This window comes from Cucumis sativus, chromosome 1, assembly GCF_000004075.3.
Source record: "Cucumis sativus cultivar 9930 chromosome 1, Cucumber_9930_V3, whole genome shotgun sequence".
NCBI classification, from domain to species: domain Eukaryota; kingdom Viridiplantae; phylum Streptophyta; class Magnoliopsida; order Cucurbitales; family Cucurbitaceae; genus Cucumis; species Cucumis sativus.
In genome coordinates this window covers 31,501,384-31,572,010 of record NC_026655.2, presented here as the reverse complement: position 1 = coordinate 31,572,010, position 70,627 = coordinate 31,501,384, and the positions used below count along the sequence as shown (strand labels likewise).

The 70,627-nt window shown below is 34.1% G+C and overlaps 8 protein-coding genes across 15 annotated transcripts in view; 7 read left to right on the top strand and 1 right to left on the bottom strand.

Moving 5' to 3' along the window:
- Positions 1-3,087, top strand: part of LOC101209122 (hypothetical protein) — a 6,168-nt gene extending 3,081 nt beyond the window's left edge. For 2 of the 4 annotated variants that reach the window (XM_004142469.3, XM_004142468.3), the window contains exons 2-3: positions 636-933; positions 2,110-3,087. In XM_004142469.3, coding sequence (XP_004142517.1) covers positions 636-933; positions 2,110-2,761 — 950 coding nt within the window. In that variant the 3' untranslated portion in view covers positions 2,762-3,087. Of the gene's footprint in view, positions 934-2,109 lie in introns of all 4 variants that reach the window. The other 2 variants (XM_011661988.2, XM_011661989.2) reach the window with 1 other exon arrangement.
- Positions 3,088-5,810: 2,723 nt separating this feature from the next.
- LOC101222405 (protein tesmin/TSO1-like CXC 5) lies at positions 5,811-12,179 on the top strand. Its single transcript, XM_004142519.3, has 9 exons — positions 5,811-5,995; positions 6,149-6,534; positions 7,336-7,452; positions 8,245-8,422; positions 8,874-9,233; positions 9,497-9,597; positions 9,681-9,775; positions 10,794-11,201; positions 11,341-12,179. The coding sequence occupies exons 2-9, from the start codon at positions 6,233-6,235 to the stop codon at positions 11,586-11,588; spliced, it is 1,809 nt and encodes a 602-aa protein (XP_004142567.1). The 5' UTR covers positions 5,811-5,995; positions 6,149-6,232; the 3' UTR covers positions 11,589-12,179.
- A 1,924-nt stretch (positions 12,180-14,103) lies between these two features.
- LOC101209533 (cell division cycle protein 27 homolog B) lies at positions 14,104-22,034 on the top strand. Of its 3 annotated transcripts, none has more exons than XM_004142470.3 (16): positions 14,104-14,359; positions 15,078-15,150; positions 15,331-15,440; positions 15,686-15,732; positions 15,943-16,040; positions 16,289-16,593; positions 17,077-17,229; positions 17,338-17,554; positions 19,003-19,226; positions 19,366-19,431; positions 19,838-19,957; positions 20,362-20,438; positions 20,558-20,677; positions 20,804-21,023; positions 21,122-21,403; positions 21,546-22,034. In XM_004142470.3, exons 1-16 carry the CDS (start codon positions 14,255-14,257, stop codon positions 21,594-21,596), a joined length of 2,268 nt encoding a protein of 755 aa, XP_004142518.1. In that variant the 5' UTR covers positions 14,104-14,254; the 3' UTR covers positions 21,597-22,034. The 3 variants fall into 3 exon arrangements, with proteins under 3 accessions (XP_004142518.1, XP_011660286.1, XP_011660287.1); XM_011661984.2 differs by having other exon boundaries at positions 17,068-17,229; XM_011661985.2 differs by having other exon boundaries at positions 14,344-14,359; positions 15,381-15,440; positions 17,068-17,229.
- A 1,129-nt stretch (positions 22,035-23,163) lies between these two features.
- Positions 23,164-25,441, top strand: LOC101209776 (40S ribosomal protein S24-1). Its single transcript, XM_004142471.3, has 5 exons — positions 23,164-23,370; positions 24,041-24,082; positions 24,346-24,516; positions 24,951-25,037; positions 25,142-25,441. The coding sequence occupies exons 1-5, from the start codon at positions 23,299-23,301 to the stop codon at positions 25,181-25,183; spliced, it is 414 nt and encodes a 137-aa protein (XP_004142519.1). The 5' UTR covers positions 23,164-23,298; the 3' UTR covers positions 25,184-25,441.
- Positions 25,442-33,300: 7,859 nt separating this feature from the next.
- LOC101210024 (pentatricopeptide repeat-containing protein At5g18390, mitochondrial) lies at positions 33,301-35,822 on the top strand. The gene is made up of 2 exons (XM_004142472.3): positions 33,301-35,148; positions 35,425-35,822. Exon 1 carries the CDS (start codon positions 33,524-33,526, stop codon positions 34,889-34,891), a length of 1,368 nt encoding a protein of 455 aa, XP_004142520.1. The 5' UTR covers positions 33,301-33,523; the 3' UTR covers positions 34,892-35,148; positions 35,425-35,822.
- A 1,771-nt stretch (positions 35,823-37,593) lies between these two features.
- Positions 37,594-51,400, top strand: LOC101210275. Its single transcript, XM_004142473.3, has 6 exons — positions 37,594-38,414; positions 44,689-44,791; positions 45,173-45,228; positions 45,865-46,029; positions 50,909-51,022; positions 51,097-51,400. Exons 1-6 carry the CDS (start codon positions 37,725-37,727, stop codon positions 51,187-51,189), a joined length of 1,221 nt encoding a protein of 406 aa, XP_004142521.1. The 5' UTR covers positions 37,594-37,724; the 3' UTR covers positions 51,190-51,400.
- A 2,599-nt stretch (positions 51,401-53,999) lies between these two features.
- LOC101222641 (probable serine/threonine-protein kinase WNK9) lies at positions 54,000-57,407 on the bottom strand. Of its 3 annotated transcripts, XM_004142520.3 has the most exons (7): positions 57,152-57,407; positions 57,030-57,067; positions 56,515-56,742; positions 56,182-56,402; positions 55,802-55,959; positions 55,290-55,710; positions 54,000-55,187 (listed from the first exon to the last, which is right to left on the bottom strand). In XM_004142520.3, the coding sequence occupies exons 1-7, from the start codon at positions 57,248-57,250 to the stop codon at positions 54,520-54,522; spliced, it is 1,833 nt and encodes a 610-aa protein (XP_004142568.1). In that variant the 5' UTR covers positions 57,251-57,407; the 3' UTR covers positions 54,000-54,519. The 3 variants fall into 3 exon arrangements, with proteins under 3 accessions (XP_004142568.1, XP_031736005.1, XP_031736006.1); XM_031880145.1 differs by having other exon boundaries at positions 57,030-57,407; XM_031880146.1 differs by having other exon boundaries at positions 55,907-55,959; positions 57,030-57,404.
- A 6,375-nt stretch (positions 57,408-63,782) lies between these two features.
- LOC101222885 lies at positions 63,783-64,172 on the top strand. Its single transcript, XM_004142521.1, has one exon. It carries the CDS (start codon positions 63,783-63,785, stop codon positions 64,170-64,172), a length of 390 nt encoding a protein of 129 aa, XP_004142569.1.
- Positions 64,173-70,627: the final 6,455 nt, after the last annotated feature.

Below are 70,627 nucleotides of genomic sequence, written 5' to 3'. Positions count from 1 at the left end.
GTGAACTTATCGCTGTGGTCATGCTGATCCCTCAGGTGTCATTCAACTGAAGAATTCTGTATATTGGCATGGGTTGATTATGCTGTGTGATTATTTTGACTCTAGCTTGTACGTGTTGTTCATTTAACATTGGTTTATTGGTGGACTTCCTTCCTCATTTTCTGGACTGCACGCTGGCTTTTTGGTTTCTTCAAGGCTTGTGGTTTTGGGTGTAATGTTGTCGTTGGGTTCATGGAAAATTGGAAATAGATCATTTATAGGCAATATATGTGGGTTTTGCGTGCACTAACACTGCACGTGTGGAAAACAGGACATTCATTGCAAGTAGCCATGGTTTTATCTTATTTGCTTCTCTTAAAATTTCTCATGATATGGGTGGTAACATATTGAACCTACACGGGCAGTTATCATCAGAGCTTTCTCTCCTGTCTGCATCTTTGCACTTTCTTTTGCTCTGTTCGCAGAGAGGAGATGAGATGCCAACAATGAATGACAATGGTTGTCAATTTTTTTGGTTGGTCCTTTTGCAGTTGTATCAGGGAAAAGTCTTTGGAGATATATGGTTGTTATACTTGGAATGATTTTCCTATTAATTTTCTTAATATCTTATGAACCCACTGCCTTCTTCATTTCAGGATATAGAATACATGCAGGTTCAGTTTCTCCACCACGCCGTCGGGATGTTCATCGATACGTTTCTAATTTTGATCATTCTGAGGGTCTCACACGAGGTCGTGAATTTGGTGGTGGGAGGGATCTTGATAGATATCGTGATACTTCACCTCACTATGGTCGAAGAGTAAGTGGTGGTAGGCCATTTGGGAGAGGTGTGGATGGCCCTAGACTTGCTCCTGGGCCATTTCGAGGGGAACGCAGTAAAAATAATCCAAATGTGCGTCCTAGGGATGGGGATTGGTATTGCTCAGATCCTTTGTAAGTACTACTAACCTAGCACCGCACTTTCGTATATATATAAAAAAGGATTTACTTCTGTGTTCAGTACATACAGATAAAAACTAGTTGGTAAGCATGCCATTACACCTTTTAGTAATTTGAAGGGAATTTTATCCTTTGCATAGAATAGGATCATTTATCTTAATATGCCTTTTGGGTTGGTTATTTGTTATTATTATTAGTATTATTTGAGTGCCTGATTCCCTCAGGTATGTGTTTCATGTTTTCTAATGTGTTGGGCATTGCCGCTCTTATTATTTTCTAATAATCAAAAGAATACAAAGAGGGAATAATATATAGGCTATAATAAGCCCGAACAATAAAGGCAAAAAACTAGGGTCTAATAAATTACACAAATACCCTTGGGGCTATACACTTCTCTAGTCCCTCATTTCCAACAAATTTTAATTTAAACAATTGTTTAAAGTATGTTTTATAATACGTGAAACTAATTGTAGTGACCCACTAAAGTTCACAATAAATTTTTATTAATTTACTTATGAATATGATTTGCTAAAAAAGTATATAATTATTATTTTATAATATTATATAATTTGTAATACATTGTGTATGTTACATTTTTTAAAAAATAATTTGAGTTTATAACCTGACATTTTGTACTTAATATAATTTTGCATTTTCAAATTTAAAATTCAAAATTAGGATACAATAAAAACATAGAAAGGGAGTTTCCAAAATTTGCATGATTTGGATCACAAAGTCCAAAAACAGTTTTAAAAAACAGAATCTGGGTTGTCTGCCAAACACAAGATTGTCAAGGAATTTGAAAACATCAAACAAAATTTGGATTTTTTACTAAATGGGTCCTTATTTTGTCATTATGTTTTTAAAAATTAATTTTGAGGCTGCCTGTCTCAAAAGTACTTTTTTCATGTATATTTGCATATGGATTTTTTTAGAAAAAGAAGCATATTGTTTTAATGTAATTGGCTGTGTGATTGGACTCAATGAAAAATGTCACCTCAGAGGTGTGCCAAATCTTGTAAGTGAATGATGTTCCAGTTTCTTCCTCATTTGGCATGTGGTACAATGAAGAATTTTTACTTTAATGCATAGCTCGGTGTACATTTTTCATTGCATTCCTTCAAGGTGTTTTTCTTTTTTCAAACTAATTGCATTTTTATTTTTTATTAGATGTGACAACCTAAACTTTGCAAGACGAGAATTCTGTAACAACTGCAACAGACCTCGCACTGGAGGTGGTGGAAGTCCTCGAAGAGGCTATGCTGGTCCACCATCCCTGCATTCTCCTCCTAGACGTTTCGCTGCCCACCCAATTGAACGTTCTCCTGGCAGGACTCTTAATGAATATAGGTCTCCTCCCCGTAGCTGGGCGAGGGATGGTTCTAGGGAGATGGCAGCTGGTGGCCTGGCACCTCCAAGGTATGAAAGCAGGTATTCCGATCACCTGCGGAGAGATAGGGTGGACTATCTCGAAGACAGCTTCAGAGGAAGATCCAAGTTCGATAGACCACTTCCTTCAGCAGATTGGGCCCTTAGAGACAATGGAAGGGATGACTTCATCACAGAGAGGAAGGGATTCGAAAGAAGGCCACCATCCCCACCACTGCCGTTGCTTCCTCAGCGTGGACGCTGGTCGCGTGATGTTAGAGATCGGAGCCGTTCTCCCATCAGAGGTCCAATCAGATCTCCACTAAGAGTCCCACTACGGTCTCCATTAAGTAGTGGCCTTCCACCAAAAGACTTCCGTAGAGATGTTTTCGGCGAAAGGGAGCGCGATGATAGGCGTGGCCTAGGACGAGATCGTGAGGGAGGTCCATTTTAGTGTTGAAACTTGGTTACCCATGTAATTTTTTGGTTAGAACATAATGGGCAACCTGTAATATGTGTTTAGAGCTGTGGAAAGAGGATGGTAAGAAGAGGGTACATGATTATTCTTGACTGGTCTGGTGTGTGGAAACTTGCTGATGGGGCGTTTTATCTGTTGCTCGTGTGGTTTTCGTGTTTTTACCATTTTATGGTGTAGTTAGCAGCCAAGCAGAAATAGTTGAGTAAATGCTTTAAAATACAGTATCTGTCAACTTCATTTGCCATCTTTGGTTTATATTGGCTTATGGGCAATGGTTTTGAACCATCATTATCTTTGCATAATTTTAGATTTTTTAGATGTGGCTTGGATTTTGTTTGGACGTTTGGAGATAACCATTCCTGTTTTGGTTCATGGCTGTCTCTATTGTTCTTTTTCAATGGTCAGATAATTTTTATATTATAGTTAACGTAAATTTTGCAGGTTGTTTTGGAGATTTTGAATTTAGTGAGAGTATATGTGTATTAACTTATAAAGTTGGTTGAGCTTGACTCTCACCAAGTTAATTTGTAAGTTCCTACCCAAAGTTTAACCGACGGCTATTCTTAATGTTTCTTAGGGTTTAGGATTTTAAAACGAGGAAAAAGTAATTGTAACTGTATTGGGTAGTTCTTTTGAGGATAATTAGGATTAGAGTTAATTATTACAATAGGGACAACTACATAAATAGCAAAAAGTGAAATTTATTTTGTAAAAGTATAAAATTTTACTTTAATTATAAAAACAACAAAAATGAAAAAATGGAATAATAAAATGTTACGAATAGACACCTTCTAAAATACAACAAAACTAGGCTTCAAACAAACATTCAAAATCCTATATTTCCTTCCAAATCATTCCTATCTTCTTCCTTATTTAAAGGTCAAATACTTTTAATAGCCAAAACTTAAACTTTATTAACAATATACATTTTGCATAAATATCCATTAGTCACAACCATTGCTTTCGCCAAAGATCTCGAATCGTCGTCCTTGTTGTTCAGGCCATCTCGAATTGCTTTCGCCAAAGATATCGAATCGCCGTCCTTGTTGTTCAGGCCATCTCGAATCGTTCTCTACGCTTGGTCTCATTACCTTGCGCTTAGAATCGTTCTCTACGCTTGGTCTCATTACCTTGCGCTTAGATTAATATATCAGCATATGAGAATCTCAGGTCAGGCCACCTAACATATGAGAATCTCAGGTCAGGCCACCTAACACACAATGCAGTCATATAGATTCGTCATTGTTGCTCAGGCCACCTAACACACGATGCAACTATTTTCTACATAAGGTTTATCTCATTCAAAGGAAATAACTAATGGTTTGAACACTATTTCTTAATCAATATCATATTCAACAAATGAAGTTTTAAACATTATAAAAGCTACTTGAAAACATATAAGCTTTTTTAGAAATTCCTTTTCAAACATTTCTTTTTTGAAATATCTTTCAAATAGTAAAGAGGAATCACAGTAAAGTTTAAAGGAAAGCATTTAAAAAAATCACTCACAAAAACTCTCAAAGAAAAACACTCACAAACTTTTAATAAAAAAGTCATTTTTCTTCTTCTCGCAAGCCTCTTCTCCCGTAGCTAAACTTCAACACTTTAATTTTCTCTTTAATATTCCAAAAACAAATGACTAAGATCCTCTATTTGTAGAGCTCTTAAATCAGATTGCAAGCTCATGCTTTTAATGGAGAATGTGTCCTTAATCATGTTTAGCCTAAATTCCACACGTGGCCCATTAATCACACTTGGAAACTCCTACAATTTTTTTACTTCTTCTCACCAAACTTCATTTCGTGAAAAACCTAACTCGTCCAACATTTTCCGCGAACATCCTTATTGGGTAATTACACTTTTACTCCATGAAATCTTCGTCGCAAACTAACCAACTTTTCCTCGCATAGAACACTTATGCTTAACTTCAAGGCTACCTCGAAGATTTTTAAGACAACTTCTGAGCTCAAAACCTTAAATTTCCTATTTTCCTCTCGAAATCCTTCTCCGCGAAATACTTTACTCTTATCACAAAGACCATTCTAAAACGTTAATCCTGAACACTTAGTGGTTTTGCCCATTGGAACTAAAATTTTAAATGTTGAATTTAAATTTTAACTTAAATTTTAGGCAACTACGTATCTACAAACCATAGAAAAATGTTGCATAACTATCATTCAGTCTATAAGTTTAAATGTTATTTAAGAAATATTACTATTTCCACATTAGTCAAAACATTTAAATGGATTGAAAAAATTGTTTTGAACTGAATCTAAGGTAACAACCAAATACTAAACAACAAATATTTACTAATTTATAAAGTTTGTTAAAGAAATATTTTGATATTTCTTAAAAATAATTAAATAAAAGTTTATTAAAAAAATGGGTTTGTTAAATATATATTTTAGAAATTTCAGAAAATGAATGTATAAAAATTTATGGAGGATAAATGTTGAATTAGGATATAATTTTATAAAATAAATATAGAAACATTGATTAGATATGAAGAATGGAAGATATTACAGAATTAGAGAAAGATTTAGTTCAATATTCAACAGCAAATAAAATATAGATTCAGTTAGGATGTAAATTCAATGTGTTTTGAAGATATAGATTTAAAAGAATGAAAAAATCATAAGAATACCACAAAATGGAAATGCAAAGGATGTAGGTGGAGAGAAGAAGAAAAGTTAGAAAGGTAATGGTTTAATGGTGAAATAGGCAAAGGATTCAGGGCGCGGTATTGAGCTCTCCCATTTTACCCTACAAATTGTGAACCCTGGAGTCAACTACTTCATCCGCTTCCGCCATGGAACTCTACACGTGGACTCTCATTACTGGAACTCCTTTTTCCACTACCTTACTTTTGCCCACATGGTAAAATACCTCAACTCTCCTCATCCGACGGTCACTACATCGACTATTCCTCGCTCTATGAATTTCCACCGTCCGGTTATCTCTTTTAACATCCACCGTCTGATTCTATTCAGTGGACCATCTCGCCGTTGAATATTTGGAAAAAATTGAAATTCAAAATCTCGAGAGGGAGAGAAACCAAGAACGTAAGCCTTCTTGGTTCATCTTCTTCTTCTGGCCATTCGTACTGTATTCAAATAATCATTAAATTCCATAGCCCTAGGCCTCATCTTCTTTTACTTTCCCCCCTTCTTGTCGGCTGTCTTCCAGCATCAAACTGCTTCTGAATTTCAGGTACTAAAGGTCACCTTTGGCGCTGAAGTTTTTTTTTTTTTTTTCCTTTGTTTCTTATTTTGTTGCATGATCTTTACCACTGCTTTTGGACTTTGATTCCTGCCTGGAATTCAGAGGATTGAGTTGATTTTCTTGGGTTTGGATTCTTGGTAGGGAATATGAGGATGTGAGGAAGCTTTTTCCAAAGGATTTGAAAATTGTTGGTTAGTGCTTTGATATTTGAAGAATTCATATTTAATGGGTGAAGTAGGGAATCAAGAGATGGATAATTTATCCTCGGTAATTCCTCAAACTGATAGTGTGGAACTCGGTAATGTTGTTTCATCTGATGTTCCTGCTAAGAAACTAGCTAGGCAGCTGGATTTTACGGGGACTGGTGGTGCAGTTTTGCCGGAGCATCCTCATTTTCAGTCTCGGAGTCGGTGTCAAGAATCAGAGTCACCTGCAGTCATGGTGGTGCAGAGTCAGTCGCAGCCACAGTCCCCACAACAATTAGTGGTTTTGCCCATTGGAACTAAAGCGCCTCTTCCACCTGCGAGGTCTGCTTGAGATCTCTTGCTTTCTTCGACGCGTTCTTTCAGCTTTGTTAAATTAAATATTTTTCTCTGTTTCTTTATGATGGGGAAGCGAGGGTGTGATTTCTTTAAATTGTTTCCATTTTGATCAGAGATCTATATTAATAAATAAATTGCCTTCTGAGCGTGATATTTCTCCAATATGCTGTCGTACCAAGATTACCGTTTTTTTTTTTAATTGTTACATTTGAATTCTGGACTTCTGATATGTCATTTACTCGAATGTTCCCGCCCCCTTTTCCCCCTGTGTTAGAAAGTTGATTCATTTTTGTTTGGAGGTTAGATTTTATGCTTTTTGTAAGTGGTTCTGTTTTCATTGCTTATTTTCATCTAATCAATTTAAACTATGCATATGACATCTTAGCTTCGTGGTTTTTGTCTCATTATTATAGGATAGGGGTAGGCAAAGACCCCCAATAAATCTTTTCTCTCAATAAAGGAAATATTTCCACTCGTTCTGTATTTTCCTTTAATTTTGCGTGTCCTTTTTTTTTTCTCTTCCCTTTTGTGATCAGGAAGGTTTGGCAATGTTTCCCCTTTCCTACATTCTAGCTCTGACCTTGTCTTTAATGTGGATGAAGTTGTCTATCTCTTGATAAGGCAACTTCAATTTTAGTGTGTTCTTCAAGAGCTTATCAGTAGTAAATTTGAATTTAGTGCCTGCTCGTGTTTTTTAATTGTGCGTGCATCTAAGATTGTTTGATCGCTTGGAATAACTTCATTAATTAATGTGTGACTTAGTTTTTATTTGTTCTTTTTTGACAGAAAGCCAGATTCTCCGAAGTCAAGATCAAGGTCTAATGTTGAAACAAAAGATGCTACTCCAAAGAAACAAAAACAGTGCAAGTTGTGCAACTGCAAACACTCACGCTGCTTAAAGCTGTAAGAATATGATCTATATGCTTCTGCAAAGTTGTTTACCCCATGGGTTGACCTTTCTTAAACTAATTTTTAGTTTTGTGACAATGTAGCATACTCATCACACATCGAATGCCTTAATAGAGTTATTCTGATCAGAACTTATATATGCCTTCTTGCGCTCTTGTGTAATTTTGTAACATGTATTAATAGTTTCTGGATTTTGATTTCTCTTTGGAATACTTTTAGTTGCTTTTACTGTTCATGCTAACCCTTGGTTGTCCTCTTGTCAAATGTTGGAAGTACTGCAGTCAAGTATCCTTTTTCCTTTTTGGATAATAGTTCAGTGACTACGTTAAAAATAAGATTTATTTCATAGTCACTGTAATTACTCCTTTTCCACCCTTGCAATTTGAATAGATAAAGACAAGATCAGTTAACATTTTGCAATTTGAATGGATTCAATCTTATATTTTATAGATCATGTGGCATTTAACCAGTATGACCAATAGCTTTTCTGAATATGTGCGAAGAATTGTTTAGTAATATTGATTACTTCGATTATGATATGGCCACTGGTTGCATTACTCTATAGTGTGGACTTTATTCTACATTCTCCTTCAAAATACCACAAGATGCAGATCAAAATTATCTCAATTGTCTTCTCAATAGGTTTTAAGAAAATATAAGTGAAATAACCTAGTACTGTGGACCTTTTGTATCTTTTACCGTTATGAACTTTAGTGTGAACATGGGAAATTGGTTTCCTTCAAATGTTCATCCTACCTGAAAGGCTGAAACAAAATTAATTCACAGGTACTGTGAGTGTTTTGCATCTGGAGTGTACTGTGATGGTTGCAATTGCACAAATTGCCATAACAATGTCGAGCATGAAGCGTCAAGGAGAGAGGCAGTCGAAACTACTTTAGAGCGTAATCCAAATGCATTCCGACCAAAAATTGCTAACAGCCCACATGGAACACGAGAGAGCAGGGTATGTGTCTTGGTTTGAGTCTGAGTGTAATGGACGATTTTCATCACTTTAGCAATTCATTCGAAGAACTTTTTCCCCCCTTCTGTGCATTTAATTAGAAGGGCGTCATGTTAATTTCTAGAGAAGATGTATCTCTGTTGCCTTGGTTCAATTGATAAATTAACATAATTTTGGTTCTGGAAATGATTAGATACCTATTTGAATTTTGAGCTATCATTAGTGGTTCCAAGCTCTTCATGGATTGTTAAGTCAGTGTTATGACTACCATTTTGCACTACATTTTAAGAATATTTTCAGAGAAGGCATGTTTCATTTTATACGAGCCTAGTGTTGGTTCCTGTCATTTTTTTCCTCATCGAATTTCAGTATCTTTATTCTTATCATTTTTCCCTTGGTATATGCAAACGAATTTTGTGTTAGCATCACTGCTGATCTATTTTTGCACCTGTAGGATGAGATTGGAGAGTTAGTAATGCTGGGAAAGCACAACAAAGGATGCCATTGCAAGAAATCAGGTTGCTTAAAGAAGTATTGTGAGTGCTTTCAGGCCAATATTCTCTGCTCTGAAAACTGTAAGTGCATGGACTGTAAAAATTTTGAAGGAAGTGAAGAAAGACAAGCTCTTTTCCATGGGGACCATGCCAACAACATAGCTTATATTCAACAGGCAGCCAATGCTGCAATAACTGGAGCTATTGGATCCTCTGGTTATGCTTGCCTTCCCGTTTCAAAGAAAAGAAAAGGCCCAGAGCTAGGCTTTGGCCCTGTAGGGAAGGATTCCCCTCTCAATAGTATACCGCAACTTCATCAGGTAGTATCTTCCAAATATAAAATTTTAATATCTGATGAAACTCTTTCCTTGGTATGCTAACATCTTAATGTGGTAAATTGTTAGTTCATTTAGACTTTAAGGCAGATAAATTAATTTTTTATGCCGTAATAAGAATATATAAATTACATTTTGTAATGGTGTTGGCTATAGTCTGTTATTTTTGTTAATAATCATTTATATGTTATATTTTATGAGTCAGGGGCTCGTGATCTAGACACTAACTTCCCTTTTATGTGTATCAGGCAAATAATATAATGTCTTCAGGCATGTCTACATCATCTCCCTTCCCGGCTGCTCATGTTGGTAGCCCTGTAGCATCGGGGCCTTCAAAATTCTCATTCAGGTATCAGTTGAATGGCTTATGACATTTGTAGTAATGCAGTCAACCAACTGTCTTATTGAACTGAACATGTACCATTTTTTAAGGTCCTTATTAGCTGACCTCATCCAGCCGAACGACTTGAAGGAGCTTTGCTCGGTTTTAGTGGTGTTGACTAGTGAAGTTGCCAAGATCCAAGCAGGTAATGTGTTCTAAAAAATTTTCCGCAAGATGATTTGATCTGCTGGCATTGTGTAGTGTTCAAAATGAATGTGTGCCTGCATACATCAATAAGAGTTTCCATTCATCTTATCATTCTAGCCCGAGTTCTTTTATGACCAATTAAGCTTTGGGGATTAAAGTCAATTCAATCATAGGTACATCCACATAGAGTTTGTGATTTCCGTATATATGGGTCAAGTGGGTCTCTAAGACTGAGGGTCATGATATCTGATGATAACTGTATTCATTTAGCTCTAGCTCTTGTATTACCACTTGATTCCTTATCAGTATGACAGCTCTTTGTAATTGGAGGCACATTTCTTTAGCAAATATCTGCCTTAAGAATATACCTGCAGAAAAGAAATTTACCTTGGAGTCTTGGACCTTGTTACTTAGCTTTTGAAGGTTAAAAAAAATGCACCGGAAGGGCTTCCCAGCAGCATGATCAAATGGTGTATTCTGTTTCTCTTGTCCTGAAAACACCCATGTTGATTAATAATTGCTCCTCTTGGGTGGTGTGTTCAGTTAGATGGCCGTTTCTTTGAGAATCAGATAATGCTTGTAACGATTTTGACCTTACCTTGCTCTTTGGTGGTTTAACTTCAACGATTTTGTAATGAACTAGCGTTAATTTAACTCCATAAATGACACAAAACTAAGAAGCACCAGTAGATACAAAAATTCATCTTAAATCTCATTTCTGGTATCCCCTTCCCAACATCTTGCAGCAAATGTGCCTAGTTTACTTAGATGTACAGTACATATCAAATTGTGCTTTATTTCCTTTTCAGTTGCTACCAAATCTGACATTTATTTTCTCTGAATCCACAATTTTCGTTAAACATTCTCTTTTTTCTGCTTCTCAATACACCTCTCTGGCATGAGTTTTAAGATCTACCTAATTGCAATATATTTTAGGCTAAGGCTTCTTTATTTTAAATTTAAACCTTATAATGGTGTGGACTACCCAACTGAGAATTCTTTGTATATCTGTTCAGAACAAAGAAGTGATGAGAAACAGATAAATGATCCACAACAGACTTCTCGTGCTTCATCTAGTGGAGACGGGGTACAACATCAGAAGGCCGAAGAGAAAGCGGCAGATGGTGAGTGTGGAAGTTCAAATCAAAGTGATAGGAGTGTACATGACAGTTCCAATTCAAATAGTTCGGATATGACAAGAGCAAGGCCGATGTCCCCTGGAACTTTAGCTTTAATGTGTGACGAACAAGATACAATGTTCATGGGAGCTGGTCTAGCTGATGGATCTGCTGCCCATGATTGCAACACGTCATCACATGTTCCCGATAGGTCTCTTTCAGAAGTGTACATCGAGCAGGAACGAATTGTGCTGACAAAGTTTCGCGATTGCCTTAATAAACTCATCACTCTGGGAGAGATAAAAGGTAAGCTCGTGTCTCTTGATACTTGACAAGCTATTAGTATAACTGTGTAGAAGCCAAGAAAATAAGAGGAACTATGGTTTATGTTTATATTATGTGTTTACCATGTATGAACTAACTAGCTCTTGAATCCACATTACAGAAACAAAACTCACTTCTAGAAGTGAAAGCGAAGTGGGGAATCAAAATCAGAGCAACAACTTCACCTCAAATAGTGGGTGCCAACAGAGATCTATTAGCAATGGGGTTGTAAAAAATGTTGCTCTCTCGGCACCCAGAATTCCACCTGCCTGCACTGCAGCTCATCATCCGAATAACGATCTCCCGCTCAAAATTCTTCCCGTACCTAAAAATAGGAAGAGCAAACCACAAATTGACAGAGAAGTGTAGAAAAAGCCCAAGAAAGCAACTGGCGTGTTGCTCCATCTCATTGTTCATTCAGGTTTGCTTCCTCAACTGGTCTTTTCATGTTAGTTAGTTGCCTCATTTTAACGTATATTATTCGTTTTTATATCATCATTAGATTTCTAGGATAATTTTGTTTTTCAAATTCCAATCGTAGATAGAGATTTTGCAATTGCTAAATCATTGTAAGAGATATATAACAAAGAGAAATAATTCATCCTTTTTTTTCTTTTGAGGAAATAGTTCATTCCATTTGATGGCCAATGAAATAAAAGATTAGCATCATTATGCATTTTTGTTCTTTATATTTTCAACTTTTATAATGGAATATTGTGTAATTGTCACTCTCACTCTGAGAACTATTTTGACAAGGATCAAAGTTTCAAGTTCGGATTGATGCTTGAGTTGTTTATTCACACACCCGGAAGAGATTGATCTTTAGTGGTGTATAATTTGCTCATTGTTGTAATTGTAATTGATATATCAATTATAAAGAAGTCTCAATTGCAAATGTAATTGAATTGTTTTTTTTATCACCTTTTACTTAAATATAGTGTAAGTGCAATTTGATTAGAAGTGAGGTTGTTTACTTTACATTATTTCGTACCGTTGTTTCTCCTTACTGTTACTCCAACAATAACTATGAGTGTGACAGATTAATAATTCTCTTATTGTAATATTAATGATAACGATAACAACATATAAAGACAAAAAATTAAAATATTGTTTAGAAGTATATGGAAAAAGTTAGTGGGTTCCATGTAATTCTCGAACACATGAATTGATCATCCTTGGCTATATGGGAAAATTTCACAGCAGAACTTTTGGATGACTGACCTATATTTAAAAACTTGTTCCTTATTGACTATTTTGGCAAGTGACGTACAACTTTTATCCTCAATATAAATTCCCTTTCCATACGTTTCTTACATCTCTTTTAATACTCTTACCTTACAACAAAACGAAAATTCAAAATCATTTAAAACTAGAGATACTTTAACATTTTGCTTTATAAGCACGGTTGGAAAGAAAGCTAGAAATCATGGTGGGTGATCACTTAGATCGTAGTGAGTAATCGTTGGTGTCATGGTAGGTGATTACATGCATCTTGGAGTGTGGTCACTTTGCAGTTTTGTTTTTGTTATACGTTTCGGATTTTTTTGAAGATGGTCTCTCTTTTTCATACACTTTTTTTTGTATCCCTATGCTAAAAAAACAATAAAATAGATAACATAGATTAAATTTAGGGACCATTGCAAAAATAGCAAAAGGAAAAATAAAATTATGAAATCAGGGTCAATGTCACTATATTTTCTAAATTGTAAAAGTAGTAAATTCAAAAGCTAATAACGTTATGATTACCGTCTGATATCACTAATTTTATCATATATGCAAAAAAAATAGGTGTCATGAACTGCTTTTTTTTTCTAAATGTTTTTTTTTCATTGGATGCAATTTTCCTTAAATTTAATTTTGGAGTGATGAAGTTAAAAATTATTTAAGTTTTTATTCAATTTATGTTTAAGTTTTAACCAATTATTTAAGTTGGTTCTTCTAGTTTCAGAGTTAGGTTTTAGAAAGGTTAGTTGTGGGGTTGTTTCTATTATTAAAGGTCATGTTTCATTTGTATATAAACTTATATAAAGTTTTGGTATTATAGCTTTTGGCTGTTGTATATTGTTTAAGGGTTAAGTTATGGGTCAGTTGGTGTCATTCTTGAACTAGTTGATATCGGTTGGCTTCACACCACGTCTTGGGCCAAGCAAGCAGGTGCTCGGGGTGGGGTGTGACACTTAGCCTTGTAAACGCCTAAATAACCACCATGGTCCTTCTCGCATAGCCTTGGTCATCCAACCAAGACGCCTAATGTTCCTTGACAAGCCCAAACACATTGCTAATCTCTAAGCCTATCTCGCATGACATGCTCCTTACCTAACTCCAAGCCATCAAGCTTTCTCGCCTAAACTCTCAAGACCAAAATAACCTCTAAGTGACAATCTTTCTCATCCATGTCACTCCTTTAGAGGTTCTTGAAGCCTAATGTACAAGCTTTTGACTGCCCAATCTTAAACGCCTACATTCTCTTTAGAGGATTTCTTCCTCCTTTTGGCTGCCTAATGCACAAATAACTAGCCTCAAAATGCCTTTAAATTATATTAAAATTTATAAATTTTCTTCCTAAACTTTTGATATGGGATAATATATACATAAAACAATAAAACAATTGGGTTAGATTGAAATTTAGGAGCAAGAAATTAAGTACATTAAAACTTGAATGAAACGTATGCCATTAATGTGGATGCGAGAGATTTAAAATCCTCAATTAAACTAAGAAATGTATATTGAGAGACTTGTATTGTATTTATTTAGAAAGACATAAATGGGAATATATGATTTATTTGCAACGGGAAGTGAACGTTGAAGAATGAACTGGACCAGAGCATTGGGGCTCCACTCCAGCCCACCTAATATATATACACTTATATTATTCATAACCCCGGGTCACGTGACCCGTATTTTTTTGAAAAATGAGGTAACACCGATTTGAACCTGAGGAGCCCCCAAAAGCCACAACCTCTCTTCTTCTTCTTCTTCTTCTTCTTCTTCTTCCTCCTCCTCCTTCGTTCCTCTCTCACTGAATCCAAGCGCCCATGGAAACCATACTTACAGACTGTGTTCATCACAGTCTTCGTCATTTCATGTACCGGAATGCCATTTTCATGTGCGAGAGACTCTGCTCCGAGTTCCCATCTGAGGTTCTACATCTCTTCTTCTTCTTTTCAAATTCACTAATTCCCTTTCATGTTTAGCTCTTCTGTTTCTTACAAACGCTAGCTATTTCTAATTGGGGAAACTATGGGGTGGATTTTCGAAATCCGCCTGGGGTAGGTCTTTCTGTGTACCCATTTTTCTTTTTTTTCTTTTTTTTTTAGTTTTTTTGTTCGTTGGTAGTTTAGAGTAAAGTAGGACGTTTACGCTGCTTGTGCAAATTGGATGTGTAGTGCGCCTCGTATATTTGATGCTCTGTAGTTTTGTTTTACTTAATTATAGCTTCCACTTCCTCTTTCCCCCCAAAAATGTATTTTGTGTTTTCGTAGCGTCAAAATATGTAAATCTGTTTTTTTTTTTTTCTTCTTTACAGCGTTATTTTTTGAAGATCAAACTTTAGGAAAATGGGCTTTTACAACCAACATTTTGAATTGTTGCTGATTGTATATCACCAGACCTCTGGTTGAATTTTGTTCGAAAAGAATCAGATATTAAAAGAAAAGTTGAAAACAGGTTTAAGGGTAGCCAATTCCATAGAGTTTTTAATGTATGTATGCAAGTGATCAAAGATAATCTTTGCTTTCTCTCCTGTCTTGACTTTGATTATTATCTTTTGGTATTTTTTCCCTTTATTTCTTCATTGTTATTTAAAAACTGAAACACTTCCTTTCAACATTTGTATGATTTCTCGTTTTATTTCCACAGACAAATTTGCAGTTACTGGCAGGCTGTTTTTTGCAGAACAATCAGGCTTATGCTGCATACCATATATTAAAAGGTAAGCAGGATTGATGTTCAGTTCTGTACGATCCTTGTTGCGAATTAAGGTTTTTATAGCTGAAATTATTACATTCCTTTAAAGTTTTAACGACTTCTCTTTTGCACTTTTATCATTAGCTTGCCCAAGTATTTCTCATCTATGAACTTTCCCTTTTTTCTTCTCCATACTGATATGAAGGAACGCAAATGGCTCAATCCCGCTACTTGTTTGCAATATCATGCTTTCAGATGGATCTTCTTCACGATGCGGAGGCTGCACTATGTCCACCCAACGAACCTGGTGCTGAGGTATTGAAGAATGAATATTCACTGTAAATTCTTTTGCTTACCTTCTTTCTCATCTTAGAGAGTAAAATTTATTGCTGTTATGGTCTTTTGTAACATGATTTGTGTGGGATCGGGATCTCACCTGTATTTTTTATTGTACTTTATTTTTTCTGTCCTGAAAATAATGTCTATATCTATCATGTGGTACCTAGTTTATCTTGTGCGTAATCTGGGAGATAATTTCTATTGTATATGTTTTTTTGCAGATTCCAAATGGTGCAGCAGGTCATTACCTTCTTGGGCTTATTTACAGGTTGCTATTATATTTTTATCTTTGTTCTAGTAACTTTCATGCATTGATTTTCCTTCACTTGAGACATATTTAGATACGGAGATGTTATGTATCGGCGGTCTTTTTTGTGTAGAGACTACTTTGTTAGCTGAGCAGATTTTCTTTTTCATAATGCTATTACTCTTCAGTTTCCCTTCATAACTATTAGGTGTGTGGATTGTCTCGTTACAGGTACACTGACAGAAGGAGAAGTGCTATTCAACATTTTCAGCAGGCATTATCTCTAGATCCTTTGATGTGGTGCGCTTACGAGGAACTTTGTGTATTAGGTATATACAAATCTCCAAGTTGTAGGAAATGATCTCTCAGATTGAACTGATTTGTTTCAAGTTTAAGTAGATTAGATTTGTATAGCTGTCTCTCATGATACTTTAGTTGTGTGTATAATTTTATCACAAGGTACGTCGTATGTTATTAAGCTATTTCTTTTCTTTTTACTACTGATGACAGTTTGTTTGTTGACTAATATTTATTTCCCTTGAGGATAAGTGAATTCTTTTTCGGTAAACTATCTTAGGTGCTGCTGAAGATGCATCTTCAGTTTTTGGTGAAGCGGCTGTTCTTTGCATACAGAAGCAGTGTCTGCATAATAGATTTGAAAACTTGCAGACATTAAATGATGATCTGAACTCAGCTTCTGCTAGGAATAATAATCCAGATGATGTCCGGTCAAGGCAATCAAAACAAGCACAAATCAACAATTTAAGAGATATTCCTACAAATTATCATGGGCAGGTTAACTTGGGAGGACCTGCAAGTCAAATTGCAAATGGCAGTTCAAATATATCATTTTATAACACCCCTTCACCTGTAGCTGCGCAGGTATGTAAGAGTGATTATAGATCATGTAAGCTATTATTGAGTTTGTGCCTTGAATGTTGATGGTGATTGTTTGCCAAGGTTTATTTGAACTATGCATTAGTGACTCTATGGCTTGCTGAGGTGCAGATTGTTTTCCCTGTTTCTGTTCCTTTCCTTCATCCTCTTACCAAACATTTAAGTGTAGTTTTTTTTTTTTTTTTTTTTTCATGTAATAACATACTTTGTAGCGTAGGTTTCTCCTTTAGTGTCTTTTTTGGTGTCAAAGGATAAATATTGGCCTATTGGTTAGGTGATATATTGTGGATATCTATTTCTGGTTCTATATTATGTCCCCAGTTTATCTTTTTTCCTTTGCATAATTATCATTTGGTGTCTTAGGATGAATATTGGCATGTTGGTGAGACTCACCTTTTACTCATTGTCTATGCTCATCTCTTTTGCATCACATTTTGTGACTAATTCCTCATTGGTTAGAACTTGCAGTTATCTGCCATTGCTCCTCCACCCTTATGCAGAAATACACAGCAGAATGGATCTAGTCTGAACTCACTTGGTACAGATGGTTCAAGGTCAACTGTCAACCCTATCATACAAGCTCCTAGAAGGAAATTTGTAGATGAAGGGAAATTACGCAAGGTAAAATCGGTATAAAAATTTACAGCAGAATCAGAATGTAACTCTCTCTCTCTGCTTTGTATATATTGGATTCGGAATCATATCCATAGTATTTTTTCCTGTCTTCAGATTTCAGGGAGGTTATTCTCTGATTCTGGCCCTCGAAGAAGTAGCAGACTTGCTGGAGAAACAGGTGCCAACACAAACGCAAGTGGTGCAGGAGCTGCTAACAATGGAACTACCAATTCTACCAAATATCTTGGTGGTTCCAAGTTGAATTCTATTACATTTCGTTCTATGGCCGTTCGCAAAGGACAGTCCTTTGCAAATGAGAATATTGATGAAGGTAACAAATCCTTTTGTCCACTTTCATCTGCTGTTTGTTCAAATATGCACAATCCTTTGTCAGATTGTTGTGTACCCACCTATTGGACAATAATTTGAGTACTGAAATCATTATGATATCCTGCAGTGAAATGATTTTATTTTCAGGGGTTATTTGATGAAAGTAAATTCCCACCAATTTAACATGTTTTAGCTATTAGGTTACAGTTTGCTCATTCGATCATACTTTATTTTGTTTTAGCAAATCTCTGGCTGTTATTTTGGCCTTTTGGGATAGAGAATGATGACTACTTGTGGAGTGCTTAACTTTGGATTGCCTAACCCAGTGTAATGTAGAAATATTCTTTAACTGTGTAGCCAATGTTAGGTTAGGTCAATTTTGTGATTTAAACTATTTTCTAGCAATCCATGTCAAATTGTCAATCACTCTCGTACTTGTATTATTGTGTTCTTTCCTAATTTCTTTTTATTCTATATGAAATATTAAATATAAATCAAATAGTAATGTTCATGTATATTGTGAATAAATAGTAAATATTTTGAATGCCTTTTGACTTTTGATTGATACGAGTAGATGGTTAGCTAAAGCAGGGTAGCTAGTACTAGGAAATGCTCATCTTGTCAAAATAATTTTGCTGAATGGCTCAGAATTTAGTGTTCCCTTGCAGAGTAAATGGAAATGATATTATCGTATGTATATATAGTTATGTGCTCCAAATCTTGGCTATCTAAGGATATTGGTTTTTATTCATTTATTCAATAATTTTGGCATTTACTAAAAGAATTGTTGAAAACACAATGTATGATTCAAATTTAACATTGTGCATCCACCCCATGAGAAGAGTGATATGGATGTTCTAACAATTGGTTTATTTTTCCCCCTTGGTAAGAAGGTATAATTTTTATTGAAAAAATGGATGTATACAAGGGTCAAACCAAGAAGGTTTCTAAAACTAACTACAAAAAGGACTCCAATTCAATGTGTCTTTTATTGAGAGACATGAAAAAATATACAAAAAAAGAAGTTGAACATAAGAAGTTCAAGCGAACTACAAAAAAGGATTCCAATCTACAAGAACAAGACCTCGCTCATAATTATAAAAAGGCCTAGTGACCAAATTTCATCAAGAGGCTTCAAGCCTGGCCACCTACCAAACCTCCTCGTCCAACAGTTAACCTCTCTAAACTTTTCTTGTTCATCTCTAGTTGAATACTCCACAAAACATTAAAGAAGCTAACTTGCCATAGAACTTGATTAGAGTTAATGACTATGACGTATGAAAATATTCATTAAGGATTCACTCATGTTTTAGTAGCAATGCTTGTTTGTCGGTTTTCTACCAATAACATAAACTTAACATTGATTATGAAGTTCAATTTCTTACAATTGTATATTCTTGTTTGGTAATGATGGGCATCTTATTTTGTTATCTATGACTATTATTATAGGTATTCAAAATGAAGCTTTTGATGATTCTCGTTCCAATGCCTCACTATCCGTCTCTAGTTCATCACCTTCTAGTGATAATAGAACTCTTGAGCAAGGAGCAAATAAATCAGTTGGAGGAAGTCTCACAAATGATGCTAAAATAATTAATGGCGCATCAGAAATATTAGGCCTCCTGAGAATATTAGGAGAAGGATATAGGCTTTCGTGCCTGTTCAGATGCCAGGTTTCAATACTAATTGTTGATGAAATAGCTTTTACAAATTATTCACTGAAAGGATAGTGGAAAAATATTTTGGACTATAACTGATGAAGTATGCCGTCAACTGTAATGATTATCACAAGACAGCTTCTTGATTGTACAGGATGCCCTGGATGTCTACCATAAACTTCCTTACAAGCATTACAGTACGGGCTGGGTGCTTTCACAGGTACCATATGCAACTTTCATGATCCCTTGACATGAATGGTCATTTTTGCTTTCTAGATAAAATGGTTGCAGTGCTATTTTCTCACTGTCTAGACAGCTCTTGGTGATTATTTCTGTCGAACAAATATTCAAACAGTTTGCTTCTTCTCTGCATGTAACTATCAGAAATATATTCTGGCACTTGATTCCTTTCACTTCTGGGCCTATTTGTATAATATTGGTCATCCTTTTCATTCTTATGAAACCTTATACTATCATATAATTTTCTATTTTCTTAGTGACTAATGGTGACCATTGGATTACATGACCTGTTATTTGTAATAATAATTAGTTTATTTGATTGCGTTGCGAGTTCTGGCCAATGATGCTATACCCTCACTGGCTACTTTGGCATGTCTGAATTGCAGGTTGGAAAAGTGTATTTTGAATTGGTAGATTACTTAGAAGCTGATCGAGCTTTCAGTCTTGCTCGCCATGCTTCACCTCACAGTTTGGAAGGAATGGATGTGTATTCTACAGTTCTTTATGTGAGTGTTCTTTTTATTGGTATCTTGAACAAATTGTCTCTGCAAACCAGTAGCTTAAGGTTTTAACTTTAAAGGCTTTGGTGGAGGATTAAAGAGAGGCATAAAAACCTTTCTGAGTGGCTGCTCTGATGAAGCCACTGGATGGACACAAACTGGGGAGTTTATGTTTGTTGATCTTGTTTTCTGTGCAGTATTATTTAGAGCACACTTATCTTCTCTTCATTTGTTTTTATTATGTACTAAAATTGAAATGTTAATCCTCTAATTTGCTCTTTTTAAGTCGTATAAATATGATGTGTGTGTGTGATTTGTGCTTACTGCTTTGAGCTCCAAAACTGCTTTCCTCTTTCCTTGCCTAATGTGGGCGGGTTTCCTTCACTAAATTTCTACTGATTTTGTTGCAGCATTTAAAGGAAGACATGAAACTAAGCTACCTTGCTCAGGAATTAATATCGACTGACCGCTTAGCTCCTCAATCTTGGTAGATATGCCACTTCCCCCCCTCCCCTCTAATTTTTATTGTCCATTTTTTTCAGCTACCGTTTTATTTTCCATAAAGGAGTTGCGTATTATTTTTATCTTGCATTTGTGGAAATGCAGGTGTGCCATGGGAAACTGCTACAGCTTGCAGAAAGATCATGAAACTGCGTTAAAAAATTTCCAGCGTGCTGTCCAGCTAAATCCAAGATTTGCCTACGCTCACACCCTTTGTGGACACGAGTACGCACTCTGCCCTTTGTGTCATTTTATGGAGTTAGCAGTGGAGATTTTCGTTAATGCAGTGAACTTTTGGTCTTGTCATTCCAGCCACTTATTTATTATTGTCAAATCATATTTTTAACTCAGATATGTGGCGTTGGAAGATTTTGAGAATGGAATCAAGAGCTACCAGAGTGCTCTACGAGTAGATTCTAGACACTATAACTCCTGGTACGGACTTGGGATGATATATCTTCGACAAGAGAAATTTGAGTTCTCTGAGCACCACTTCCGAATGGCTTTCCAAATAAATCCTCGTTCTTCTGTTGTAATGTCATATCTTGGTACTTCTTTGCACGCTTTGAAGGTTCGTCCATTTGTCTGTCACATTCAGGAGTAGTATGGCTGCTTCATGAAAGATGGTTTACTTCAATAACCTGATGAAATTGTTCACTGATGTTTTAGAGAAGTGAGGATGCCATGATGATGATGGAGAAGGCCATCCTAGCAGATAAGAAGAACCCACTTCCCATGTATCAGAAAGCTAACATACTTGTAAGCCTGGAACGTTTCGATGAAGCTTTACAAGTTCTAGAGGAGCTTAAAGAATACGCACCTCGAGAAAGCAGTGTGTATGCTTTGATGGGTAAGATCTACAAAAGACGGTACATGCACGAGAAAGCAATGCTTCATTTTGGTCTTGCCTTGGATTTAAAACCATCTGCCGCTGATGTAGCTACCATTAAGGTGATCCTCTTGCATATCCAAATTTTTTCCATTCTCAGATTTTCACACAAACACGAGGCATGGCAAATCGACAGTTTTTATCTCGTGTTCTGAAGTTTTAGAGGGTGTTGCCTTCTATTTCTAATCTCTCAATTGTTAACAGGCTGCCATCGAGAAGCTGCATGTACCTGATGAAATAGAAGACAACTTATGAGAATTCTCTTTCTTCCAAAGGGAAAAAGGAAATGATGGGAACACGATGTAACTTAAACGACACGAAATTTACTTGGCCACCTCAGGAAGGGAGTTCGGTAATACAAGCATTGGCGCCCCGGGGCACCAACGATCAAGTTGGCCAATCAATCTAGCACTAGTAAAACCTCAGTTTTGTAGGTGATTTCTCACACACTAACAGAGTAACTATGTGCGCAAAAGGTGCAAAAAGATGGTCCCATGTACAAAGGACTGTAATCGTGTCATAGGAAGTCAGTAATGTTTGTAACATTAGCCTGGCAATATATTTGATTCACCCATTTGTTGGTATAGTTCTGTTCAGAATTTTTTTCCTTTTGCAATCTGATCTATTGGATGATTGATGTTTGTCTGCAAGGAATGATCAGACCTACGGCATGGCATCAATCCACCTGGGAAAGTAACATATGTTTTCACTTTCCAAAATAGTTAGAATTCGTCGAACTAGTTTTTCTTGACCATCGATAGTATTTAGTTAAAAAGAAAAATTATTAAGCTTGATATATTTTAACTATATCATATTAGTCAAGTGTTTCATCAATAGAAACATGTACTACTATCAAGTTTATCAGCCGTATGAGTTAAGTGTATCTGCAATATATATCTATAGTATATGAGTTAAGTGTATATCAAGTTTATCAGCCGTATGAGTTAAGTGTATCTGCAATATATATCTATAGTATATGAGTTAAGTGTATCTGCAATATAAATGCGTGCATAATTTTCAAGTTTATTAAAGTATCAAGTACGTCAACAATATATCATCCATACAAAAAGATTGTACGATTACCAAGTTTATTAGCAATATATTAGTCAAATGTATCATGAATACTTATCAATTAAGTGTATCAAGTTTATTGTTAATATAACTTAGGAGTGTTCATCGGTAGGTAGGAATTGGTTTTTCGACCAAACCACCATTAAATTGACTATGATTAGTAAATGTTTAAATCGACTTCAATCATCAATATGTAAATGTTAGTCAATTTAACACTAAGAAATTTCTTTTTTGAAACTTTACCAAATTGATTCCTCATTTTTGGATCAACCGACTTTGATTTGGTTGTTCGACTCAGTTTTTTGGTCCGTCATGCTTACTCCTAATTTAACCATAACACGATTGACAAAATTGTCAACAACATGAGTTGAGTGGATCATTATTAAGTATATCAAATATGTTAGTCAACCATATATTAATAGAGAACATTTATGACATCCTAGATCTTTTGTATATAGGTTGAGCTTCGTCTTTTTCATTAATAAACAAGTGGATTATCTACTTGATTAGTGGATTTGTCTCGTTATTTTGGATGTGGATTATAATACAAGGAATTAATTACTACGACCATAAACTGAAAGTCTCTCTGGTAAAGAAATAATTAAAAAAGAAAAATTTGGGTCTAAATTCTTCGTTTTTTTTTTTTTAAAAAAAGAGAAAATAGACCCTGAAATTTTGAAAATTTTAGGTGGCCCTTAATGACGGGCTTCGAAGGAAAGCCCATAACAACAACCCATTATAGCAACAATGGCGGCAACTCCTAGGGTTTCATCACTATAACTCAAGGTTTCATCACTATCTGATTCTTTCCTCTTTGCCGAACCTTCGTCTTCTTGCTCTCTGCTACGATTCACTTCACTTCACTTCATCACATTCGTCAACGATAATGGCGGACAAGGCAGTCACCATACGAACCCGGAAGTTCATGACCAACCGGCTTCTCTCCAGGAAGCAATTTGTGAGTTTCCGTTAATCACAACGAAAGATTGCTTTGAACTTTGAAGTCTCTCTTGGATTAGTTTCGTCAAGAAAAAAATTCAAAATTCGAGCCTCAGATCTCTATTACGCTTTTTCTTTTGTTTTATAAATTGCTTTAAAGTTTAAGATTCGACAATCCATATTCAAATTAATCAAATCCCGCTGTTTAAGTTATTTTTTGATATGATTCCCATTGGACCTCAGTTTTCATATGTAGCCCAGTTTAGTCCTTTAGTTTTATGTGCGTTCTCTTTGTCGAAAGTATTTACTCCGTTCGTGTCTGCTAACCTTATGTTATAAGTAGCTGACAATTGACTATATAGCTGGTTTTTTTTTTTTTTTTTTACTTTTCCTTTTAATCTTCTTCATTATGTACAACTTTATGTGAATGGTGGCTGCCAATCTATGATTTCATAGTCTAAGTATCTGCCAACCTTGCTGACAAAAAAGAACAAGCATATTTTATGAACAGGCCACGCTTTTCTTTTGTGCTTAGATGAACTGTATGGGTGTTCGTGTCCTTCTTTACACTGCTGGCTGAGAACATTCGGGGACTTCTACTCTTAAAGCCACAACATCATGACTATAGAGTCCAATATTTCCAATTTTTAGGCTTTAATTCTTACGGTTCCTTTTCCGGTTTGATGCAGGTCATTGATGTTCTTCACCCAGGAAGACCTAATGTCTCTAAGGTAAATTTTACTTACAGAAGTTATTGTTCATCTGCTTCAGCATAATTGCATTTCAGCGTGTGGATGCTTTCATAATGAATAAATCCAGCAATTATGTCTCACAGCCAATTTATCACAGTTCATTTTTAGAATTTTTTGCTTTCTTTAGTGTTTTATGCTCATTGCTGGATACATCGTTGAGTTAAATGGTTTTGAGTTTCAAGTATAACCGCATGTTAAATTGTCTGCCATTTGAATTTCACTTTTGTCTTTCTTATTTGAAGGCAGAGCTGAAGGAAAAGTTAGCAAGAATATATGATGTGAAGGATGCAAATGCAATTTTTGTCTTTAAGTTCCGAACTCACTTTGGAGGTGGAAAATCAACTGGGTTCGGTTTGATTTATGATTCTGTTGAAAATGCCAAAAAATATGAGCCCAAGTACAGGCTCATCAGGGTAATTTCTTTTACTTATTAATATTTTATATTTTCATCTTGTGAGTTGTGATTTTGTAGATCTTGATGGAGGACTTCTGTAGAGAATGAAGTAACTAGACAAAAATTGATAATTCTTTTATGAATAGAGGAATATTGCATTATTTGATTTGGAGAAAAAAATGAAGATAGAACCTTGTGGGAATTAAGCAAAATGGGGTAGAGGTGGACCTTTCAGTTTCATTTGAAATTTATCAAAAGGGGTGATGTGGAAAAACATAATGTTGACTTAAATTTGCTGGTGCAAGACGTTTACTCTTTTTAACAGTCATATTTGATAAAAGGCCATGAATCATTATATCTTTGCAATTTTGATTCACTATTTATCAAAGTAGTTTCTGTCTGGATGCAAAAGAGTTGGGTTATTTCTGAAATCAAGTGTTATTTTGTATACAGAATGGGCTTGACACTAAAGTGGAAAAATCAAGGAAGCAAATGAAGGAAAGGAAGAACAGAGCGAAGAAGATTCGTGGAGTAAAGAAAGTGAGTAGAACCTTCTCCTTCTTCTTGTTGGAGTTTCTAGATATGCAAATAACAGAATGTTTAATACTGGCTGCAATTTCTTTTTTTCTTTTTTGTTTTACCAGACAAAGGCCTCAGATGCTGCCAAGGGTGGAAAGAAGAAATGAGTTCACTTCTATGTTTTCGTGCCTAAGTGTTTTTCTCTATCATGTCTTTATTTCATCCCTCTCTAAATTTTAATTCTTAAGTGGTGTTGGGCACTGCCAATGAAATCCATGTCTGGTTGATTATTGACACCAATGTTTTAGCCATTAATTTTGAATTTGGGGAGTTTTTTGCAGGGAACAATTTTGACATTAGTGACCATATATTTTATAGTTATCAAAAGTTTCATTATAAAAAGTGGTTGAAGTTGTGTTTTGCTTCCTCGACTCTTCTGAAAGGCGAGTGAGAGAAATTTGAAAATTGGTTTTTATATATGAGTGATGATGCCTTGATCTTTTGAGCAAAATATGAGGTGAATCAAACCGGTGGACCAGTTCGAGCTTCTCTATCTCTCGCTCACATAGATGAGTTATTTGCCCTCCGCTCCTCTCTCTTTCTCCTGACCCCACTCTCTCTCCTAAGAAGGAAGATGTGATTAGAAAAACCTTCTAAATACGAGGAGCGGAATATGTTCTGAGAATTTTCTTTAAATCGCCATATAGTTCCTTTGAAATACTGTGTTTTTTGAGAATGACCTGACCCCATCAGGAAGAAACTGGGTTGGGACCTGACCCATTTAGAGCCCTAATATTAGGTTGGACGACTAAATTAAAGCAGTTCACTACATTTGCATTTCACTTGGTTTTTAGTACCAAAGGGCTGTTTGAGACTTTGATTTTCGTTGGTTTGGGTTAACGTTTGCACTCTAATTTGAGATTTTTTTTCTCAATCGGTATATAGTTTCTTTCAAATATGGTTTATTTAGAGAGCAATGAAGCGACAGGGGTGGGTCTCGACTCTTTTAATGCCCTAATATCAGGTTGTACGATAAAAGGAAGCCATATAGTGTTTTAATTTTACTTCATAGCACAGTCAAACCTGTTTATAAGTGTTGGGTTCATTTGGGTTGGGATGAGTTATTTTATTATTATTATTATCTATAAAAATTTGAGAAATCTGCTCGAGTATTGTATATATTTCTATTAAGTTTTATAATATGAGGTTAGAATGTTTTTTGATTTTAGAAGTTTGATTCATATCAGACTCTCAACCACTTGATGTTTTAAAATCTTTTGTTAAGTATTATTATATTAACGTTGTACTTATAATATGTGAATTTATGGATATAATATCATAATGCTTTTTAAATTTAACGAAATGAAAAAAAAGAGTTATACAACTATATTTTTATAGTTGGCTGGATTGGGAACGTTCATTTCCAACCCAATCAACCTGAAAATTTGAGTTGGTTCTAAAATACCTTTCGATCCAATCCAACTTAACCCGTTTATACTGTTACTAAGGGATTGCTTAAGGCATTGATTTTAGTTGGTTTGTGCACCAATTTCACATGATAAATAACTGTTTAGGTCGAAGTTCGTACATTTATTAAGAACTTCATCTAAGATACAGATACAAATAATACGATAGTACTAATATGAACTAAGATTTTGATACGCAAAAATTTTAGGATATAGGTAAATTTAACATAAAGATAATAAATTTAATTTGTTAAATCTATAAAAAAAATCATAAAGTGTCAAATTAATGGTAATGGCAAACACTTGAGTGCAATACAGATAAACAACATCAAAATATTGAAGTATAATAATCAATATAATGTAATAGAAAGGAGATAAATATTGATTAGAGAAAAGGAAGAAGATTAGGGGAAGGTAGGAAGATAAATTATTTTTCTCGTTAAATTGTAGAGGATAATCAAGAGAGTTATATTTTACGAAACTTTGTGAAGACTCCAATGTAAGGATGATGATAAGATGATTCCAAGATCTCGTTAAATTGTGGAGGATAATCAAGAGGGTTATATTTACTTCTCGGTAAGAGAATGAACATTTTAGATAAGTTATTTCATTTTAAGTTGGAAAATATTAGATGGGGTGCTTGCATTTTTTTTTTCAAAAAACGGTTAACATAAAAACAATACATCAAATTGTGTGTCAGTTATGTCGGCATAAAAACAAATATGTCAAATCACATGTTAGATAGGTCAATATAAAAAAAGATATGCCAAATTGTGTGTCAAATACATATATGAGAAGTATGTGGAAGTATTGGTATATGATACATATATAATATAAATTATTTTCCTCACGTGAAGTATTTATGTTTCATAGATTTTCTCCATTGTTTTTTAGTGACTCCACCTGTTGGCAATTATCAACGATCAACTTTGATGACTTGCTCTAACGACTACATTGATAAACATGTTTACATAAAAAAAAAACTAATTGTTTGTGTGTATGTGTTCAATTTAGTGCTAGTGTGAATGTAGAATTAAGGCAGTAAGTAGACGATAAAAGGGGCTAACTTTTCCTTATGCGTCGCTTATTTCTAAAAATGTGTCAATTGCATACAAGTTTTCCTATCACTTGTCCAAATATAAGTGAAAAGGGAGGTTTCCTAACGAGTCAGGGACAAACACAGGGAGTTTTGGTTTATATATAATTGTTGTTAGAAAGCATGTTTTATTAAGTTATCACTCACTAAGTCTATCGAGTTATTCTTTCAAATGATTTCTCATTTTTCAGGTATGGATTGTGCATTCCCAAATACTAAATTTACTGTTATCATGTCAATTAGTATAATATATATTGTTAAGGTATATTGTGTGTTAGTCTTGGATCATTGAGTAGGATCCAAGAAAAATATGTTTATGTTATATTTCAAATTACAAGTTGCGACCAGTCTAGTGAAAAGAGTTATTATCATGTTTAAGTTTTCGCTGATGTTTCACAAAAGGTGCAACTGATAGTTCAAGTTGTTAGTAAAAGCATGTAACTTGTGTTGTTCATTTCAAACATGCATTTGTGTGGTGACTACTAGTCATGTTAGACAAATTAAGTTCGGTGATGAATATTGTCAAGATATAGCAATGCTTGCCAGCCCTTGCACCCTCTTTTGGAGCTAGATTAGAGGTTCAGGAAAGGAGCTTCAAGAGGAGCTGTGACGAGTGAATTTCATCTTGCACCCTATATCCCTAGCTATCCATCCGATCTTACTCTTAAAATGGAAAGCTTATTGGACCCATTATTAAGCTGCCCTCACCTTTGCAGATCTAAGAATAATTTCATGTGAATAGAAGTTCATAGTTAACTCATTATTAAGATTAAGTATCTAGGGCATCAATATTATAATAGTCAGTTTTATACGGTCAACGATGTTATAATGTAAAAGTGACTATTTCATGGCTTCAGTCTTATGTAAACTCTTTATATAGGATGCCTATACTTTGATCCTGTCTCCACATGAATATTTCAAGATCACATCGTTTGTACAAACTACAAAGTGAGTTGCAACCACTTTATTGAACAAAATATAATTTTAAACTATAAACTACGAGTTTTAGGACATAAATTCCAACAACCTTGAGTAAACTTCAACTTTATGTAGAGACATAAATATTTATCAAGTTCGAGTACTATATAGCTTAAACCGTTTATAGTATATAAATAAGGTTAAGTGCCTTATTTTGGAGATACTATGGATGCGACCCACTTTATACAAATAATTATGTGATTTTGAATTGTTCATGTAGAGACATGAAAGTTGAGGCATGCTATATAAAGAGTTTACGTAAGATTGAAACCATGAAATAATTACTTTTACGTTATAAAACTGTTTATTGTTTAAAATTGACTATTTCGTTTATTAATGACCTAGATAATTTAATCTTAATCTTGATCAAACTATGAATTCCTATTCACATAGAATTGTCCTTAAGTCTACATAGGTGGGAGTGACTCATCAACGCTGCCCCACTAAGCCTTTCACTTTAGGAGTGAGATTGAGTGGATAGTTGGGGATATAAGATGCAAGACAAAATTCACTCGTACCCATTATAAAGTTAGCAAATAGGTTATTTTCGTAAGGACTGAATCTAAGTCTTGAACAACGGGTCCCGCTCTCTCATTGTCCTGAGAGAGATTCGATTTATAGGTCGGATCTTATACTAATCAATGAGACTTAAAGAACAAAATGTAATCTCGAGGGTAAAACAAAATTTTGACCCACTAAGATTACAAACTAGCTCTGAAGGATTAAATAACCAATCATAGTTATATGAGATGAACGTAAATATATCTATAGTAAGAGAAGTGTAACTACCGGGACATTAGTGGGATGACCCATTACTTAATGAATGTTGATTAGCCTTTCTAAAAGAGTTTAATTAGTTAATCTCGGATCGTTAGAGTCCATTATCTATAGATCCATCAGGTTCCCCTACTAGCTTATATGGAATTAATTTAGAATAGTGTTAAAATTTATGTCCTAAAACTCGTAGATAGTAAATATAATTCATTGACCGTTATTAATTAATAAAATGTTGTGATTATTATTATTATTTCAATAAACGTTAATGATTATATTATTTGTTTTGTCTTAATAACCTAAATGCAATAAACTAACATCTTAAGTTGTTTGATGAGTCTTGAACAATATGTAGAGACATACAGAGATCAATGTTCAAGATCAACTTAAACAGTTTATAGTATAAGGATAAGATTGGGTACCTTATCATTGTAACACTATTGATACGACTTACTTTGTATTTGATACAAACATAATGATCCAACGCGTTCGTGTAGTTGACATGCGAGTGAATGTATCCTATGCAATGAGTTTGCATAAGACCGGACCACGAAATAGTAACCACTAGATGTAACTCCGTTAACTAGTTAGGTTTCTATCTTAGTGAAATAGAAACCTAACTAGTTAACAGAGTTATATTTAGTGGTTACTATTTCGCGGTCCAGTCTTATGCAAACTCATTGTATATGATATCCTCACTCGCATATCAATTACACGAACGCGTTGAATCATTGTGTTTGTATCAAATACAAAGTAAGTCATATCAATAGTGTTACGAGGATAAGGTACCCAACCTTATCCCTATACTATAGGCCCTTTAAGTTGATCTTGAACATTGGTCTCTGTGTATCTCTACATATTGTTCAAGACTCATTAAACAACTGATGATGTTAGTTTATTGGATTTGGGTTATTAAGACAAAAACTAATAATTTAATCAATAACAATTATTACAATAATAACACTTTATTAATAACGGTCAATGAATTATATTTACAATCTACGAGTTTTAGGACATAAATCCCAACAACACAAACACGTTGGATCATTGTGTCTGTATCAAATACAAAGTGAGTCGTATCCATAGTGCTACCAGAATAAGGTACCCAACCTTATCCCTATATTATAGACCCTTTAAGCTGATCTCGAACATTGATCTCTGTATGTCTCTAAATACTGTTCAAAACTCATTAAACATCTTAGGATGTTAGTTCATTAGATTTGTGTTATTAAGACAAAACTAATAATATAATCAATAACATTTATTGAAATTATAATAATAACATTTTATTAATAATGATCAATGAATTATATTTACAATCTACGAGTTTTATAACATAAATCCTAACAAGTTCATCTTTCTTAGTCAATGTACATTGGTGTCTTATTATGTGATATAGCAATTGATTTTGGAATTTGGTTATTTTTAAATCTAGAAAACTTCCAAAAGGTTAACTCTTAACGTTTGTAAGGACATCTATATAGGCATATATACAAAGTTTTTATATTCTTGACATGTCAAGGCATTTTTTGTTCAGGTGTTTCCTTATCTATGTTGGGTTGAAAGCTTTGTTCTCTTCATATAAAACTATTTGTGTTCCATTTAGTCCACTTAAATCATAGTCATCATCCCTCAGACTGTAGAGGTTGGTAGTCACTCGGTTCATAATCTTGAGAGTTTGAAGTGCTACTGCTTTCATCCTACGTAATATATACGAATACGATATAATTATAGTCCATATACCTCTGCAACACATAATATATCTCTTCATCGTCAACACAGAAAAAATAGAATCTAACATATACCTTCGCATCATCTTTAACACGATCGGATCATCCTTGTTTGATTTGATAGTCCTTGATCCAAGGACTCTTTCACTTCTACGAATCATTTTCTTCACTGCATATAAAGATCAGTTAACAATATATATGCTACCATTTAACATATATAAATCTGAAATGCATGTTCATTTACACATCATATATAAATGTAAATACAATGTTGACTCTTGTTTTAAACTTTTTTTCAGTTCACACACAATTTGTTACAAAATAAAATACTACATATTTCAAATATACTAAAATATTGGTTTCTTCGTGGGTATGAGATGAAATTGTCTTCAACAAATGAGATTTGGCTACTTTAAAACCAAAGAAACTCATGCATTCACAATCTACATAAACATTTTGTGCAATTGAGGTCACATCGTTTGTGAATATCTTCAATATACTCAATATACTCTAATGTATTTCAAATAAGAAATATAAATTCTTACTAACCTAAAATTTTTGCCAATTTTTTTCAAAAGTTCACTGTTTCAGTCGGTCGTCGATGTTCTTACCCCAATCTTCTACTATTCGGCTTCTTTTGCGAAGAAAATGGAATCAATATTGAACGTAGTCAAAGAAGGAAATTTTCTACCGTTGTTTCAAATTTTCTAAATTGTAATATATTAAGGATATTTGTGAAAAATATAGGATAAAAAGGTTCATCATAGTGTGCTTAGTTAAAACCTCTAAAACTTAATTACCAAAACCCGAATCACATTATAATTATCACAATGTTTGAACCTCTAAAACTTAATTACCAAAACCCGAATCACATTATAATTATCACAATGTTTGATGTAATGGCGTGACATAATTTAATTGGTCAATATTTCTTGCTCCTGATTTTTAAATTTGCTACTTTTACAATTTAGAAAATGTAGTGACATATACTATATTATTATAATTTTTTTTACTATTTTTGCAAGTGTCCCTAAATTTCAAATGTTTAATAGAAAATAAAATTTCCAATATTTAATTGAAATTTTGTTATATTCGTAAAAGTGTACTAGTATTTTTAATTTTCCTAAAATTAATATACTAAACCATTAAAATAAAAACTCAAAAAAAAAAAAAAATCGGAGGAACCTTACTTGTAAGGGAAATTGATATGAATAAAAAATATTAAAATTATTTACAAAATATAGCAAATAAAAAGTATTAGATTGGAGAGAATTTTGGTGTATTTTATAAATAGTTTCAATATTTTACTATTTTAAATGTAAAATAAAAGATTCGGACTTGAGGATAAAAAATATTAAAAGATAAATTTGCATCAAAAATGGTTTTTTAAAAACTGAAAAATAGGACCAAAAAAATTAACCTTAGTATTGCAAATATTTTATACGTTAGTCATCTTTCAAATATTTTTTAAAAAACCCCAGAACATGACTTTTGGGCCAACGAGTGACTTACAATAATATGAGATTATAATAGTACGAAGATTATAATAGTCTACCTTTTGGTGTAGATTATTATAGACTTGTTCTAGTTTGTGTTTCACCCTTAGATTTGAGGACACTAGATTTCAGATATCAATTAAGCAAAACGAGGATTATTATTATTATTATTTTCCTTATTTCACCATGAAATCACTGCCACACACCGTTCCACTTCCTACTACACTTTGTTCCATTCTATGTCAAAGTGCATTTGAGACCACTTAATTTTTTTTTATCGGGGTCAATCACGGTCGAGATTGACCCCAAGATTCTTTTCAAATTTAAAACACTCCTTGAAGAAAATTTCTCGATCTCTCTCGTTATATCGAAAAACTTTAGCCCGAGATAATACTACATAATGCTTATGTTCCTTACCTCGGATAATCTCGAGTCGAGAATAGTTAACCTAAATGTTTTTGTTTTCAATTCGAGGACTGTCGTGACAAATTTGGCCTGAGTATTATTAACATCAATTTTAAAATTTTAATAAAAAAACACACTTTCTTGATGATGCACCGAATCGAGAGAGACCGAGACATTCTCTTCAATTTTTAAAAAATTTGGAAAGAATTTTAAGGTGATCTTAATCGTCCCGAGATATACTTGATTGAGAGAATAAACAGGTGTGCCGTGGAAGTGACAAGGATTTGAACGTATTTTTTTTTCTTGGATCTCTATATGAGAGGATCCCTTTTGCTTAATGCATGCCCTAATCGTGAAGTGGACTAAAACTCCCTCTAAAGTGTGACGCGGAACACGCCCTTAATCCAATCGGGCTGACATCGTGGGAGTTCTACGCTTTAAGCCATCCACAACAGTACAACACCGTGACTATCGAGCCCAATACTACCAATTCGTAGGCTTCAGTTCTTCCTTTTCTGGTTTGATGACGATCATACAAAACTTCTTGTGATTTCGTTCCCAAATGCTCCATTTCAAAAATTTCGCAACAGGGCTAATACGGTTCCGGTACATTTTTCTCAACCGCCATTTCAGTAACTCAAATTCTTTGGTGAATGGCTCCACCGCGCCTTCGAAAGACGACTATTTCGCTGCAATCCACCATATCTCCCACATTGTCCGCCGAGACTTCTACATGGAGCGCACTCTCAACAAGCTCCGAATCTCCAACCTCAATTCCGAGCTCGTTTTCAGAGTCCTTCGCGCTTGCTCCAACTCTGGTACCGAGTCCTTCCGTTTCTTCAACTGGGCTTGCTCTCACAACCCCTCTTACCAACCCACTACCCTTGAATTTGAAGAGCTCGTCAAAACCCTAGCTCGGACCAGAAAGTATACCACGATGTGGAAAGTTCTTCTTCAGATGAAGACTCAGAATCTCAAAATTTCACCGGAAACGATATCGTTCATAATTCAAGAGTATGGTAAGCAGGGCCTTGTAGATAATGCGGTTACCATATTCAATCAATGTTCCAAATCTATCGATTGTCCACAAACAGTTGAGGTCTATAACGCGTTACTTTTTGCGCTTTGTGAGGTTAAAATGTTTCATGGAGCTTATGCGTTGATTAGGAGGATGATTAGAAAAGGCGTAACTCCTGATAAAAAGACTTATGGAACTCTTGTAACTGGATGGTGCTCAGCGGGGAAGATGAAGGAAGCTCAGGAGTTCTTGGAGGAAATGAGCCAGAAGGGGTTCAATCCTCCTTTGCGAGGTCGTGATCTTTTGGTTGAAGGATTGCTTAATGCAGGGTATTTAGAATCTGCTAAGGATATGGTTAGAAAAATGACTAAAGAAGGATCTGTGCCTGATATAGGAACTTTTAATTCTCTGATTGATGTTATATGCAACTCTGGAGAAGTTGATTTTTGCATTAATATTTTTCATGAGGTGTGCAAGTTGGGGCTTTGTCCTGATATAAATACTTACAAGATTTTGATTCCAGCAACTTCGAAAGTAGGTAGGATTGATGAAGCATTCAGGCTTTTGCATTGCTGTATTGAGGATGGACATGTACCGTTTCCAAGTCTTTATGGACCAATACTTAAAGGAATGTGTAAAAGGGGTCAGTTCGATGATGCATTTTGCTTTTTTGGTGATATGAAACATAAGGGGCATCCACCAAATCGACCAGTGTACACAATGTTGATAACAATGTGTGGACGTGGAGGGAGATTTGTTGATGCTGCTAATTACTTGATGGAAATGGCTGAACTTGGTTTACCTCCAATTTCAAGGTGCTTTGATATGGTTACTGATGGATTGAAGAACTGTGGAAAACATGATTTAGCAAAGAAGATTGAACAGCTTGAAGTTTCTATTCGAGGCATTTGATCCTATAGTAAAGTAATAAGCAAGTACTTATTCTGCTTGAAGGATGTGGTTGAAATGGATATGAAAAACGAAAAACTACAGAAGTCGGAAAAAGGACAAACAAAGAAGCACTTCTCTTAGGAAATTCCTTCTAATCACTCTTACACATGTGGAGAGAGTTCAGAGAAAGGAAGTCTCAAGTTGAGGTTATCATCCAGCGAACGATCAACATTTTCAGATGCACTGTATGGATTGTGACTGAGGCTACTGCTATCTAGGTTTCATATACAGCTTCTAATGCTTAATTGCTAATATTATCTAACTGTTTAGTGCATGATTTGCTTGGTCATTTAATCCTGTCTCATGAAAACGTATATTTCCAATGTGCTATGGCCATTAAAATATTTGCTTTGGGTGCTGCCAACTATTGAGCTATGAACAGTATCCATTGAGTTGATAAGACCACACGGTCGATTCTTACAGTTTTCCGCTTTGTTTTTCTAAAAGTTAGAGTTACTATTTGGCTTGAGAAAGCTGAGAGGTGATTTCTACAGGGAAGTGCTGAATTCTTTGAGTTCAAAGGTGAATCGTTTTCTTGCTTCAAGGTGGCGTTCTCTGTCAAAGGATTGCAGTAGCCTTTTCTTCAAATCTATATCAATTGGATTCTTGTAATGTCTTCTGATTCCGGAAGGAAAGACGACTACTTCCAAGTCGATTTGAATTGGGGAGAGATTGTGCTCTTATAAAAGGGGGTTAACTGTAGACTCTCCTTAGCTTTCCATATTCTCATGTATTTCAATCCTGCGATCATTCAATCTTCAATTATATGCTTGTTTTTTCTTTGGTGAGTGATGTAGATATGGTATATGTTGGATATTATATTAAACCGGATGTCCTGGATTTAAGCTCTTGTTGTCTCTCAATTTAATAATGATTTTCACTTGTTTGGTCTTTTTGATATTTCAAACCCACAGGTGAGCGAAGTGAGGGGGAGTGTTGGATATTATATTAAATTTATCATCACCTATAAGCTTAAGCATTTTGATGGATTGGCGATTTAAGAGTATATTGAAAAGGTGAAGAAGCCTTGTTCTTATTTAATTTTGGTTTGAAAGCAGGAGTAATGCAGTTGTAAATAAATCCTTGTGGTTGTGTTTGGTATTCTCATCATTCGTTATCCTTGTTCACTGATAACTTAGGTAAGTTAACAAAGTATTTGAGGCACCTGAAATAAGTGCTTACTTGCTTACTGTTTGCAAGCCTCTAACCGCGTTGATTTGAGTGAAAAGAAGCATTAATTGCATAAAACTGTTAGGGCATATAAAATATGGTTTATATATGATTTTGTCAAAAATAGGTTTGATGTTTAACTCAGGTGAAGCTGAGGAAATGCGCTAGAAATAGCTCTGGTGGTCTTGTTGTGGCATGTAAAAATCTAAGGTACAAAAGTCTGGCTCAGATTGGCAAGCATGAAAAATTTGCAGAACCAAGAGAAATCCTCTGTTTTTTGCTGCCTGGTTCTAGGAGAAGAATTCTTAAGATGGTTGAAGTTGATGAACGACACTCCTCTGCATAAAGGAAGGGTATCTAGGGAGAATGATTAAGAATTATCTTTTTGGTGGCAGAACTCCTAGAGTTCATATTCCTAAGGATAGGTTTTTCTTAAGTGCCACCATTATTGGCTGAAGGTAAGAATTGTATTCCAAGAAGCATCCTAAACAGTAGTTTTTGAATGTTGAATTACCCAATGAGAGCAGAAATAACTAAATATACAAGCTTATTTTAGAGATTTTAGCCATTTGCATGTAAATAGGGGTAGACGGATCATAAGAATGAACCAAATCACCAGGTGCCTATGATAAAATCTCTCTCAAGTTAATATATCTTTAGATAGCAATAAAGCAAGCGAGCTCTGAGAGTGTGAGGTTTGAGGAATTTCAATGTTTTAATTTTCACAATTCATGGATAGGAAGATTCACCACTATTCTATACCAAGTAAAGAAAATAAGAAAATGGTAGAGATTGAATTTTGCTCAATGTTAAATAGAGTACATATTTGGTTTCTATAAACATTTAAGTATACACTTGAGATTTTAATAGATATAGAGAAAATCATAGAAGTGTTAGAGATATCTGAGACCCTATTCTACCGTAAAAGTAACAAACAAGTTTAAATAAAATTATAAGATAGTTGCAAATTTAGCAATTAGATTTAAAATAATTAAGTATATAACAACATTTTAAAAAATTTGCAAACATAACAAAATTTGTTAAATTCTATAACGATAGAAATCTATCACCATTTTCCTCAAATGATAGAACTAAAGATTGCTCCTGCACTGTCCCATATATTTTTCATGGAGGAAATATATTAGTGGTAAAACAAGAATACAAAAACAATCAAAATGAAAGTTTGATTTGCTTGCTATTTATGTGAAAATTTTAAAAACCCAAGTTATGTGTTTCATTTCTTTAATAAATTTTGCCACCCATTAAAATTTCTCTAAATAAATAAAAAAAAAAACTCTATTTTTGCAAATAATTTTGAATGAAGTTGTTTTTAAAAAAATGTTTGGCAACTACTATATTTTGGGCATACGCATTTTAACTAGTTTTTTAAAAAACCGGTTGGAGAGAAGGGTTAATGACGAGGATCGCAAATATCTGCCACGTCACCCTTTCACACAACCACAACATTATATATCTCTTGCACAAAACAATCCTCATCCTTCCCACCAAAATTAATTGAAAGAAAGAAAGAAAGAAAAATAAAAAGAAAAAGAAAAATCAAATCTCTAATCTCTGATCCATTTCATACTCTCTTTGAGATTCCAGTCTCAATCTTCCAAAATCCATGGTTTCAGCGTCTTTGCTCGAACCCCATCCATTAAAATGGAACAAAACATTCCGAGTTCATTTACCCTCCTCTCCTTCTCCATCAACAAGTGGTCGCTATCATCTCTGCCGACCCTTTATCGTACCCAGAAATTTGAAAATACATGATTCTAGCTCTGTCAAATACCCTGTTAGATGCTTCTTTTCCGAGAAAGGGAGGAGTTCAACGACTTCCATTTCGAATTCTTCTTCGGTGGAATTGGTTAATGGAGATAAACCCAAAAGCCCAATGGAGGTAATTGGGAATTCGATTATTAATGCCCTCAAGGCGTTGCAGAAACCTGCAATTGCTGCGGTGTTGTTGGGATTGCTGTTGATGTACGATCCCAATTCTGCGTTGGCCGCTTCTGGTGGACGAGTTGGAGGAAATGCGTTTTCGTCTCGCTCCTCCTCGTCTTCGAGGAGTTACTCGACTCCCAGGATGAGTTCGGGGTTTTCGTATTCTGCACCGTACACTTCTCCGTCGATGTTTGGCGGTGGCGGGATTTATGTTGGGCCGGCAGTTGGGGTTGGACTCGGTGCTGGCTCGAGTTTCGTCTTCATATTGGCGGGTTTCGCGGCGTTTCTTTTGGTCTCTGGATTTCTCTCTGATCGTTCCGACACTAGTGTTCTTACTGCCTCTGATAAAACTAGCGTACTTAAACTACAAGTATGATAAACCACTATCTCTCTCTTTTCTGATATATATGATCTTTTGTTATTGTTTATTTCATTCATCTTTAGAATTAACGCGCGTAATGTGTGGATAAATTTTTTTATCAAATAGAGTGAAACTATGTAGAAAATACATCAGCCTCCTCATCTACAAATATAAGTGGGAAATACCAAAAAATACAGTACCTACTAACAGAATTAACTAATGAATACAACTGAAGAAGATAATTATAATTTATTCTATCAATACTCCCCCTGAAGTTGGTACATGGGTGTCAATAATATGTTTCAATGATTGTTTGTTTCAATGTGTTTTGTTTGTTCGTGAAAAGTAGGATTTGGTGCAATGGATATGGTTGCTTAATTATTATAAAAGACAACAACGGGTAACAAGTTTCTTAGCCCTCACATCATTCTTCCTTGTTGTATTCATGTACTATGTGATGCTGAACGGTGTAACAATTATACCTATGTTCTTGATATTCTTCACACTCTTGAAGTTTTTGGTGGTTAGGAATCATTGTTTTTAAGCCCTCTTCCTCGACACTTGTATATCTCTCCCGCCTCTCTCATCTGTCACTCCTCACCTACTCGGAGGGTACATAGTAGCCATGTTCCTTTCTCTTAGCTGCTTCTGCTCTAGTCCATTTGATGGTGCTTTATAGGAAGATAGAAAATAAGACCGTCTTTTGTTAATTTGACTTGAGGAAAAAAAGATGTAGTGTTAGAGTTAGTGGATTTGTCCATAGGGTATTTATGGAAAAATTTTTCCTAATTCCTAAATCTTTTTCTTTTTTATTCCATTGTGTATTCTATTTATTCTCCCTCATTGTATCTATTATTCATAAAAAAATAACAAAGAACAACAATATCATGGTTTTTCTCCCGGTACTTGGGTTTCCACGTAAGCCTTGGTTTCGTCTTCGTGTTTATTGCTTTCAATATGATATCAGAGAAAAGCAACAAAGAAACCCTAGAAAATAGTTTGGGAGAAACCACTGCTACCGTGGACGCTACCATGAAAAAATTACTCCACCAGATTCAGAAGCCGCTGATCTACACAATGGGCCCACCCTTGTCGTCGTCTGTGTAACGCTTTGGTTAGAATCAACCTCACACATCACATCTGTCAGGTGCGTAGGCCCACGCGCAGCTGCTTGTTCATCTCACCACCCAGCCCAGTCTCCTCTACGCATCGTTGTCTGTTCAACAGTCCTACCCTTCCAGTCAGCCGCAACCCCATGCACCATCATGCCGTCGGACAGCAACCCTTTACTGCAAATCTGTTCGTTCACACGCTGCTGTTTGTCGACCCTTTACAACAACCTTTTTCCTATGGTAACGAGACAGACCAACTCCATAGCGAATCAGGGGTTGAAGCGAGCAAGTCTTCGGCGCATTCCAAACCAACTGAATTATCGATGTATTCCAAGAACCCGGTAATTTCACTCCCTAATTTGCCTTCAAATTATATAACTGATTCTGCCATTGCCTTTAAGTGCTTGATCCTCGACCCATGATAATGAGAAGAATAGTGGGAAACCAATCCATATATGCAAGCACTACAAGATACACTGGCACACCAAGGATCAGTATTGGAAACTCCACAGTCGTTCCCCAGGATGTAAGAAACGTTCCTCCAACGAAAAGCTGAACTTAGGACATGCCTATATTAGTGAGACTGCTAGCACTTCTCAGTTAACTAGCCGTACTGCAAGCCAGACTCTTGGTGCCATTGCTCACTCAGGTATACTTCAATTCCTTGGTCTTATCAGTGTTGACGGAAATAATCCCAGGATTTTAGACTCGAGGGCTACAGATCACTTGACAAGTTCTTTAAAGCACTTTGTCTCTTATATCCGTTGTGTCGATAATGAGAAAATCCGAATAGCTAATGGCTCTTTAACCCTGATTGGTGGCAAAGGACAAATAGTTCTCTTTGACGGTCTCTCTCCAGAATATTTTGCATGTGCCTAAGCTTTCTTACAATTTATTATCTATCAGTGAGATCACCTGTGAGCAGCACTGTAAAGATACTTTCTTATCCGAATCCATTTGTTTTCAAGACTTGAGCTCAGGGAGGACGATTAGCACCGCCCGATATAGCAGGGGACTTTACATCCTTGATGAAGATACCTTCGGTAGTAGTATCTCTAGGGCTAGTTTACTATCTTCCTATTTTAGCACTCCTGAATATGACTTTATGTTGTGGCATTTCGGTTGGGTCACACAAACTTTACTTAGATGAAATATTTGTTTCCCCATCTATTTTCTAAAATTGATGTCTCCTCTCTATCTTGTGATGTGTGTATCCGAGCAAAACAACATTAGATTTCATTTTCCTCACAATCATATAAACCCACGCAACTATTTATCCTTATCCATAGTGACGTTTGGGGTCCTTCCAAGGTCACCACCTCATCTAGGAAATGGTAGTTTGTAACTTCCATTAATGATCATACTCGTCTTACCTGGGTCTACCTTATCACAGATAAATCTGAAGTGCCCTCTATTTTCCAAAACTTCTATCACACCATTGAAACACAATTCCATTAAAAAATTGCAATTCTTCGGAGTCAAGAATTCCAAAACCATAACCTTAGTGAATTTCTAGCCTCCAAGAGGATTGTTCACCAAAACTTGTGCGCCTACACTCCTCAACAAAATAGGGTGGCCGAGCGAAAAAAACTGTCAAGTAAGTAGCCCGTTCCCTTGTGCTATCTAGTCACTTCCTTTATACCTATGGGGAAATGCTATTCTTACAACAACTTATTTAATCAATAGAACGCCTTGTATCCTCCACCTTCAGACTCCCTTAGATTGTCTAAAAGAGTCCTACCCTTTTACTCTTCTAATTTCTGAGGATCCCCTTCGTGTGTTCGGGTGTACCGCTTATGTCCATAATTTTAAGCCTAATCAGACCACATTTACTCATCGAGCTCAAGCATTTGTGTTGGTTGGGTATTCCTTTCATTAGCGCGGTTATAAATGTTTTCATCCGCCGTTCAGGTAATACTTTGTCTCTATGGATGTTACTTTCTGTGAGGACCAACCCTACTTTTCCGTTAGCCATCTTCAGGAGGAGAGTGTGAGTGAAGAGTCTAACTGTAACTTAGAGTTTATCGAACCTACTCCTAGTAATGTGTTTGACTTCGATCCTCATCTCATAGTCCTACGTACGCCTCTCATTGTACCTATTATTCATCAGACAATAATAAAGAACAACAATATCGTGGTTTTTCTCTTGGTACTCGGGTTTTCGTGTAAGCCTTGGTTTCGTGTTTATTGCTTTCAATATGTAAAATCAAGGAAAATAATTTAAGAAGCTTTGAACTAGTCTTTGAAGAAGTGGCAATTTGGTTAATTGAGGGCTTTGAGGATTTGTTGCTTTGCAACTACAAAAATTCTTTTGAAAGACCGATTGCAGTGCAATGATGGGTTTATTTAGATCCAAAAGATCACAACAAAATAGGGATCTTTATTGAGATTATTAAGGTTTATAGCTGAAGTGGAAAGATGAATCTTGTTAAAAAGGGATCCACCAAAAGAAAGGAAGGTTTTACTAGCCCCTTTAGAGTGGAGGAGCCGCAGTCTCACTGAAGTGAATCCAAATGAGGTTAGGTCGTTTAAGAGGGACAAGTTTCTAACTGTCACTACAAGAGACTTGCATGAGGATTGGGGAAGAAACTTGGAAACCTGAAAAGAAAACAATTGGAATAATCCTTCACTATTAATCCTTTCTGCCCTGACATATCTCTTTTGCTCCGTCACTCAATGAATCGTGCAAGACTATTTGCCATGAATATGGGGTGCATCACCTTGAGAGCTTTTACCATGAAGTTAGAGAGATGAGACCTAATGAAACATGGGCGAACTACTGGTGTTCCTTCCTAAGGGAGATGAATAAAATTCTTTTTCATTATGGAGATTGGCCACATTTAAGGTGATAGGTGACTGTTTGGTGGTTTCAAGGATTATGCAGATCAAAATTCTTCCCTCATTGAATGGTTGGAAATTGCGATTAAGGTGCAACAATACTATTGTTGTTTCATTCCTGCCAAAGTAGAATTGTTGACAGATTACTTTTCTTTTTTCCTGCGCAAGTGAGAATCCCCCAAGAAGGGTGGCTGCTCGCCGAGAAGAATGTTGAAGTTCACGATTGTTTTTTGCCCAAGGCAGCCACAATATATTTTAGTAATGATGTCTGGTTGGGAGTAATGATGTCTAGTTGGTTCCTATCCCAAAATATTTGTCGACGTTGAAGGATGGGTTCTTTTACCCGTCACTCACTTTCTTTTATCTGTATAATATTTTCCTCGAGGAAGAGTGTTTGGACCTAGCTTTAAAATGTGTCACATGCCTTTGACCTCTAACTTGAGGCCACACTTTATTGATTTTAGCCTTCCCTTGAGTTCCTGTGGCCACGGGTTTCTTAGAAAATAGAATGTATTGGTGGTCCTTTGCACTAGAGTTCTATCCCAAACTTGCTCTCCAAAATTAAAAGATAGACGGAAGGAGGAAAGGGTAAATTGGTCATATTTCTTGAAGCCTTAGGAAAAAAGGTTGTAGCTAGAGCTACGGTTGATCTCTCCGACACAATTTGTGATAGAACAGAAAAGTTAGATCACTCTTTGAGGATTCAATTTCTAGTCAAGAGAGTTTGCACTTGGACCAACAGGAAGAGGAAAATACGGATAGGTTCTTAAAGAGTATCAGATGTGTTTCTAAGTAAGGGAAGATCCTTTATTAGTTTAGAGGTGGAGGTAATCTTGGTTTTTGAAGAAGTAAAAAATGGGAGTGATGGTAATACAGTGTTAGTTAATGATTCAAAGGAAATCAAAGAGGCAGATGGGTGTTGAAAAAAGCTAAGAAGGGAATAAAAGCCTCTCTGTCCTTTTAGCCAAAGTTTAGTCGGTGCTTTGATACAATGCACTTTTGTATTAGGCCAATTCCTTGAAAGGCTACCCGATGGGCGAAGGTAGTGCTACAACTAAGAATTATATTAGGGAGCTAAATGTTATCTTGAGAACCTGGGAAAATGATCCAGATGAAGCAAAGGAGCAGGATAGTGAGGAACACCAGGGCTAGATGTGGCTTCATGAAGGTGTCTCTTGGAATGTAAGAGGGCTTGGTGCTCCCTCCAATAGAATACTTATTAAGGAGTTTATTTGTAAGATTAGTTCGAGTGTGATCTTTCAGGATACTAAGCTTCTTCAAGTTGACAGGGGAATGGTAAAATCTCTTTGGTCCTCTAAAAGAATTGGTTGGTTCATTCTTGATTCATTGGCTCTTTGAGGTATTTTGTTTTATGGAAGGAGGATATTATGTCTGTCAATGAATGCCTTACTAGGAGTGTTCTCAGTTTCTATTTTTTTCACCTTCGATGGTTGTATCAATGACTAGTTAACAGGTGTTTATTGTTTGTTGAAATTGAGCGATATAATATAATGCTTCGTGGTGGTGTCATAGTTGTAGCAAAACTTCTTGTAGTATGCATTATCCTTGCTTCTTTTGGATTGGCAGACGATTTGTAAGTAATTCCTTGAGTGGGGGTTCTCTCATCCCCTCCCTTAGGCTGTTGGTTTCTACCCTTTTGTGTTAATATGCTTTGTTGTTTTTTATCCATAAAAAAATTGTCCGCTTGATAGAACTCCAAATGCTCGATTTTCATGGAAACAATCTGCTTTTCAATGTGTGGAGTGGCCCTACTTTCTTTTGGATTCACGTTGGGTTGGTGGATTACTGATAAAAGTAGAATTGTTGGTAGAAATGCAGTTATATCTCTCTCTTGTCATTTGGATGAGAAACTATATGCTTTTCAACAAAAAGTGATCTTTGTACTCTTTAAGGATTGTACCCAACATAGCCTCTGTTTGGAGTGCAATAGACAAAATTTTAACTACACTACCCATTTGGTTAACTAAAACTGGAAAATTATTTATAACTTCCTTCTTGGCGGAGGATGCTATCTCCTTGGAATAGATTTTGTAATATTCGTTTCACTTTTGTGGTTTTTTTTAAAAATATTTTAATGAAAGGTTCCTTTGGTTTTTTACAAGTCAAAGTGGGAAAAAATAAAGGTTATGAAGTTTATTTTCGTGATTGGTGAAACAAACGTAATTAAGCATTGGCACATGGAATGATGGGCGGTAGAAAATTTAGTTTTGGTAGCCATGAAGAATTGATTTTTGTGTTGGATAAATAAATGGAGATAATTTACTTTGTAGAACATTTTTTGCGCATGATGTAACTCTCTCTCTGCCCCCCAGGTTGGGCTGTTGGGCATGGGTCGAGGACTCCAAAGAGATCTAAATAGAATTGCTGAAAGTGCTGATACATCAACTCCTGAGGGTTTGTGCTATGTTTTAACTGGTACACAATTGTTTTCTTCTTCCTTTGGGAATTAATTACTTTCTTTCTGTTTCCTTTCGGCTTTCATAAAAAAGCAGTAAACTCCATTGTTAGTCTTTGCACATGAGAAGGTACTTAGAGATATAGAAGTCCCTAATAGCAATGATCCTGTCTTTTGATTTCCGAATTTGTTTCCATCATTTCTTACATAAAAAAAGAAAGAAATAAAAACTTTCCAGCATGTGCTATGGAATGAACGTCTTAAGTTGATATTGTTATTTGTTTCGCAACTGTCTTTAAGACTTTTCCAAAATGGGTTTATGGAGATTTCCGCAAGTAGGAATCACCATTCTTTTTTGTTATATTCTCAATGTGATTTTTGTTTTCACCTTTGGGTTGCAGAAACGATTCTAGCGCTGCTTCGGCATCCTGATTATTGCATTTCAGGCTACTCATCTGTAAGTCCCACTATCTTCTTGGAAATACCTGATCTAGATGCAGACTTCACAAATGCATATTACTGGTTTGTCAAGGGTTGCTGGATACATTGGTGATTGTCCATCAATATCCATGAATAAACCAGGTTGAATAAGGCAGGGGAATGTAAAATGAGATACTGAATAGACTGAATAGACTACAAACACCTTCACTACCAAGAATAGCTAGGCGAGTTGAATCTTTATAGTTACTCTGCACTTTTCCTTATAGCAAGAAGATGTTGACGAATAATTTGCACTCTCCTTCTCTCTCCATCTCTGTCCGTACCAGTGCAGATGCAAGGGTTTTATTTTGGGGCGCACAATGTATTAAGAAACTATAACGATTAATGTAAAAAAGTATTAATGGCTTCAAAAATAACTAATTTAGTACTTATTACAATTGTTCTTTATGTGTTTCCAAATTTAGAAATCAATTCATGATAACTTTATTATCTAACATATGTATGTATGTATGTATGTATGTATCTGTATAATATGCTTATGTGCATGCTAATTGTCAGTTGTCACACCATTCTTTGAATTATTTCGTACAATGATTATTAGCTGTAGTGTAGTTAGCAATGGAAGCTTACAGTTTGTTTTTGAAAAACCTAGATTGATGTGAAACGTAGTATAGAAGAAGGAGAGAAACGTTTCAATAAATTATCAATTGAAGAGCGAGGGAAATTTGATGAGGAAACTCTCGTCAATGTGAATAGCATCAAAAGACAGAGCACAAGCAGCCAGAGGACAAGTGGATTTAGCAATGAGTACATTGTGGTTAGTTTCTCTGTGCTTTGAGTTTTATGCAATTTATACAATTCTGCATTACTTCTGTCTTGATTTTTCTTGATGTACTGATTTGGAGCATGTTCTTGGTGATATATTCCCTTGATTTTGGTCAGGGTTGTGAGTGTTTTAATGTTGGAGAAGCACTCATTTTAAAGAAAAATATGATCTGTTTTTTCTGTGACAAGGTTTTTTAATTTTCATGGAGGTGTTTCGTTTTTTGGTTGTGTATATTTAGTATTATTTAATTCCTCAAAAAGACTACAAATAGTTGTTTGATTTGTTAGGAAATAAATCCATTACTTAAAAAAAGGAAGTAAAAGTAATGTAATATTATTCCTCTACATTATTGAACGAAATACATGGTCTTTTTATATAGACAAAGACTAACAACAAATAAGGAAAAAATATACACATAAAAAAACAATACTACAAGAGCAAGGAAATTCGACACTCCCCCGCAGACTGGTTTGTAGATATCATCCATAGCTAGCTTGCTAAGATATCTATGGCTAGCTGCTAAGACACTTATCAAATTGTCTTTTCGGAAAACCTAGTTAGCATATCCGCTGTTTGTTCTGTCGTGGGAAGATGAGATATGCATATTACACCTACATCAACCCTCTCCTTTATGAAATGCTTGTCAACTTCAATGTGCTTTGTCATATCATGTAGTACTGGATTATGAGTTATAGCAACGATAGCCTTGTTATCACAATAAACTTGCATAGGTGTCTTCGGAGACACTTTCAGTTTTTCAAGGATCCTGTTAATCCATATGCTTTCACCAATTCCATGGGCTAAGGCTCTAAATTTTGCTTCAGCACTACTCCTAGCAACTACATTTTGTTCTTTACTACACCACGTAACTAAATTTCCTCTAACAAATGAACAATAGCCAGAAGTAGATCTTCTATTAGTAGTACTTTCAGCCCAATCAGCATCAGTTGACACTTCAACTTGAAAGTGATCATGTTTCTAAAACAATATACCTTTACCTGGAGTTCATTTCAAGTATCTCAAGATTCTATACACTGCTTCGAAGTGCGTAGGTCCAGGTGAGTGCATAAATTGACTCATCATACTTATAGGAAAAGCTATATCTGGACGTGCGTGAGATAAATTGATCAATCTACCTACAAGCCTTTGGTATATGCCTTTGTCCTTGACTTCCTCAGAGTTTGCATCTTGTAATTTCGGATTTGGTTCATTAGGGGTTTCTCCTGTCCTACGCCCAAGCAAGCTGCCTCTTGAAGCAAGTCGATAATATATTTCCTTTGGTTAACAAAAATCCCTTTCTTAGACCTTGCAAACTCCATCCCTAAAAAATATTTTAAGGCTCCCAAGTCTTTGATTTGAAACTCACTTGCAAGCTTGTTCTTAAGATGTACCAACCTTTTTTCATCATTTCCTGTAAGAATATTGTCATCAACATAAACAATTAAAATAGCAGTTCTATTATTCTAAGTGTTTATAGAAGATTGCGTGACCTACTTGACTTTGCTGGTACCTATAACTAGTGATTGTCTTTCCAAAGCGTTCAAACCATGCTCTTGGAGGCTGTTTGAAACCATATATGGTTTTTTTAATCGGTAAAACTTTGTTATTTCCCAATTCCATTTCAAATCCTAGTACTTCTTCTTCTAAATCACCATTGAGAAAAGCATTCTTAACGTCTAATTGATGAAGAGGCCAATCCAAATTAGTCGCAACAGACAAAAGGATTTTAATTGAGTTGATTTTTGCAACCAGAGCAAAAGTCTCCTAATAATCGGTTCCATAGGTCTGAGTAAAGTCTTTAGCTATTAGTCTGACCTTGCATCTTTCAATTTTACTGTCAATATACACTTTACTATAAACACCCATTTGCACCCCACAGTCTTCTTATCTTTTGGTAAGTTTGTTATTTCCCAAGTTCTACTTTGTCTTAGAGCATTCATTTCTTCCATAACGGCTAGTTTCCAATTTGGATCATCTATGGCTTCTTGTATATACCTAGGAACAAATAAGTTATCAATCCTAGATGTGAAGGCTTTATGATTCCTAGGAACAAATAAGTTATCTATCCTAGATGTGAAGATTTTATGACTATTTGACAATTTTGCTTATGAGATGTAATTTGCAATGGGATATTTGGTACATGTTCTAGTCCATTTTCTAATTAGCAATAGGAACTTTGAGATTAAAGATAATAGGTGAGTATTTTGAACATTCGAAATATTACGAATAGTAGGAGAAGAAGGATTACCTAAACTTCCATCATTGAGAATTGAGGAAGGACTTTCCGCATCATTTATTGGGTTTCCAAATTGGTTTTGTGTTGAATCAACTCTCTAGTCTTGGTTTGTTTGATTGTTTGCTCTTCTAGTATAAAACTTTAACTCAGGAATTTGACATATAAGGCCAGTTTGTAGTATTTCTCCCTCGTTTCTATACTTGACTTTGAAGGACTTGGGATGGACATGTGAAGATGACTAATAGAAGAAAGTAGTTAAGATATTTCCCAGAAATTATCTTCTACATCTCTCCCCTGAAGAGAATTGGGATAAAGTATGGTTGTTTTTCTAAATGGACTTTTGCAAAAATAGCAAAAAAAATTATGATAATTAAGTCTATGTCACAACATTTTCTAAACTTGCAAAAGTAGAAAATTTAAAAGTGATGACCCTCTCATAACCCTATGATTACTGTTTGATAGCCCTCCGATAGCTCTATGATTACCATCTGATATTACTAATTTTGCCATATTCGCAATATGCAAAAAAAAAAAGAGTGCCATGAACTGTTTTTTTCTAAATTTGATGCAATTTTCCTTTCTAAAAAAGGCACATCCATATCGACATAAATTTTTATTGCCAACATTTGTACCCTTTTTTGTTTGAGGCATAACAAAAAAAATGTACTTTGTAGCTCTATGATCAAGTTTTGATCGAAAAAGACTATGTGAACATATGCAATGCAACCAAAAACCTTCAAGGGTAAATCAGAGTATATGCAACAAGTTGGAAAACTAATTTGAGACATTCAAGAGGGGTTCTAAAGTTTAAGATAAGACTTTGCTAGGCATCCTATTTATCAAATAGGTAGTCGTGAGTACAACTTTCCCCATAAATACTTAGGAACATGATAGAAAACATTATGGCATGTGCAACCTCAAGTGAATGTTTATTTTTCGGTTCAACAATTCCATTTTGTTGGGGGATATCACTACAAGTAGATGGATGTAAAATGCCTTTTTCTTTTAAAAACACTCAAATAGGCATTGGAATACTCCGTTCCATTATCAGAGTGTAAAATTCTGATTTTGGTTTGAAATTAAGTTTCAATCCTACCATAAAAAATTAAAAAAACATCTTTCACCTCAAATTTATTTGTGATTAAATAGACCCAAGATAGGTGTGTGTGATCATCAATAAAGGTAACAAACCACTGGCGTCGACGACGATATTGATCTTGACTGCAATCTTGCCGTTTGTAAGGTTCTCCTCCACTCGGATCAAGATTGGTGTCTAGGGTTTCGTTGTTATCCCACTTTGATACCATATTGGAACTTGAAAGTAACGACAAAGAGCTAACACAAATTTAAGTGGAAACCTAGTACATGGAGAAAATCCACAGTAGAGAGTTTTCTTATTATTTTCTTATGAAACAGAAATATACAAGAGGGGGAGGCTTATAGGCAACAAGAGCCTAAAATAAAAACGGAAAGAATAAATAGTGTAACATAATTTACAAACTACCCTCGGGCTGCTCACTAATTCTAACAATAACAATTACACCCAAAAACTCTAATATTTAAATCAGAGGACAAACAATTGGCTGGAAAAAAGTTTTTCAAAACAGCTAGTGGAGTTTTAAAATCCAAAACTTTAGAAGACATTCAATTCATTAGGTATATACCCGTAAGAATTGCCTCTCCCCACAAGTATTTAGGAACTGACAAAATATTCAATTTTCTGTCTTATTTCACTTGGAAAGAATAGAGCTCTTATATAGAAGAAATACTCGTTACAAATCAGGAAAAATTAAATTTAGCATATAATACTATAAATACAATAAAATATTAACATATAAGGAAATAATCAACACTCCCCACGCAGGCTGGTTTGAAGGTCCCATTCATGGCCAGGTTGTCAATCAACTTGTTGAATTGCTACTTTGGAAGACCTTTGGTTAACACATTAGCAATTTGTTCGGTTGTCGAAAAGTAGCAAATGCATATTACTCCCTCATCTATCTTCTCCTTTACAAAATGTTTATCAACTTCAGTATGTTTCATCTGATCACGAAGGATTGGATTGAAGGATTGAGTTGTGCGCAATGAAAATTGCTGCCTTGTTATCACAATAAATACAAATGGGCTTCAATTCTTTCAACAATCTTCTTATCAATATGCTCTCACAAATACCATGGGCTAAATTTTTAGTTTTACGACAGTAATGTTGGCTTGACACTTTTGCACCCTAGTATGATCTTTAGTTTTTCATTTCTAATTTAGTTTTAAATTTGCAAAATGTACTTTTCTCCATTAAAATCTAAACCATCTTGACTAAAAAAAACTGGAGTTATTTATAGTATGATGATTGGTTACTGAATTTCATAGTCCCAAATCTTGACCACTTGAAGTGTAACTTGTTCAGCCGGTTGTAAGTTTCCTAATGTTGACCAAGTATGCTGATCTCTTTAGTAATAAATTTCAGATGTGATTGATTTTCAAAATTAAAAAATTTCCACCTTCTTGACTGCACCAAATTTTTCATGAAAGATTCATTCATTTTGCTGGAATGATAATCTGATTAGATGAGAGAACAAAGACTTTGATTTTCAATTTTCTATTTTCTTCCTTTGATCACAATATCTTGAATGTTAGATAACAATATTGGTGGCTGCTGAGGGAGTTCATAAGCTGCCCACTATAAATGGCAGCGGGGACTTGAAGGAAGCTTTGCAAAAACTTGCATCTATTCCTTCCAGCAAAATATTGGTAAGTTGGTATTGTATTTCACTTCTGGTTTGTTTTATTCTTCATGTCTCAAAATCAATTCTGTTTGCATGCAGGCTGTTGAAGTTTTGTGGACACCACAAAATGAAAATGACACATTGTCCGAGCGCGAACTCCTTGAAGATTACCCACTTTTAAGGCCTTTATAAGTATGTGCGGAAACAATATTTTTATCATGTTTTACTGATTACATATATAATGATTAGAATATAGAGTGCCTGTCTTGACATAGAAAATGTGTATATAATATACGGAAATTGGACAAGAAATTCAAATTTAGTTTTCATTTAGTAGATGAACCTTGCCTTTATACCATGTACTACTTAACAATTATAGAATAGTTATAGCTGGTTGTTGACATGGAGGAAAACTCAGAAAGGTAAGTATGCTTTCTCCTCTCCTACATCTTCTCAGCTCATCTGTAACACAGGTGGTTTGATTCAACAACTCCGGTCATCCTCAACTTTCATCCACTTCACTCAAGAGCTGCAGCATTAACAATCAGTATTTTTGCACATGAAAAGATTTCTGCTTCTCTCTAGAAGCTTTGAGGAAAGGTCAGAGAACTACTCATGAGTTCTACAATGGAAATTAGGTTTAGGAATTAAATAGAAATCACATTGATAAAACTTGTATTTATTATATAGGAAAATTGTATCAAATGACAAAAACATTTAGAAAAAAAATAGTTCATGACTTCTATTTTTGCATATTGAGAATATGACAAAATTTAGTAATATCAGACGACTATCATACGGTAATCACAGAGCTATCGGGGGCTATCAGACAGTAATCAAAAGATTATTGACTTTTAAAATTACTACTTTGGCAATTTAGAAAATACAGTGACATGAGTTTTATTATCGTAATTTTTTTTACTATTTTTGCAAGAGCTCCTTATATAATATAAGTGTATAATACAAAATTTGATAATAAAATAAAAATGAGATATCAATTAAATAGCAATTTGAGAGAAATCAAATAGTAATTACATGACGATCAAATAATAACAATCATAATGTAAGTTACAATACTCAATTGCTTGCTGAACTATGAAGTAAGAAAACTCAAATTATCATACCAGTTAATCTACGCTACACAATCTCTTCAAATCCCAACAAAATCACTTGAGTGAAATAGAAAAAGGAAAACAATTATTCTTTTGAAATAATATTTTCCTTTTTTTTGTCAACCTGAGCTGAGCTGTTTTCGAGAACACAAAGTTATAAGTTCAAATTCCAAGTGATACTTAATAAGAGCTTTTAAGAAAAGAATTCTTTTTTAAAAAGGATTAATGAAAAGTTTAACGAAGAATAATTAATTAGAAGGTAGATTTGGTTGCTACATAATTGGCACCACTCAACAAATTCTCCCTCAAAGGAGTGTTTACTGTATGACATCTACAATCTTTATACATGTGTTCAGGCAAGAATGAACACCAGCTTAAACCGAAACTCAACCTTAAACATGTTTGACTTTGAGTTACAGTATTACTGTATGACTTTCTTAAATCAAACACAAACTTGTCACGAAATTGGTATGGAAAACAAAAAAAAAATCTATAATCTACAAAGATTTCCTAGACGAAGATGAAATTCGAGCAAAACATATCAAACACTACCGTTGAAAACAGAAAAAAATGGCTTCAAAATATCTCATGCGGAAGAAATTGCAATCAGTTAAATGGCTAATTTCCGAAAACAATATTGTTATCAATCAACAAATTGAACATGAACTGTAGAGTACAGTAATCAGCTTCAAGGAACCTCCAGTTGACCAAACTTGAAACCAACAAAACGTTGATTCCAAAAATAGAATTCATAAGTGCACAAACATGAAATAGAGAAATTGTGAATCAAACCAAATTTTGAACGTGATTTTAGGGCTGGTTGTCGTAGAAAGTAAAGGCTCGCGAAGAAGGAAACATGGGGGAAGATCCAATTTTCTAATGTGATTCTAATTATGTGGGCAGTTTTGAAATAAAAAAAATCAGATATCACATACCCAATCTAAACAATAACATGAATTTAGCTGTAGTTTTGATGACATTGATGCTTAAAATAGAATATAAATTTGTTATCAGGTACAGTTACCCTTAATTTTATGTCTGTCCGTTGACATTTAAGAACTGTAAAATATGTTTGGAGAATCAATATATGTATATTTTGAAAATAATCTCGAGAATCAATATGTTCACTGATTTGTAATAACTCATGCCACAATCTGAATCATTACAAAATAGGGCTTATTTAGTAATAAAATGAATAAAAGGATAAGTGGGACATTGCAATTTAATTTCACCAAAAAACTTTGGCATCAGAACTTAAAGTAGCTATCAATATTCAATATGCAGGAAGAGTGGACTTTGGATAAAGCTTCCTTTTTTTAGTTCTTTTCCCTCAAAGTTGTAATGTTTGACAAAGATTCCAACTCATCACCACTCAATAATGTGTGCTGTCTATTTACACTTTTTTTTTTTTTTGAAAAAATGTCTGTCTACTTGAACTTCTTTCTCATTCGAAAAAGAAATTTCAAAACAAAAACAGGGTTTTAGAACTTACTTCTTTTTAACTCCAAATTTTGGCTAATAGAAAACTAAAAACTAACAACTAAAACTATAAGTACTTAAACTATTTCCAACTTGGTTACCAATGTGGAGTTCTGGACCCCAAAAGTTGAAAGAACAATCATTATAACTAGTTGTGTGAAGTCAATCCTATTTGGAAAAAGAGGGAACACATTTTTAATGTATAATGTATTGTTTCACAAAAGAAAATGCTATTTGAAAGAATTTTGAGAAACCAAAGTTAACCTTAACTCCACAATGATTGAGATGATTTTCCATTCTATAGGTATAAGATTTGATTTCTCATTTACACAATTGTTTTATTAAAAAAAAAAACAATTTTGAAAAAAAATATAAATAGTTTTCATGCCAATATAATTATAGCTTTACAACTTGAAAAAACTTTCACTTCTGAGAAGCTACCAATCCTTCACATAGTAGTTGCAGACATACATAGAAAGATGAAGCGAACTCAAAATATTTATAAAGGTACATAACATAAGTAACCTTTTTTCTTCACTATCTATACAAGAGAATAACCAATACAATTCAAATAATTTTGTGAACTATAAAACAATGATCAAGAAAAGAAAACAAAAAGAAGAAAAAAGAAAAAAAGAGGTGACATTGTAAGTGTAAAATGTTCAGTAAGTGCTGTGAGTAACTTACATATTTTTGTACAACAAAAAAGCAGCAACTGGTAGAGTAGAGAGTTGTCTGTCGCTTTGAAGGCAATGTGCCTGTAAGCTTTGATTCTTGAAACATGCTCTGCAATAAAAGAATCTAGCTAACGCCTCGCAACTTCGGACCCTTTGGGTATCCGAACGGGGCAGCTCTTGCGAAATGACCTCAAACCAACTATGATTGCAATCTTCACAATCTTGTCCAATAAAAACCGCATATCTAAATTTTTTCAATTCCACAGCCATCTAATTTCCCAATGAATTTGAGAGGAAAATTTATCTTCGCAATAGGATGAAACCGTGGACAGTGATCGGGAACCCAATAAGCTTCTTTGTGAAGTGTCAATGACAGTGGCTTTGTTAACTGGTAGTTTTTCTTTGTTATACCCAACAGTGAGTGATTGGTCAATTTTCTTGTAATTATCATCAGAATGTCTTTGCCTAAAACTATGAGAACTAAGAGCTTGGTTTTCGTTGAGGACAGAATCTGGCTGATAGTGCTGGCTTGACACATTTGGTTGTGTAGGTCGATCTGCTTTGAGCGAGAACTGCTCTTGCTCGAAATGTTCGTGTGCCAAAGCATGCCCATCTGTGCTTAAGTTTAAAATCTGATAGAGTTTGATTCCATTTCCTTTATTCTCTATCAAAATATTATCAGATGGTTGATTGCAAGCGTTGTAGCTTTGAGAGCCACCGTCGTAAGAGATGCGAGGTGTTTCGTCTATGCCAGGCCCTGGCTTCCACTCGGGAACCAAGGAAGAAATTTCCCCATCAATTTTTTCAGCTATCTTGATCACATCTTGGTCAGTAATGTCAAGCTCCGCTATCATTTCGGTGGCTACTGTTAATGCTGTATCATTCTTGGTGTCAAATGGGAAATATATGTTCCGAATAAGCCCTGCACAGATATGGCATTGTTCGGGTGAACATTTCTCTAACTATTAATGGAAAGCAAGCATCCATAACAAAAAACGAAAGGAGGAAAATAAATGTGATCTACCTTCTTTATCCGTAATCCTAAGTCTTAAAACAATGCTGCCATCTTCACGTATTTTCCCCTTAATATTGTTATCAAGACTTACCAATTGGTCATTATCATTGTCCTCAAAAAGTTCAATCCCATCAGGTTCCTTCTGGACCGAACGGTACCTCCATTCATCTGAACCCTCCAAACTGTAACTAATTGAGCTAAATCTTTTTTCTCGTTCAAGGAAAGGGCGTACTATAGTGGAAGCAAAATCGTCCAGTTCTCTCCGAGAATCTGAAATTTTCAACTTGCTTTCACAACCATCAATTTCGAGAAAAGGGTCACTCAAAAGCTCCCTTGCTGAAAGTCTACAAGAGACTGGTGCCAAGCATTTCTCAACGAATTGTCGCATGCTTGGATCCTTCACTTTATACAAGGCAGCTGGTTTTTTACCCTACAAGTAGAAAGCATGTTAAGTAATCAACTTTTCTTCTCACATAGAAGATTAAAGAAAAGCATAGGCCTGTTAAGAGCGGAGATCTTACAGAAATTACTTTCTTATAGATTTGAACAGGATGATTACATTCACTATATGGATATTCAAACGTAACCATCTCCAAAACACACATCCCAAAAGAATAAATGTCTACCAATTCATTATATGCCTCTTCATATACTTCCGGAGCCATGAACTCTGGTGTCCCTGTAATGGTAATGACAATTATAATAAACTAATCTGAAAAAATGATTTATTTCTTGCAAAAATCACCACCAACTCAAGGAAAGTGATTCATCGTAAGGGCATTAGGATCAGAGAGTCAAAAATGAAATATTAAAAGAACTGTAACACGATCTCCACCTGATCCTTCATTTCAAAGACTCTATTGGCAAAATTTCACATGATTTGAAGAAAAGATAAACATACCAACACAATGATCAGCATGTGATTTCCGGAGGATAGCAGCAAGACCAAGGTCTCCAATTTTAATTTCTCCCTGGTTACCATTAACAAAAATGTTGTCACACTTGAGATCTCTGTGGATCACAGGGGGGTCTTGGCTATGGAGATAGTGAAGACCCCTCAAAATTTGTCTACACCATCGCTTCACTGCTCTAATGTTAGCTCTCCTATGCTTTAGCCTATACCTGGGAAACCAGAACGAACCAGAAATTAGGCAGAATTCTAAAAGAAAGAATGCAACAATTACCAGAATGGAAATTGAAGAGTGTAAGATTGAATGTTGAAAAGCATTCTTACTGCCTCAAAGTCCCAGAAGTGAACATTTCAGTTACAAAGTTGATGTTCTTATTTGCAGTATCGACCCAAGAGGTATAGAATTTCATAATGTTCTTATGTTTCAATGTTTTTAAGAGATGAATCTCAGAGTATAGCCTCTCAAGATCTTCAGGACATTGAAGGAAGTTACAGAGTTTGACCTGATTCCAAGCAACTTCAATCCCTTCATACTCATCAAATGCTCTGTAACTATAAAGTGAAAAAAAAAAAAAAAAAAAACTCAGGGAAATGCTCATTTCCAAAAACTGAACAAAATTAACAAAATCAAACATAACCCATGAAGGGAAATCGGAAAAGAGAACCAAATAAACAAAAATCAAACACCAAGAGATCGAATTCTCAAAATACATAGTAAATGTATGTGAAAGAGAATCAAATAGAGAAAAAAAAAAGGTTGAAACTACAAGGGAATCCAAAATTCGATATTAATTACAAAAACGGAAAGAAAACAAAGGGGAAGCTAAATTGGTTCATACACTGTCTTGGAAGCTCCTTTGCCGAGGATTTCATCATACTGCAAGCAAAAGAGAAAAGAAGAGAATAAAAAAGATGGGGAATTGGGAAGATAGTGAGAGAGAAATAAGAGAGAGAAGAGTACTCTTCCATATCTGCCAGTGGGATCAATTTCAACATAGTGAGAGAAATCCGGAGGTTGAAGAAGATGAGAGAAAGCAGTGATTGAATCGGTTGTGTCCATTTGATATGAAGGGAATTGGGTTGCTGGTGAGCAGAGGAAATCCTTGGTTCCTCCTCAGATTTTGGGGAGAGAAGTATTTGGAAAGCACATATTTTTGGGGAAGAAAAAGTTAAGAGAGAAGAGAGAAAAGAGAAAAAGTTGTGCAATGAAAGTGACGGCCCCTTTTCAGTTTTCATAACTTTTCATTTCATTTCTAACTGTAAGTAAATACAAACCCGTAATTCCTCCACATTTTTCATTTTAATACCCTTATCTCTACTTTTAAACAAGTTTTCATTTTAACACATTTATGTAACTTTGGATATTTACATGTCTCCACACCATACCCCAATTCACATACTAACTATATTAATAATCAATTTCCATTTAAACAAAAATTATGCATGTTTGTGATTTTATATTATTTTCCATATATTTGGAAATTTTTTGTTTCTAAAATATTTAGTTCTTATATTTTTTTTGTTTGCCAATTTGTATTTTTTAAAATTAATAAAGTTTTATACATATCAACTTGAGAATTTTCTTTTATTTAAAAATAAATTAAGAATTTTCTTTTATTTAGAAACAAATACAGTTTAAGTTTGAATATAAATATGTTGCTAAAAAAATAAAAATAAAAATAACTCTGATATAAACATTAGAAACTCTGAATATATCTCTTCAATAAGATAATGCTTCAATGTTTATTTTGCACAAAGATTTATATATCATAAAATGAAAATGTCAATGAATGTAGAAATGTGGAGATGTTGACAAAAAATGAATAGGTCGAGAAAAAGGTTGGGTTTGAGAGGGGAGGGTATGCAAAAAGCAGAATCAAATGAATCAAGTGATCGTGAACTCAATTTCTTATTAGTTTATTGTACAAATCTGAAGCATTTGATTATAAAATTAAGTTTGAGAGTTGTTTTTTCACCAATCCATGTTCTCTTTTTATTTTATTTTATTCACATAGCTTATTTGTCAAAATGGAATAAAAAGAAAGGCAAATCAATCGCAATCATTATTTCTCTTTTTGAATAATTGTATCATCATCATTCAAAAATATAATCATGCTTCTAAAAATATGTTCTTCAACTATCTCCTTTCTTTTCCATGGATTATATTATATGTCAATAAAAATTGAAAGAATCTAATTCAAATTCAAATTCACATTTACATATGTATATATATATATATATATTAACTATCATAAAATCTATATTTAAAATTTTCAGTTCTTATCTATAATAAAACATTTTGAGGAATTCAACCAAAAAGTGAAATTTTCATTTTTTATGATATTACCATATTTGATCAAAATATATATCTACACACATACTATATTACCATATATTTACTTATTACTTTTCTTTTTATGTGTTATTTCTTTCTACAATAAATTTATTTAGTTTTTATTTCTCTTTGGGACTGTTTGTTTTAGAAAGAATTATTTTTCAAGATTATCTTTTGATAATAATTTTTATTTACAATAAGATATTTCAAGAAGATATTTTAATTTCTTTGTCGAAAAGCTTCCACAAGATTGTTGACAAAATTTTTAAAGACAGAAACTTTGAATCTCTTTCTTATTATCTTTAACCAAAAAAACTATGAAGTTGTTTCTCTATTCTCTTTTCAAGTACAACAAATTTTGTCTTAGGTGATTCACTCATAAGAAGTAAATGGAAGAAGACACACAAGAGAACAATATGTAGCAGAATCTCAACTGAAAGGTAAGACTTTACCTTCAACTAACAAATAATTGTATGAAGAATCAAATACTTCAATAAGACCGATCTATGAAAAGTGGCACAAGTGATTAAAGAAGATTTTAACCGTTGGAAGATTCAATTATCAAAATCAAGGGAAGCCGAATATCTTCAGAAGATTCAAATATAAATGTCACGAAAACCTGATATCTAATAATAGTAACTATTACAGAGTACCAATTTAGGGGAGCATCATATGAAGATCTGGATAATTGACATTTAGTATCTTGTTATATACCATGCATATTGATCTTAGCATTTTTACATTCCTGTACTCATTTGAACCTTAATAAATTAATCTCTTCATCCAAGCTTACGTAGGCGATACTTACTGAACTGGATTATCAAAGTTATTGTGTTTATTTTTTTCTCACAGTTCTTTTAGTTAACAACCTTCCTAGTAAAATAATTTATTTTACTATTTCAATATAGATTGTATGTTGTAGTGTACCGTATTTCTATCAATATTAAATAAACACAACGTAGCAGAGTTGTAAGAATATATTTATACAAATCTCTGTGAAAAAAATTTTAAAAAATGAAAAATTGTTAAGTTTAACAATACATAGGATGGAGATTGAATCAAACATTTAAATTTGAGGTCAATAGTACAACTGCACACCAAATTATGGGAGTTGAATTAGAAAACATTTTATAAGATTACTTTTTATAAAAAGAGTTAGACAAATTATATAAGTTTGTCCATATAGATTGGCATTAGTAAAGGTAGGTTGGATGTTTGGTAGATCTCTTTACTTAAAAGTGGTGAGATGTAAATTTATATTTTTTATGTAACTGTGCTATTTTTTAATCTTTACATGTTCATAAGGAATAATAAATCAAACAAAATCCAATCATTTACTTAATTAAATGCCCAACAAAGTAAGGAAAAAGGAGTCAAAGTTAACAATAAATTATTTAGACCAAATTAAAAAGCTTCTTACCCGAATAAGAATAGAAAGTATAAAGAGTAATGTAGTCAAAATCTTTGCTAAGAAAGTTCAAATTCAATTAATTGAAATATTTTATTGAATGGGATGATATAAAAGTCTTCATGTAAAGTTGGGAAATTGCTAAAAATATATGACAATATACGTGAGGATCACATTTCTCAATTCTAAAGTAAAACACAACAATTAGTAAATTAAACCATGTCATATTGTTGTAGGTAATGAAATGATTGGAATTTGACCATGCAAAGATCTCTCATATGAGGGAAACAATTTTTTTTCCCACACAACTTTGATTCTATTATTATACTTTGATAGTTTAACAAATTAGATTGGCTTAACATTTAGTATAAAATTAAATTTATTTAAAATAAAATAGATATAATTAAGATTTAAAGAGTAAAAAATTAGAAGATTTTATAGTCATCGTGATTTAAATTTTCAAAAACAACTTCCATCTCCTTTTGGTATGTTTGTGAATTCTAGATAAGAATGAAAAACACAATTATTTATATTTTTCAACTCCACCAATTCTTTACTTTTATCATCCAAAAGTTTAGATTGAAGATAATTTTGAATAAATACAAATGAACCCACTATAGTTACTTGTTAGTAGACTTTGAAAAGAATCTAGCTAACACCCCCCTACTAATACTATAAAAGTTGATTCAGTTGACATTGTAGCTATAGTAATATTGTTGAATATACCTGACTTACCTGGTTAATAATCTTAAATCAGGAAGAATTCGACTTTCGTTATTCAACAGATCTAAACTTTTTTATCTTCTCTGTACAAACCTCAACTAGTTAACAAGTCAACTTCACTTTAATATCATTTTGTCCCTTTTTATTACTTTTCTTTAAATCTATCATGCATTGATGGATTATGTATATTATGGATTCCCGTGACCCTCAATCCATAAGTAAGATAATTGTATTCAACTATGATTTTGACAATGAGTTGCTTCGATAAATGTATATGATTTTGTTAGTGGATATTGTTTTCTTGGTATTTACATACTTATATAATAATCATCACACAAATAACGAAATGCTTATTCAACATTCTTCCTTCAAAAGTTGAATAACGTAATTACTCACATAAGTCAACTTGTATCTATGGTCAAGAACTATACAACAATAAATTGGTCTTCTTACCTTGCGGTCATACTCCAATATTTGTTGAATATTGTATGCATGCATGCTTGATGTCATGTCACTTAATAATGCATTCTCGTACGAAGAAAATCTTCATGAATTAGTTTTTTGGAACAAACACATTTTATGGAAAAAAATAAAGTGCTAGCTATCCCAATCTTCAATAGTAAGAATATCTTGCATCTTTTGACAATAACTTGGATCATGCTTTTCTAATCTTTCAAATATCTTTTATAGCACTTAACTGGGATATCAAACATAGTGAAAGTTGAATTCCATCATGTTGAAAAACAACAATTATAAGAGAAAAACAATTTTACTGTCCTTTTAATCACTTGGGTTGATAAGGTCTAATAGAAAAAAAAAAGCAGAAAAGGTTAGATTTTGAGGGTAGATGGGGAACATAACCTTATTGGTATAATTTTGGAGCTTTTGAAGGTCCCTCTTTTCACTACAGGTTTGGATTTTAGAGCTCTAGAATCTACGTTGTTGTTGGAAACTAATCCTACTTTATTTTCTGAATATTGGTTTAGTTTTTTTCCATTTTGTAGTGTTGACTTCTCTTGTTGGTTCTCATGGTAATTCCCTCTATAATGATTATTTAATTTGCCTCAATCTATCGTTGTATAATGATTACAACAAAATATGTGAAGAGGAGATGTTGATTTCTTTCGTTTTGTGGCGTTTATTTCTCCTCTTTCTCCTTCTTCTAATTTGTAATTAACAGGGCATGTCGCAGGTGGTTTTTAATACCTAGGAAACCTACAAAAGGTTATGGTTTGTGGCTATGTTCTTCTCAAAGGGAGTCATATTGGAAGGCCATTTTAGCATTTTTTATTATTGTTTTAGGTAGTTTTGAGATTTCAAGGGGTATTTAATCATTTTTTAGGTGGTTTTGGGAGCCAAGTTGATGTTATCCACTTTTTATATGCAGGTGGCTGAAAAGATACTTTATTATTAGAAGAAGAAACAAATACGGTGTAAGACCTAGCTTTCTAACTTTAAACTAAAAGGTTTGAAGGTTCAAAATTTCTCCACCAACTTGTGTTGTACTCAAAAGATCATATATTTGTATTAAAGTGATCCTATCAACTTATTCAAAAACCTCCTTAATTAGTTGGAGCCCATCACAATCATTTATTTTTCTACTAGATTTGGTGGTTTATTGGCCTTTTTGGTTGGGATGCACTTAGATAATCTTACATTTAAAGATTTTTTTTAAGTGTTTAATTTTTTAGACAATATTTATTTTTCAAAAATTAAAATGTTTACCTCTCAAAATAACTTTTGCGAACCTTTCAACGTTTATTTTAAATCTTTTTTTTAATCAAAAGAATTTAAATAAAAATGATTTCTTAAACATATTTTTTTAATCAATCCAATTACAAAGTTTGTTTTCCGTCATGGGCAGTCGTTAAAAGAATTATTTTCCTTTCTAAATAACATATGGTCCGATGCTTAATTTTGAAATAAAAATCAATTTTGCTCTAAACTTTTAATTTATCAAAATAAATCATCAACTTTGGTAAGTGTTAAAATGTGTTAACAATTCTTGGATAATTAATCTTAAATTTGCAAAAATGTTGCAATTTTAATTTTGAGGTATATTTATAAATACAATAATTAGATTTAAAATATTAAATTTAGATTAGACTTTAGAGTTTATTTGATGAAATCTATCACCAATACAAGTTTATCCTTAAAAAATTATTGAAGTATATTTGACATAAAATGAGGATGGAAATAACAAATTCAAGAAAATGTTTAAACAACGGCATGAGATGAGTAGTTCATGTAAAAACCCAAATTAAGGTCACTACCAAGTGAAAGTCTGACCACAAGGCATATCGCTCGACCCAACAACTTATATGTTTATCCTAAAGTAACTAAAAAACTCTATCAGAATAATCTAGGTCAATCACTTTTGTAAATACTTCTTTCATATGTGTGATAACTTGAATTTTAATCTAAACCTTTTAGCTAATTTACACTCTTTCAAAGAGCATGTGATAACACTACACAGACGTGTACATAGTTTTTTTCTTTTTTTCTTTTCCGTTTTGTAAGTCATGTTTTACACTCATTCAAAATAAATTCATCATACAAATGGGAGTTGAATGTAAAGGCATGACGGCAACGTACGGCGAACTCCCGATGTCGTGCAATACGATGTCAGGAATGCCTCTCCCGATGCACTACGTCTGACCCAGCGTTCAATACTTGTTTATGCATGGAAAGATTCTTTCTCCACGCATTTCGAAGTATTTTCCAACGCTTTGTTGTGTTGGGAGATGTGAAATTTCTTGTGGTGGGTGTCATGTAACTACCAGTCACACAACAATATATGTACAACCCGAATCAGGTGCAATAAATATAAGAAAACAAAAAAGTAAAATGGTTATGAAAGGTCCTTAACATTTTAAAATTTTGTGCAACTTTAATTGTTCGAGTGTGGCACCGTGAATTTAGATTTGAATAGGGAGAGAGCGACGGCACAAAATGATGAAGACAACAACAATCATACAAACTAACTATTGGAGCGGCTGATCAATCATTTAGAAATCACCTAAATATAGCGCAAAAAAGTTAATGTATTTAAATACACTAATAACATAAATCAAACCAAAACCAATATTAATTATTCTCTGTCGCTCTTCTTTCTCTTAAAATAAAATGAGTGTGGCTTTTCTTAATGATACAACAGTTACAAACTTCATCAATGACACCAAGATATTTGACGATTGTGTCAAGGAAAGTTTTAAGAAACTCGACACGGACAATGATGGGTTTCTCAACATGAATGAACTTCGGGTCGGGTTTCGGAGTCATCCATTAGAATTTGAATTAATGGATCCTGTGGATGATCTTTCTGAGGTTGTTTGTCATAAATTTCAAGTGGAGAAAAGTGGTGGGATTGACGAAGAAGAGTTTAAATCTGTAATAAGGGATATTCTTCTTGCTATGGCCCAGGGGATTGGGAACTTTCCTCTTCAAGTTGCACTTCAACAAGATAGCTTTCTCATGAAGGCTGTTGAACTTGAAAAGGCCAGAGAACAAAAATAGGAAATAGATCAATTGCATCACAATGAGATTTTCTTTTTCATATATAGATTATTAAAACACTTTTGAATTAAGTACTTCAATTATTGTGTTGGTTGGATGTGGATATTGTGGTTGTACACACACATTTGAATATCAAAATGTATAAAATATACATTATTTCCTCATCGAGACAAAATGTATAACTTTGAACAAAATGGTCAAAGGGTTGAATTCTCATTAACTCATAACAAAAAAGTTTGAAAATTCAAGGCGTCATTACTCTCTTGGGCTCGTGGTCCAACATCATAACAAAAAAAGTTTAGAATGTCATTAGCTTGTATTAAGTTGAAAATGTTTTTAGAAAAGTCATCCATTTGTTCTACACTCGAAAAGATTTAAAAAAGTTATGGACTATAAAAGGAAGCGTATATGTCTTTAATTTTCAATTGTCTTAACTAGAAACGCTTTAAGTTTTAGTATACTAATTCTAATTAAATTCCTTTTGTATTTTCTAGTTATACCAATTTTTTATATAGTGGATTTCTTTTTTGTTCGTTGTTTTTCACCAAGTTTGAAGCTTTTCACGTCAATTCTTGTATTTCTAATTTTTAGTAGTTTCTCTTCATTTTTCTATTATTTTTCTACTAAATTCCTACCTTAGGATTGAGAGATTTTGTTCCCAACCTAATTAATAATACAAGGAAAGGGGTGTGCCAATCATTTTCAACAAACATAAGTTTTAGGTATTGAAAAATGTGCTTGAGATTTGCCAACAAAAGTTGTTCTGGCCTTAAATCATTTTATTTAGCTCCTATCTTTGGAATGGAAGCTGGACAGTATTGGTTAGATCGAGGTTACTGAATAAATGGAACTTCTATGACAGAAGCATGTGAACATCATGTAAAAGAAATTCAATTTGAAACACAAAAAATAATTTAGAGAAAACAGTAAAAAAAATAATTTAGAGAAAACATTAAAGAAAAACCTAAACATACTTCTAACGTGGAAAAGAAAAAGAATTCTAACCTTTGTAGAATTTTCTAAAAACTCCTCGTATGTCCAAAAAAACACAAAGTCTTCCTTGTTATTCTCAAGTTGAAAATCAATAGAGAGTTTGTGGGCTCCTATGATTTTGGTTTTGTGAAAGGGAAAATGTTTGAGAGATAATTGTTTTTTCTTCTGTTTGGGACAATTAAGAGTGATAAGAAAGACCTTGGCTTCTTAAGAAATAATTCATATTCTAGAAAAAATTTTACAGCATTTGTTAAAGCTTCTGATAGACGAAGTGTTGATGCTGGTGACAGTGAGTTGGTGCATATTAAAAGAGGTCATCACAAAGTGAGTTCAAGACATACAAGGAAGTGGATATGCCACTTCTTTGAAAAATCGAGTCATATTAGACATTTTTGCTATCAGCTCTATGGATTCAACCAGTTTAATCATAAAAGACTATATGATAAAAGCATAAAAGAAACCTATAGAACAATTCTCTCTCTGCAAAAACAAAATGGAAAGTGAAGAATAAATCACAACACAATCTATGTAATGTGGAATTACATCTATTCATGCATCTAATTTAGAATATTGATATTCATATTGGTTGATTTAGGCATATGACAAGAAATTCATTGTTCTTCACTGAATTGAAGGAATGCAGTGTTGTACATGTGACTTATGGTGGTGGTGTTAAAGGCAAAGTTCTCGGAAAAGGAAATATCAACAGATCTAACACACCTGTTCTTAATGACGTCAGACTTGTTGAAGGGTTATCAAGAAACTTAATTAATATAAGTCTGTTGTGTGATCAAAGATTTGTGGTCAACTTCTCTAAAGAAAATTGTAAAGTGCTAAGTCAAGACAAGTGTATTGTGGTAACTGGCACTCGATTATCAGATAATTATTACCATTGGGACAATGATTTAAAGAATCTTGTGTGTAATTTATCAAAGTCAGTCAAAGCACTGTTGTAGCATAAACGTCTTGAGCATGTAAATATCTCTAAAATTTGTAAAACTGCTGGAGCAAACGCTTTGCTAGGGATACTTTTGTTGAAAAATTCTTCTGAAAAAATATGTATTGAATGTCTAGCTGGAAAACAAGTAAAGGCTTTTCAAAAGTCAATTGGTTCAGCTTATAAAAATCATGTTCTAGAGCTTCTTCATTTGGATCTGAAAGGTCATATGCAAATTGAAAGTCTTGGAGGAAAAAAGTATGCCTTTGTTGTTGTAGATGACTTTTTAAGATACATGTAGGTGAGATTTATTAGCAACAAATCAAATACATTTGAAGTGTTTCGATTACTGTGTCTTCAACTTCAGACAAACAAGACAAAAGTGTTTATCAAATTAGAAGTGATCATGGTATAGAATTTGAAAACTCCACTTTCGATGATTTTTTTTATCAAAATGAAGAAATTTTTCAGCTCCTTTGACTCTTCAGCATAATGGAGTTCTCGAAAGAAAGAATTGTACTCTGCAAGAAATCACACGAGTTACGTTATCGCATGCTAAAATCTCCTCCTTTGTACTTTTGGGCTAAGGCTTTAAATATTGCCTGCCACATACAGAACTGTATGCAAATTATCAGTTATGGAAAGGTCACAGACCAAATGTTAAATACGTTCATGTTTTCGAAGTGTGTGCAATATTCTGAACAACGGAGAATTTCATCGAAAGTGGGATTTTAAATCATCGAAGGTATCTTCATTGAGTATTCTTCGAATAGCATAACCTTTTGAGCTTTTAATAAGCGTATCAAAACTGTTTTAGAGTCCATAAATGTTGTTATTCATGACATTAGGAATACTTTGTAAAAGTAAATAATGATGATGATCAAGTAATTCCTTATACTAGTCCTTCACAGTTACTACTGCAAGATGTTAGAATTCTCATATTAGCTACAAAAGATTGAGGACTACAACAAAGAGGCCAAAAACGGGCAAAACTTTAGGAGCAAGACTAGCAACATCAACTTCGGTGATGATGGATGGATGCTGGAACAACAAAAAGCCACACAACAGATGAGGAAAATAGACAGGAATGTTGATACAAAATGTATCAACATGTCGAAAAACAAGTTGAAATAAAAAATCACCAACATGAACCTGGGAACAAGTTCTAATCCATAGTGGTAGAGATAGTGGAACATTGATGTATGCAATGTTATGTAATAGACATGACATTTGCTACTCAGTAGAGATGGTCAATAGGTATCAGTCCAATCGCGGACGTGATCACTGAACTATTGTTAAGAATATTAAAAAATAGTTTAGAAAATCAAAAGACCGTGCTTGTGTATAGTGCTAAGGATATGATCCTTATCGGATACAACGATTCTAATTTCCAAAGATGCTAGAAAGTCTACATTGAAATTAGTAATCACTCTATATAGAGGAGCAATAGTGTGAAGAAGCGAAAAGTAAAATTTGACTACCTTATCTAGGTAATTTTGCATCGTAGTGATGTTGTAGTAACTTGATACCTGTTGAGCAAATCACAGTTGTTTGTTTTACAAAGTTCTTCACGGCTAAAATGTTTGAAAGTCACCTAAAGAGTTTAGGTCTATGATGTTTGTAAACTAAGACAAGTGGGAGACTTATTGAGCATGTGCCCTAGTTTATTGTATTCATATGTTTATTGTACTCATATGTATTTTTCTCTCTCATGATTAAATTCAATATTGTTTAATCCCACTAGGAGTTTTAGTCTAAGTGGAAATTTGTTGGATTTATGTCCTAAAACTCGTAGTTTATATTTATATTCTATTCAATAAAGTCGTTATTGAGAATCATAATTTTAAATCCAATAAACTAACGTATTGATGCTATTTTAAGTAAACTTGAACTTTAGGTAGGAGACATAAACGTAGATCAAGTTCGAGTATATAGCCTAAATAGTCAATAGTATACAAATAAGGTTTCCACCTTATTTTGAGAACACTATGGATGCGACCTGCTTTGCAGTTAGTACAAATTATGTGATCTTAAATCATTCATGTAGAGACATGAAACTTGGGCATCCTATATAAAAAGTTTACATAAGGTTGAACCATTAAATAGTCACTTTTACGTAATAACGTCATTTACTGTATAAAACTAACTATTTCGTTTATTGATAATCTAGGTATCTTAATCTTAATCTTGAGCTAAGTTTGAAGAGAAGTTTAAACGAAATTATCCTTATATCTGAATAAGTGAGGGTAGCTCTTAAGCATTGACCCAATAAGCCTCTCATTCTAGGGTAAGACTGAGTGAATAGCTAGGGACATAGGGTGCAAGACAAAATTTGCTACTACCCACTTTAGGGTTAGTAGATTGATTGTTACCTTAACGATTGAATCCAAGTCTTGAACAAGGAATCCCACCCTATCATTGGCCCGAGAGAGATTCGGTTTATAAGTTGGACCTCAAACCAATTGTTCAATAGGAAAACAAGGAAACTTAAGGAGCAAGATGTAGTCTTAAGGGTAAAGCACTACTTTGATCCAACTAAGGTTACGAACAACCTGTAAAGATTAACTTACGGATCATGGTTATATCAGATGAACATAAATATATCTATAGTGAGGGGAGTGCAACTACAGAACTTTAGTGGAATGACCTGTTAGTTAACAAATGTTTATTAGTTTGGTCTAAAAAAGTTTAGCTAGTTAATCTTGGACCGCTAGAGTCCATGATCTATAAGTCCATTAGGTTCTCCTGCTAGCTCATAAGGAATTAACTTAAAACATTTTGTTGGAATAATTCAAATTGTTCGAATTAGGTAAAGAGAGAGAAATCAATAAATATATATAGGTGTCTGTTATAAGTTTTAAGATAGAGCTTTATGTTTAAATATGATTTAAAGATTAAAAAATATGAATACAGATTCATATTCAGAAGCTCGAAATTGATAGGAATGGTGCAAGTTGTGAAAAGTCAAAAGGTTGACTTTGACTTTAAAGAGTCAAATTTTGATTAGCTTTATATTCAAAATTATGTACTTAGTGATTCTAGCTTACTAACTTGTAAAACATTAAATTAATCACTAAAATCTATCATATTAAATAAAAATTTCTCTCTTAATCATTCATCTCATCAATCAATTGATTAAGGTGCGTTCGACTTTAACAGAGTGGTTCTCAATTAGAAAAAGTTTTCTTCACATTGAGGGCTCACCCAAAATTATTCGAAGAATACTACACATTTTCTTAAACAATCGTTCTTTTTCTTGATTTTTCGCACACCCGCAATCACACTATCGGGGGATATAAATATTTAACCAAAGATAGGGACATGAAAAATCAAATCTTAGGAAGAAGATACTATATATATTTTCCACAAACAAAATAAACAATAAATAATAGGATGGGTGACCACAAAACATAACAGAAACGTTTATGAAACCAAATTCAAACAAACTCCAAGAAAGAATCTTCATTTAAAACTTAAATTGAGAAGATTACACTCTGTATTGTGCTAAAAACGGGGATGAAATTTGAATCTTTAGTTGTCAAATTTATATTTTCTAATCCCATACCGTTTCTTTTCCATGTCAAGCCTTCATCTTAAATACATTTGGCGATGTTTGGACCATGAATTTAGAATGATGGAGGTTTTGCCTTAACATGTTTCAACACTTCGAATAAAATTTCTCCAATTAAGATTTTAAATCTATCAGCTTGGAATATGTGTTTTTTTTAATGTCATGTTTTAGAAAATTTTTCACTTCAACGTCTTATCAATGATCGTTGACAACAATTATTAGCCAACTTCACGATCAACCATAATGACCAATCAACGATCACAACAACCGATCGTTTTAACCATATCAATGATCGTTGACAACAATTATTAGCCAACTTCACGATCAACCATAATGACCAATCAACGAGCACAACAACCGATCGTTTTAACCATTAGCTCCAAATCATCTTGACCGATTATCAATCGTCTTGATCGTTGGTGAACGAATCTTGATAGCTTGTTACCTACAACTTTGGACTTTACTGTCATGGGTGAACATCTTGATCGACAACAACCAATCGTTATCGTTAATTATCAATCTCATGCCTCTTAACAAGCGATCATAGTGATGCCCAATGATCAATAGCCATGACCCTTGACGATTGATTGTTATGATGATCGACGAACAACCAATCGTTTTAAAATTGACGACCTTTGACCCTCTTCTTCGTTCTCTTCATCAAGGCTTCCTACACTCTTTCCATGGGATTGAATAGTAAGCACTATTCAAGTCATTGGATTAATTTTTTTTTCTAATTCAATCTAGAAAATTCATCGACCAACTCCAAACACCATCCTTAGTGACATTGTCGGTTGACCACTAGGCGTTATTTCTGACAACTCCGTTGACGAACTTCCAACCACCAACTTTTGCAACTTCGACAAACCTTGAAAAATTCATATTTTTTCTTATTCATTCCAAATACGCCTTTAATTTAATTACAATAATATTTTTTAGCCTTTAATTTAATTA

Coding starts and splice junctions, on each gene's coding strand:
- LOC101222405 (XM_004142519.3), top strand. CDS start 6,233: ATGGGTGAAGTAGGGAATCAAGAGATGGATAATTTATCCTCGGTAATT. Junction 9,598..9,680: donor CCTTCAAAATTCTCATTCAG/GTATCAGTTGAA, acceptor CCATTTTTTAAG/GTCCTTATTAGCTGACCTCA. Junction 9,776..10,793: donor AGTTGCCAAGATCCAAGCAG/GTAATGTGTTCT, acceptor ATATCTGTTCAG/AACAAAGAAGTGATGAGAAA.
- LOC101209533 (XM_011661984.2), top strand. CDS start 14,255: ATGGAAACCATACTTACAGACTGTGTTCATCACAGTCTTCGTCATTTC. Junction 20,439..20,557: donor CGCTTAGCTCCTCAATCTTG/GTAGATATGCCA, acceptor GTGGAAATGCAG/GTGTGCCATGGGAAACTGCT. Junction 20,678..20,803: donor CACACCCTTTGTGGACACGA/GTACGCACTCTG, acceptor TTTTTAACTCAG/ATATGTGGCGTTGGAAGATT.
- LOC101209776 (XM_004142471.3), top strand. CDS start 23,299: ATGGCGGACAAGGCAGTCACCATACGAACCCGGAAGTTCATGACCAAC. Junction 24,517..24,950: donor CCAAGTACAGGCTCATCAGG/GTAATTTCTTTT, acceptor TTTTGTATACAG/AATGGGCTTGACACTAAAGT. Junction 25,038..25,141: donor AGATTCGTGGAGTAAAGAAA/GTGAGTAGAACC, acceptor TTGTTTTACCAG/ACAAAGGCCTCAGATGCTGC.
- LOC101210024 (XM_004142472.3), top strand. CDS start 33,524: ATGCTCCATTTCAAAAATTTCGCAACAGGGCTAATACGGTTCCGGTAC.
- LOC101210275 (XM_004142473.3), top strand. CDS start 37,725: ATGGTTTCAGCGTCTTTGCTCGAACCCCATCCATTAAAATGGAACAAA. Junction 45,229..45,864: donor GCATTTCAGGCTACTCATCT/GTAAGTCCCACT, acceptor TGAAAAACCTAG/ATTGATGTGAAACGTAGTAT. Junction 46,030..50,908: donor TTAGCAATGAGTACATTGTG/GTTAGTTTCTCT, acceptor CTTGAATGTTAG/ATAACAATATTGGTGGCTGC.
- LOC101222641 (XM_031880145.1), bottom strand. CDS start 57,250: ATGGACACAACCGATTCAATCACTGCTTTCTCTCATCTTCTTCAACCT. Junction 55,960..56,181: donor ACATGCTGATCATTGTGTTG/GTATGTTTATCT, acceptor TTACCATTACAG/GGACACCAGAGTTCATGGCT. Junction 55,711..55,801: donor TCTATAAGAAAGTAATTTCT/GTAAGATCTCCG, acceptor TTCTACTTGTAG/GGTAAAAAACCAGCTGCCTT.
- LOC101222885 (XM_004142521.1), top strand. CDS start 63,783: ATGAGTGTGGCTTTTCTTAATGATACAACAGTTACAAACTTCATCAAT.